Source organism: Eublepharis macularius, chromosome 1 (assembly GCF_028583425.1).
Source record: "Eublepharis macularius isolate TG4126 chromosome 1, MPM_Emac_v1.0, whole genome shotgun sequence".
Classification (NCBI taxonomy): Eukaryota; Metazoa; Chordata; class Lepidosauria; order Squamata; family Eublepharidae; genus Eublepharis; species Eublepharis macularius.
In genome coordinates this window covers 167,646,527-167,718,615 of record NC_072790.1, presented here as the reverse complement: position 1 = coordinate 167,718,615, position 72,089 = coordinate 167,646,527, and the positions used below count along the sequence as shown (strand labels likewise).

Here is a 72,089-nt window from a genome sequence, read left to right as displayed (position 1 = left end):
GAGCAAGCTGCAATGCCTACTCCCCCACCTTCACCCAGCTGGGATCAGGAGCGGAGCAGGTGGCAATGCCAGCCCCTGACTTCACACAACTGGGATCAGGATGGAGCAGAACAGGTGGAAATGCACACAGCCCACTGGGATCAGGAGCAGAGTAGGTGGCAATGTTACCCCCCTTCACCCAGCTAGGATCAGGAGCAGAGCAGGTGGCAAAGCCCACCCTCCTTTCACACAGCTGAGATCAGGAGCAGAGCAGGGGGCTATGCCCACCCCCTGCCATCACCCAACTGGGATCAGGAGTGGAGCAGGTGGCAATGCCCAGCCCTCTTTCACCCAGCTGGGATCAAGAGTGGAGTGGGTGGCAATGCCTGCCTCCCTTCACTCAGCCAGAATCAGGTGTGGAGCAGGAGGCAATGCCTGTCCCCCTTTATCCACCTGGGATCAGGAGCGGAGTAGGTGACAGTGCCCACTTCCCCTTCACCTGGCCAGGATCAGGCACAAAGCAGGGGGCAATGCCCGGGCTGAGATCAGGCATGAAGCAGGAGGCAATGTTCAACCCCCCTTCACCCAGCCGGGATCAGACGTGGAGCAGATGGCAATGCCTGCCTCCCCTTCACCCGACCAGAATCAGGTGCAGAACAGGAGGCAATGCCCACCCACCCTTCACCCGGCCAGGGTCAGAAGTGGAGCAGGAGACAATGCCCACCTGCCCACCCTCCCCTTTGTAGAGCCTGTTGTATTTTTCCCACAACAGGCTTTTTCAGTAGTTCATTTATATATGATCTTTTCCTACACTGCCAATTTTTCCAAAATTCTATGTAGTTACAAAACAAAAAACATGATATTACAGTACAATCTAAAGCAGAGTCATATCCTTCTAAATTCATAGAAGTCAATGGTCTTAGAAGGATGTAACTCTGCTAAGGATTGCACTATTAATATACCAATAAGCCCAATCTGGTGTCTCCTGTATCATGTCTGACTGTTTTTTCCCATAGGTGGGGGAAACATAGACTAACGTAGACAAAGAACTGCGTCTCAAGTGCATTCTGATGAGAACACCCTACCAGGCTCTCTTTGCATAAAATACATGATTAATGGAGGAGTTACCTACAATCCAGAGGGCTCCTAGTAATCCAAACTGATAAATGTAGCCACACCTCCATGTTCTACTCATTCCCATCAAACCAAAACAGACAAAAGAAAAAGCAAGACACATGAGAGAAGTGCTCCTCTAAGAAATCTGATTCATATCATAATTGTTCAAGTCAGTCTGCAGGTACATTTTAATGATACAACTGCTTCAGCAGTGGCATCACTAGACTGTGTAGGTGGTCATGAGAGAGAGAGAGAGAGAGAGAGAGAGAATCCTGTCCAGTGTGAGTAAGCTCAGTCATTTGAACCAACAAATGCCCTCATTCAGACAAAGATCAACTGGTGGCATCTACTGGACTGGTGGCCTAACAATCTTTAGTTTCTTCCCATTCTTTTGGCTTCTTGTTTTTAGTGTTGTACATTTGTTCTACATTGGGCACCAATGTTCATCATGGGGGAAAGAGCTTGCCCATCTCACAATTGTAGTTCTGGGGTGGGGAGATGTAAAAGCTATAGTTCAGACCATTATGTTATTACATCAAAACATGAAGAGCAAGGCACTTGTGTTTCCTGTTACTGCTCACATCTCCTTCCCAACTTAAGTCACTCTTAAGGCAAAATGACCCTATAGTTGATCATTTTTTTCTCAGCATGGGGCTTGGGCATTTTTCTATTTTACAAGATGCAGCCATTTGGGCTTTGATTTAAAGTGGAGGGTAAAAGCTGCTTGACAGTAGCAATCTTTGACAGGAAAATGAAGGAAGAATTGGGTTCACTATTCCCTGTCCCCTTGCCCAAACTGCCTCTTGAAATCATAACCTCAGCAGCTGCACTCTTTTTAAACAAAGCAGCTGTACTGCACACAAAAAGCAGGGGAAAGTATTATGAATAGAGATGGGCACGATCTGCATTACGATCGGAAAAAACCCACAATAATGGCAATCGCACGATCGTGACTCAGCAGATCGTGATCAGCTATGCCCAACGATCCAGCAATCGGGAGGGGCCTGGATCAGGGCGTCCGTGCTCGGATCGGGGATGCAGACACTCTGGTGCCAGTAATCTATTGCCCTGGCAACGGAGCCAGGGGAATGCCTGAGCTGTGTTTCCCCTCCTTCTGTCAACCCGAATGGAAGCCCAGCTTTCCTTGAGCAGCAGAGATTCCTTCCACGGAGCAGCAATGCACTCACCAGTTGGGAGAGGACAGCCAGGGGAGGGAGGGGGAAGGGGGTGTTCTGTAGCCATGGGCACTCCAAACCTTTTTTGCTTTTTTAAAAAACGGGGCTTTGTAGGAGGAATAGCTGTTTTTCTGTTTGTCACTCTTTGTTTTTAACCTGCTTTTAAAACAACCTGCTTTTGTGGGAAAACCTCATTCACGGCTCTGTGTGTGTGTTTAAAAGGGAGTGGGTAAAAGCTGGATCCAGATGATTTTAAATGGATCCTCATGAATTCATATGATTTTTATATTGAAACAAAACAAAAAGGCTGTCATATTATAGCTCATGTCCTAGTCTACAGACAGCAACAAAACAATCATGCATCCACTAATCCGTGGCGCTGCCATGGCACAAAAACATACTAAAAAAGCACGGATCCACATGGATCCTCTTGATTTTTAAGTGGGGCCACCCAAAATCCACCCCACAATCACAGACCATGTCTGTTGCCACAAATGGGACCAAAAAATTCAGCCATCCACTACTTCGTGAAACCACCATGGTGCAAAAATACAGTTCAAAAGCACGGCTCTGCATGGATTCTCTAAGTTTTTACATGGGACCACCCAAAATCTACCATACAATCCCAGATCATGTCCATATCCACAAATGGGACCAAAAAAATCATTCATCCACAGCTTTGTGGCAGCGCCATGGCTCAAAAACATGTTTCAAAAGCACGGATCCTCATGGATCCTCTTGATTTTTACATGGGGCCACCCAAAATCCACCATACAAAACCAGATCATGTCCATATCCACAAATGGGACCAAAAAAATCATTCATCCACCGCTTTGTGGCAGCGCCATGGCGCAAAAACATGGTTCAAAAGCACGGATCCTCATGGATCCTCTTGATTTTTACATGGGGCCATCCAAAATCCAGTATGCTGTCCCAGATCATGTCCAATGCCACAAACAGGTCCAAAAGATCTAAAATATGACAGCCTTTTTGTTTTGTTTCAGTGTAAAAATTATATGAATTCATGAGGATCCGTTTCTCAGATGCATGTTTTTTCACTGTGGCAGCGCCAAATATTTTTGGATCTGTGTTTTTTATATTTCAGTCTGTGGACCTGGCTGTGATATGTGATTTGATGTTTCATTTGTGTTTTTCCTATTTAAAAAACCATAGGATTCGCGAGGATCCGTGTGGATCCTGGTTTTACTTTCTTCCTGTTTAAAATATGCTTTTGGAAGACTGGCTGCTTGCTTTTAAAATAGGGTGGGGAGGAATGGAGGATTCTATCCCTGCTTTTTTTAAAAAGCTGGCTGAAACATGTTGACAGGGTGTCTCTTTCTCTCTATTTGGAGAGGCAGGGACGGGTTAAAAACTCCCCCCCCCCCTCTGCTCTAAGTGCATGTGTGTGTGTGTGAAAATGTTCCCTCCCTGAGGGGAGGCAGCTTGTCGCCGAGTTAAAAACTTTCCCCCTCTCTTCTCTAAGTGTGTGTGTGGGGAGGCGCCCCTCCGCTTTGGCCTCCCCAATCCCCGATCCCAGATCAGAAACAGGACTTGTTCGGGGTGTATCGGTGATCTGGGGTCGCCCGCGCGGATCCACGATCAGCTTGATCGGTATTTTGGGGGGATCGTGCCCACCTCTAATTATGAAACTACACAAAACATGTGATTTCATTATCAGTCTAATCTTGATACACAGACCATCTAACTAAACTTGAAACCTTGAAATCATTCAAGGGACTTTGATCATAAATGGTGCTCTCCAAATTTCTGTAAGTTAATTGCCACTTCTAATAATGGCAGTGGCACTTGGACACGTAAACAATCGCAACAGGATACATCATAACTCTTTTCACAATGTGGCCATTTATAAGTGGGTCAGTAAAGGCATCCAAGTGACAGGTGGCAGAAGGCCCAGAGAGGCTAAAGTGGTTTGTATTGTCGAAGGCTTTCACGGCCGGAGAACGATGGTTGTTGTGGGTTTTCTGGGCTGTATTGCCGTGGTTTTGGCATTGTAGTTCCTGACGTTTCGCCAGCAGCTGTGGCTGGCATCTTCAGAGGTGTAGCACCAAAAGACAGAGATCTCTCAGTGTCACAGTGTGGAAAAGATGTAGGTCATTTGTATCTACTCAGGAGGGGTGGGGTTGAGCTGAGTCATCCTGTAAGAGTTTCCCAGGGTGTGGAATGCTAATGGCGGGAGGCTTCACTGTATCCTGAGGAGGTTCTTTTGCATATGGATTGTTACTTGATGTACTAATCTTCTCTGCAGGTCTATTGTCGGGGATAGAATGTTTTGTTAGCCTGGTGTTTTTCAGAACTGGAAACCATGCTCTGTTCATTCTTAAGGTTTCTTCTTTTCTGTTGAAGTTTTGCTTATGCTTGTGAAATTCAATGGCTTCCCTGTGCAGTCTGACAAAGTAGTTGGAAGTGTTGTCCAGTATTTTGGTGTCCTGGAATAAGATACTGTGCCCTGTTTGGGTTAGGCTATGTTCAGCCACTGCTGATTTTTCAGGTTGTCCAAGTCTGCAGTGTCTTTCATGTTCTTTTATTCTTGTCTGGATGCTACGCTTTGTAGTCCCGATGTAAACTTGTCCACAGCTGCAGGGTATACGGTATACTCCTGCAGAGGTGAGGGGGTCTCTACTGTCTTTTGCTGATCGTAGCATCTGTTGTATTTTTCGGGTGGGTCTGAATACTGCTTGAAGGTTATGTTTTTTCATAAGCTTTCCCATCTGATCGGTAATTCCTTTGATATATGGCAAAAACACTTTTCCTGTAGGAGACTGTTTTTCCTTGGTTGTTTGATTCATCCTGGGTTTGATTGCTCTTCGGATTTCATTTCTGGAGTAGCCATTTGCCTGAAGTGAGTCATCTTACAGGATGACTCAGCTCAACCCCACCCCTCCTGAGTAGATACAAATGACCTACATCTTTTCCACACTGTGACACTGAGAGAGCTCTGTCTTTTGGTGCTACACCTCTGAAGATGCCAGCCACAGCTGCTGGCGAAACGTCAGGAACTACAATGCCAAGAGCACGGCAATACAGCCCGGAAAACCCACAACAACCAAGGCTAAAGTGGGTTCTACAAATTCATGTGGTCTGATTGGGTTTAACAGTTTCAGTCTGGTAGACCAACAGAGTTTAAGTCTTCATGCCCCTTTGAAGCCAAGAGGATATGTTGGGTTTTGCACACAAATGAATTATTCTACCTAGCAATAAAGAAAATAAGGAATACATATGGTGCAACAGCCTCTAATGTGTACACTCTCTGTATGGAACAGAGCAAGACTGTAACGTGATTGCATATGCACAGAAGGAGCCCTGATGTAAGGTGTACATTATACTCACTTTGAAACTGGCATCTGAATTTAGCCTTCACTGACCAGGGCAATGTGTCCTAATATCATAAATACCAAGGCTGATAGATAGAGTTTTATTAATAGTGTGAGAGGTTTGTATTGCTCAGCAACCGTCAGTAGCTCAGAGGTTATGGACAGTACATGCCAAGGTCTAAGATCTTTGTTGTTATGGAGCCATTTCACTCATGCCATTGCTTTGCTTTGCTCTTAGGAGGAATGAGGCTTTGCTTTTGGGGAGTAAAAAGTGAAGATAGGATGCAGGAAGGTGATATAACCTTTTTTACCCTTCTTTTTTTAAAAAAGATCCTGGCTGCCACTTTATTAACAATTGATGGTAAGAGAGGGTGGTACTGCTAAACAGCTAGATGTATATTCTTTTAAGTTTAAAGTAGTTTAGGTGGTTAGTCATGTTGGTCTGCAGAAGGGAGCTCAGACTCTTGAAAGTTTACACTCTGAAAACCTAGTTGGTCTCTAGAGTACCACTGGACTTCAATCCTGCTGTTTTAAGATGAAGGGAAGGAACCAGAAGTATACTTGAGATGAGGTCAGACTCCTGCAGCCACAAGCCCTCTATCCACAGGCATTTTATATTAATTTCATTGGTCTGCCCTCTCTGTTGCATTTAAAAACTATCTCATATTTGGATGCAAGAATTTATGGTAAGAGAGAGGAACTGCTTAAGGCAACCAGTAGCAAGCCCCTCGTGTGGCACTTACTATGAGTGTCGTCAGAGATGAGAGTTCTTAGTCATTTCTGCAAGCATCACACATTTCCTAGAAACAAACACCAGTGTATGGTACAGTCTGTTTTAGTAACAGCGCAACTGACAACTTTGTGGAAGTGAAAGGTTTCATTTGCCCTTGGCCTTGAGCTTTCAACACAAAGTTTTCCTCTCCTGCTTCTGATGAAGCAGGAACAAAACATCTGGCGGTGAGTCTAGAAGTTACCATGAAATCTAATAACTGCCAAATGTTTCCTTGTCTCAAGAGAGAAACTTCCTTTCCAGGAAACACTTGGTAAAGTAACAAACAGTTTTATAGCTTTCTCTCGCCTTATACATTTGTTTTACACTGCTACAAAACTGCACTGTTTGTGAACTGGCCATTGGACCCTTGGATGTTGCTGCAAGCAAGAACATAAACAACCAAAAGAGAGAGAGTCACGGAAAAATGTACCAAAACAACGAAGAACCGTGACCAACTTACTAAAGTAGAATAAACAACTTCAACAAAGATACAAAAATACTTTATAATAAAGTTATTTTGAAAGTGAATTGACCTCTAAGTGGTGACGCTGGCGCAAATTGCTAACAAGTGCCTTGAGCGAGCGAGTCCCCACCCCAGCAGGAAGTAAGAAACTTGCACCACTCACCGGACTACCTTCAGTACCCACAGAGTGCATAAACAAGAAATAAATAGTAGCTAAAAAGCTTACAATTAGAAATTCAATAACAAACGCTTACATGGCATAAATCAAGTGACTGACCAAAAGGTAAGTCTAGGTTCAAGAACCTCATACAGTGAAAGGTAATGTCATAATGAACAATAACTGAAACGCTCACAAACAAGAATTCATACAATCAATAGCATAGCAAGAACCAGGTAACTGGCCAATGCCAATGAATATAAATATTTAAACTGGACACAATGAATTGTAACTGCAACGGGTTAGCTAGCAAGGAATCCCGTTTCCGGCTTCCCTTCTCGGCAGTTACAAGATAGTGAATCAGGATAATTCACAGCCAAAAGACATGCATAATAGCAGCTCGCTCACTGAGCACATATTGTTATACCAACACACAGGTGTCGAATTCTGGGGAAATTTCAATGGTTTAATCCATTTCACGTATCACCCAATTATATTTGTGAGTTCTACCAACAACACAAGCCCGCACAAATTCTCAGTCTGGAATCTGGGTTAAAGTTTACATGGTGAAATCTTCAAAACCCCTCTTTCCAACTACCTCACTTTGGAAACTTAGAAGAAATACATGTTCATTCCAAAAATTAAGTTATGGTGCTGAAAAGAAAACTAACATGAACAATTAGTAATAGTTGTACTACTCATTTTTATGTTTGCGCTAAAGGTAGTTTGACAGATGAAACAAAACAGAGAACATGTCAGGACTTCATTTCAGAGCTAGATTTTTGGGATGTCGCTGCTGCTGCTGCTCTGGTCTATGCCTTGGATTTTTGTCACCTGTGAAGATCTACCGGTTCTCTACCTGGAAATCTCCAGGACTAGTTTCCCGCAATGGATTTTGTTTTTAAATCTTATTTAAAGTTTTTTCCCCCTGTGTTTTCTGTTTTTGTCTGAGGGATTGTATTTGGGGAGAAGAAGCCTTTTTCTGGTCCTTTTTAAAAAAGTCTTCCTTAGTTTTGTTTTGCATTGTTTCTAAAAGGATTTAAAAAGCTTGAGTTGATGGGATCTCTCCTCTTGGCTTGTTTTAGAATTTTTAACTGCTTTTGCAGTTTGTTTCTAAAAGGTTTTTAATTTTTAAAGGGTTTGTGCTTTTGGTGAGTTGGAAGTTGTTACTGTTTTAAATGTTTCTCTTTTTGCATTCTTCTGGTTCTGGTCTTACAGTTGTTGTATAGTTTTTTAAAAGATCTTTCTGTATTATGTTCCTTGAGAAATAAGCACGGTATGAGTTTACGAGCACCTTAAAGACCAACTAAAAATTGTACTGAATTAACATTATTAGGTCTAAATGATAACTCACAACATTCTTTACTACCAAATTTCTTCGCTAAATTTGATCTGCCCACTCACCAGCATGACAAATCAGTGTGAATATGACTGCGCAGATGGGAAGCTTCATCACTAATTTTTCCACCCATTAAATTATTATTTAATACAAATGTAGCTACATACTTATGTATCTCTAACTACAATACCAAAAGAGAAGGCAGCATGGTATAACCCATCTTAGAAGTTAAGTAGGATTGGAACTTGGACCACCAAGGAAGACTCTGCAGATGAAGACAATGGCAAATCACCTCTGCTTCTCACTTGCCTTGAAAGTCCCTTGCTGAGGTCATCAGCCATTTGTGACTTGATGACACATCTGAGCACAATGCCAAAATGCACAGAAAGCCCATAGATTGCAAAACCTGGCATCCCTGAGGTGTTTCATACCACCCATCTCCTCCACTCCAAACAATCGCACATATGTATAGTCTTTGAGGTAGGCACGGACCAGAAAAACCTCACAGACCATCAGCCCATGGTCCGTCACATTTCACGGACTATGGACCATGAACTTTTCATGGACCTGCCCCATTCACGGACTGGTTCATAGGTCCATGGCCCGTTACTTTCGGGGCCGCTAGGACCACTCCCTTCACACCCAGAGATGCCAAACTCGCAGTGAGGCTTCAGCAGGCTCTCCTCCAGCCACCCTCCAAGTTTGGCCGAGATTGCTTTTCGGAGGTCCGAGTTACAGACCCCCAAAGCAGCCAACCCCAGAAAACGTTCAGTAGATACTAGGAGTCACAAATGCCAATTGACTTGCATTGGCTTGCAGCACCAAAAAGTTGCAATGAAGCAAAATCAAACAGAAAAGGGGGGGAAGAGCCCCCTTACTCACCACACAGACACCTTCCCAGCCATTGCCTAGGGAATTAATTCTTGTTCCTTGATGGCATAGAGAAGAATGGGAGCTCTCTGATAGGCAGCCAAAGCTGCCTATCAAATTTTTAAGGGCTAGGATTGGTGTGTTCCAAGGGCTGCAGAACATCCCTCTCCTCCATTGCCTAGGGAATTAATTCTTGCTCCTTGCTCACATAAAGAAGAATGGGAGCTCTCTGGTTGGCAGCCAGAGCTGCCTATCAGGTTTTTAAGGGCTAGGATTGGTGTGTTCCAAGGGCTGCAGAAGGTCTGTGAACATCCATTCTATTGCCTAGGGAATTGAAAGATCGTTGCCAGGATGTCTGGACTCATGGACCAATGGACCAGCCCAAACAGACTAAAGTTCATGAAAAATGTGAGTCCTGACTTCCGGAATGAGACAGTGAAAGCACGAGAGGGGAGTTTATGAGCTCCCTCCCGTGACCTTCCTGGTTCCTTGGGAGCTGAGAGATCGGACCTCCAAGCCCTCCCCCCCCCCCGGAGAGGGGAGGCAGGCTGGAACAAGGTGGAAGAGCTTAGGGGGACTGGCGAACCTCCAGAAGCCCAGATACCAGTTCTGAAGCGAGGACCAAAGAAGGAGCCAACATGGCTACTTAACTGTGAACCCGGGAGTCCAACAGGCCGAAAAAAATTACAGCAAATCAAGCAGATTCTTAACAAGACAGATAAAAAAAAACAATTCTAAGAGAGCTTAACTGATCCCACAGCCTTCCATCAAGTAAGTGGACAGATTTATAGTTTTACAGGGCAATTCAGCTTAACTACGCGGCGGCTGCCCGAAGGAGCTGAGAGGGGCAGAGACGGGGGAGGAATGACTCTCTCAGCAACTGCTGGAATGCTATAAATCTTTGAATATAATTGACCAAAACAAAGCTTTTTACCACTTTCTGAAATGGCTTCTTGGCAAGAAGAGGTACTTGTTTGTTTGCAAGAAATGTCTAAAATAATGAAGGAGTTACTCATTAAAGCTGATGCGATATTTGGAGTGGAAAAGGATAAAGGGATTACAAGAAATCACAATCCAGAAAAAAATTCTGGAGGGACAGACTTAACCGAAAGGAAAATCGAGCCAAATGAAGGGAAAATCAGTCTGCAACACACTTTCCAAAATGGGCGATCTTATCAGGATGTCCCCTTCAAGACACAAAACTTTAGTAAAGAAAAGGCGGGGCCACGAATCAGACCTGCATGGAGAGGAACAGGCATCCCAACACAGAAAGAGGAGAAAAGAATGCAGCGGATCTTAAAACAGAAAAATAAGTAGAGGAGTAACTACATCCATACTGATCTCCTTCAGAAATGGCTGGAAGACAAGGGAATCTACCTTTGGTGGCCCAGATCAATTAGGGATTGGATGTACTACGTCTCATGAAGAAAGAAGAAAAAAGCAGATCTGCATAGAAAGAATTAAGCATGCCAATACTGAAAGGGGAAAGAGGGATTAAGGACTGGATGTACCACTTTTCATGAAGAGAGAAGAAAAAACAACGATCAGAATCTTGGGGCATATCAGGACTTATTAATGCAGACTCAACCTCTTACTTAAATAGCTTTTCCCTTCTTTCTTTCTTTTCTCTTTTTTATATAACACCATATAGTCTATGTTAATGGATCTTTGGAGTTTATTAAATGTACTTAGACTGTACTCCTTCTCAAAATATAAAATACTGGCTAAGCTAAATGACCACCTGCTCTTCTTAACCTTATGAGTATGAAAACCCAAGTAAATAAGTCCAGATGGTCAAAATAAAATAGATGAAGGAGTTACTATCTTTAAAAGGTAAAATTGTGTTTTAACTATATAGTTATGTGACCACCCTAGTCTTATCAATATGAAATAGTTTTTTGATTTGGCCTCTATACCCTTACTATTATGAAAATACAAGCAGAAAAGTTTGGAAGGCAGGGCCAGAACAGATGTGAGAGGAAATTAATATAAAAATTGCTCTTATCTTTATGTTGATGTATATTACTGTCCTGCTGATATTGTATGTTTTGCTACATCCACCTCCCACTCCTAGAACGATTATGGATCTAAGATCCCTGATTAAAAGGTAAAAGAGGTGAAATATGATATAGCTGTAATATGCACAAAAGAAAAAATTACTAGAAATATAAGCTACAGAGTAAGTGGATTAAAAAATACAGAAATTAATAAAAGGGAATCTTGAAGGTATATGGGGCACTAATTACATATATAATGGCTTTTTATATCTAGATGGATGATTATGTGTCTTGTATGTGAATCTCATAAATGCCTATGGCCTGTTGTAACCCCTCCCTATATATTATAAAAACCCAATAAAAAAAATTTAAAAAAGAAAAAGAAAAATGTGAGTCCCACGAACCACAAGTTCGCGAACCATGAACCAGGCTGGACCATGTCAAATTTAGGTCTGTTTTGTGGACTGTGCCACCCCTATATAGTCTTGAGAAACAGTGTGTGATTACAGTGTTCATTCAGTCAAATGCACATGAAGTGTTACATTGGATTGAAAAGTAACATGTGGGGGTTTGGTCAAGATACTAAAAAGAAATTAAAAAGAGGTGTGGAAGGCCAAGTCTTTAAGGTGTTAACAGATTCTTGTATAACCCTTCTTCTATGTAGCTGTAGAATTCCTTGTACAATGGAACATTAGGAAAAAATAATCCAGTTAAAAGGATTTTTCATGTACCATTTGATGAAACTTCTAGTTAGCTTGGAAACCCTGTTTCCACAGAAGTTTTTCTCAAAGTGTAGTCGTTTACATAGAAAATCCTTATCACTGAAAATATTCAGAATAACACAATAATGCACTCCCATACAAGAATCTACCAAACTAGTAAAAAACTTTAAAAGTAGTTATACTCACTAGTGCCGGTCCCCCATAAATGCAGCCAATTGAAGCCAACAACTCTGCCCAGAGTGGACTGAGAGCCTGCAGTCACCCGAAATTCTGAACAAGTGGATTGCACTTCATTTTCATCCCCATGATCAACCTCAAAAACATCTTTGGATACATTTTCTTTGAAATCACATTGTTGGGGGTGAAATATTGTTCAGTGTAAGTTTTTGTATCAAGCATTCTCTTTATAAGATGGTAACTAAGGTTTTCTGGGTTTCATGATATGGAGCTTTAAGTGTTGTATTTTTGAATGACTGCTCATGATTTACCAAATACTTTAAATCTTTGTATTTATTTATAAATTGTGCATATTTTTCACCATTATTCCATTCATTATTTAGTTAGGACTATCATGGTGGATATTCTTATCCTCGTTTGCTCATGATGACCATAGGGCATACATAATCCATGCAAGCCAGTAAATTGTGAGTGTACGTCAGCAGTAGTAACCTGGTTGCTGAATGCCATCACAGCATAGACACAAAACAATGCAAAATGCTGCTTGTTTTGAATTGCAAGAAAATTATATACAGAGCAATCATATAATCTACTCAGTACAAAACAAGCATTGGAAAGAAATTAAGTTTGAATGTCAAACTTTTTTTAAAAAAAGTTCAAACCATCCCTGGTTTTTCTAAAGTTTTTAGAGTGGTGCACTGACAAATTCAACTAAAATATGAGTGGAGCAACACTAGCTCTCTAGGGTCAGACCCACTACCAAATATCTTCATAGTTTTATTATATAAAAAAGAAGGAAACTGAAAAAAAATCATTGAATCAAATGGGCATGTGTCCTGAATATGTGCCTGTTGTGCTACATATATCTCCATTTGAGGCATACAGCATGTGCCATGTTAGGTTCATTGTTACTCAGAAATTGGGGCTTCAGAGCTTAAAGTGGCTTCGAGTGGAGGCTAGGATTAAACCTGAACTACAGAATCCCTGCCTCTCCTGTACTACAGTTGAACCAGCAGGTCCTTAACTGTTAGTACTCACAGCCTCTACAGGCCTGTGACTGAAGTACTTTTGGTGGTGGGGGGGGAGAAATCTCCAGGCCAAGGAGTCACTACTTCTGCCTGCATTGCAACCTGAAACACTGGTCCCAAATTGTCCAAAAGCCTGCAGCCTCTACAGGCCTTCAACCCAAATCTAAACAAGGGTTTTTGGATGAGGAGAAGCGCTCTGTCCCTCACCACAGGTTTAAACCTGAAAACCCTAAACAAATGCCTAAAGGATGGACCCTCCACACACAGCTGGCAGGGTATTAGAAAAGCTTGAGGATTTCCTCTTCCAAACCTTTAACAGACTGGGAATGCCACTCAGATAAACTTCCCAAGAGGGAATATCACCCAAGCAAATTCTCCAAGAGGGAACATCACCCATTTAAAGAAAGAAAGAGCAAGAAAGAGAAAGGTAGAGTTCTGAGTGTGGCTGACTCATTTCCTCCATGTCCATGTTTCTGCCGTGCAAGTGTTAGCTACTCATTAGCAAGCTAGAAAACAAGGGGTTGCCTGTATTCCTTCCAAAGTTAAACTAGGGTTACCAGGTCTCCTTTCCCTCCCAATGGGAGGGCAGATATCCAGCAATCACTTTCTTTGTGTCCCTCATGCATGCATGAACCTGCATGATGGCATCACTTCTGGTGACATCAGTTCTATGTGACATCATCGTGCAGGCACAGGAGCACACATGCACTTTACAGCAGGCCAGTTTGGGCCCCAAACAGGCCCAATTTGGCCCCTAAATCAGCCGGCTGCAAATCACAGGAGCGCTCTTGAGGCAGCACAATGACATCACTCCTGGGAAGTGATGTCATTCTACACCTGATGAGTGCAACTGGGGGGCCCATTCCTGTGTCTTCCCCCCCTTGCCAACCAGGTGAGTGGTGGGGAGGCAGGCAGTGGAGTGAGGGATCCCCCACTACCAGTGGGGGACTGGTAACCCTACATTAAACTATTAGCTGAATTTCTATACCTGTGGAGATCCTGTAGCAGGCAAAGGCATCCCCTTGCTGGCCTGAAACATACATGTGCATTGCAGGTAGGGATGCCAGACCCCCGCTGTAAATGGGGGATCCCCCGCCCCCACCCATCACACCCTGCCCCCGCTTACCTGGCCAGTGAGGGGAGCGCACCTTCCGTGTGTGCTCCCTTGTAGCACTGCGTGCTCCCGTGTGCTGCAGCTGCCTGGATTGGGCCCATTTTGGCCCGGATCAGGCCTGGATTGGGCAGAAGTGTTCCTGCCCTCCACAGTGGCCCAAAATGCACCCGTTTTGGCCCAGTTCGGTCTTGTTTCAGGCCCATTTTGGAGAGGATCGGGCCCATTTTGAGCCGCTGCAGAGCACGGGAGCAATTCTGTGCTATGCAGCTGTTTGAATTGGGCCTGAAATGAGCCCGGTTTGGGCCAAAACTGGTGCATTTGGGGCCACTGTGGAGGGCAGGAGCGCTTCCACACTCCGCAGCATCCCCCAGACCCCTGTGGAGCATGGGCACGCTCCCAGATGCTGCATAATGATGTCACTTCTCTGGAGCTGTATCAGCCCCACCCACCTCACAAGGTGTTTGTTGTGGGAATAGTAATAACATACTTTGTAAACCGCTCTGAGTGGGCATTAAGTTGTCCTGAAGGGCAGTATATAAATCGAATGACATCGTCGTTGTCGTTAGGTGGGGCAATGATAAGTGACGAAAAACTGGAAGTGACAGGTGGCGGTCTCTGGGAGGATGATGGGTCTATAATAAGGCTGATCACCTGCTAGACCCTGCTCTGCATTAACACTATCGGAAAACCTAATTCTGGAGAATCACTCAGATTTAAAGGGGAGAGGAAGCTGATATTGAAAAGGAGAGTTTTCCCAGTTTGCATAAAAGGTAAAAATGCTTCCTGGAGGAAGTTTGGATAAACACAGACATAAAAATGGGTGAATAACAAGATTAAGAAGAGGTCAAGAATCTTCCTGTACAGTCATAAAGATAAGGGGAGTAACTAGCTGTGGTCAGTCCATTGCTCATTGTCTTCGAGACTGGGTCGTTAATTATGGTCAGATTATTCAGGGAGGGGGCTCCAAGTCCTTGGGGAGAACGGCCCTCTGGCTTAAGCAATCTGAGGTGGGCTTTATGGAGTCTGCATTCTATTGTTGCTTAACGACTCACCACCTTGTCCTTGGCACAGCTTGCTGTTGCATAATGAGCCACTGCTGTTAGCTTAACTTCAGCAGGATGCAGGCTTCATTTTCTAGCCCTAATCCCATGTTAAAAGCAAAGTGGAGGCCCAAAAATGCCCCTCTTAAGGCAAGGGTCCAAGGGGTTCAGGACACATCATCACCTGACTCATATAGGAACTAATAGAAAATAAGTACTATGCTAATTAAATAGTTACTGTTAGAAGGTAAATATTTATGTGAGTTTATCCCCAAGTGTGGAAAATGGAACAGCAAAAACAAAAGTACCTTATATGCTTGAAATTTCCCCAGAGAAACATTCATAGTTAAGCATCTAGAAGCAGAGAACCTACAAGGGCTCACAGGGGGCATCTCATTTTCTCTTCGTATTCTCCTCCCTACACTATTTTCTCTTTCCCTCCTCCTGGCAATTCCATAGCCTCTCCCTTCTCTTCCACCCACCTCCTATCTATCATTATCTGCCACCCTAGTCTTTGGCTTTCTTCCTCTTCTCTCCCACTCACCTACCTACCTTTTTCAGTCCTCCCTCCTTCAGTTGTTGCTCTTGTTGTTGTTCTCCTTCTCCTTCTCTCCCCTTTCCCTGCTTCCTTCTCACCTTTCCATTTTTACCTTTTTCAATCTCTCCTCCTCCTGCCTTTGACAGACAGAAACCAAGGTTTACAGGTTGGGCGATATTGTTATGGTTGCCTAGTAACCTTAAAAATCGCCCCCAGATCGCAGAATGTAGCTTGCAAAATGTCAGAAGACGTTCTTAAAACTAAAGATATTGCTTCTATTTTCTGATGGCATTTAATTCCTGCAATTACTTAATTTCTTTAGATTTCCGGTTTTTCTGAAAACCTCAGGCTTCCATCAAGTTTGTAGATAATCTTTCACCTACCTCTGGCTTCTAATTTTTTAAAAAACAAATCTTAATTTTGTTGCAAACCTAGGGGATTCCTAGGTCTGTAAAAAAAAATACCCCTATCTGTACATGGGTTTATTAATACATATGGGAACTTGCAAGGAGCCTTAAAGATGACTTAGTGCATGCTGACATTCGGATTAGGGAGAACCCTCATCAGCTTCCACGTGGCAATTTCAGGTGTGGCCACTGCCAGATTTGCAAGAATCTATGGGAAGGCAGGGAGGTCGTAATTAAGGATAAAAGATATGTGTTTGACCATTTCGCTAACTGTCAGACTAAAGGCGTGATTTACGCGTTGGAATGCCCATGCAAGTTACTCTACATCGGCTGTACTTTGAGACCTATCAAGGTACGGGTCCTGGAACATGTTTCAAGGATCCGAAACAATGTTCAGGAGGCGCCTTTAACCCTACATTTTAGGGAGAAAGGGCATTTAGACAATGCCTTTAAAGTCATAATCTTGGAAGTAGTGAAAAATACCCATGAACCCATGCAGACGCAGCTTCTCCGTCGGGAGGCTTTTTGGATATTCAAACTCGACTCAGTCAAACCGAGGGGTCTGAATAGTGAGTTGACTTTGAGTTGTTGGTTGTGAATAGGATTATATCTGTGACCGCATTGCAAAAATGGGCGTTTTTCTTTAAGTGGATTGTCACTAATTAACCAGCATAGTATTTGAAGAGGGTTGTGGTGATAACTTGGCGCGCGTTAGAAAATACCGCCGCCAGGTTCCGGGATGTTTGTCTTGTGATCATTCCTCTTGTGTGATGTGTAAGTATAATATTAGGAAAGGTAAGCTATATGATTACAATCAGTGTTATGAATATTGTAGTTGATGAATGTATATTTGTAATAGAGAGCACGCTCCTGAGGAAGCAAGCACGAAATCTGTGGACTATAGCCGGCCCCAGATTGGGCGTGAAGAGGACTTTTCCATCAGCCTCGCTACATCGGCTCATTTACACTCGGAGGAACTTGAGAACTTATGAAAAAAAGATACGACCATAAGGATTTTTGTAAGAAGAGAACTCTTTATTGCACCCGGATGTTTGTTGCATTCAATTAACTCTGACTGTTGTTATTGTAGAGATATTTATTGTGCATTGTTCTTTATGAGATGTTCACTATGAATTATGGAATTACTGTTTGGTACATGTAGTATACAGGATATGAAATGAGCAGCACTTGCACTTTAAAATATAAGTGGGAAGAGATGGTTCTGTACTGAATCGTTTTGTTTCCCGTGGGATTTTCCCTGTTTGTCCTACCACTCACCTACCCAGCAGGGGAACAGGCCTCCCGGGGCACCCTAAGTACATTCCCACAGTTTGCAGCCGGCCAATATGGGCCCCAATTGGGCCTGTTTGAGACCCAAATAGATCCACTGCAAAGCATGGGCGAATTCTTGCTCCTGCGCAATGACATCACTTCCTAGAAGAAAAGGTGTGAAGAAAAGGTGAGTGTTGGATGCCCTCCCCGGTAATGGGACCTGACAACACTACCTTTGTCTGTTCACCTGTTTCAGCTTTTCTTCCTTCCCTCCTCCAGCAGCATCTCCCTGGGAAAATTCTGCGCAGTACTGGCCACTGATCCAGTCTCAGGAACATGGTGGGGAACTTTCAAGACCTCACTTTCCCCTACATCCCATTCCTCCCACTACTTCCTCTTTCCCTCCTCCTGGCAGCCCCCATACCCTCTCCCCTTTCCTTTCCTTCTCTCCTTCCCATCCACCAACTAACCCACCTTTTATCTGCCCCCAATCTTCAGCTATATTTATTATTTCATTTATACCCTGCACTTCTCCACAATGGAGATGCAAAACAGCTTACCTCATTCTCCTCCATTTTATCCTCTCAACAACTGTATGAGACAAGTAGAGCTGAGAATGTGTAACTGGTCCAGAGTCACCCAGTGAACTTTCATGGCAGAGTGGGGATTCAAACCTGGGTCTTCCAGATCCAACTCTAAAACTTTAACCACTACACCACACTGGCTTTTGAAGGGTGGCTGCTGCTGAACAATAGCCAGCAGTCAAGCCTGCATGTGTCATGTAAGTCATGTTGTATTAATTCAGCCAGTTATTACCACCAGGCTTGACTTCAGTGAATCCTCCCTCAAAGGACAAAACAGTCCTGGAAAAGGCCCTGACCCTTCCCCTGCCTTTACTGACAGAAACAGAGGCTGGCAATACCATTTTTGTTGCCTAGCAATGACCACCCAGACCATTTGTTTCTTAAAGCTACAGGTGTTACTTCCATTATGTGGGGCAACTTTTACCCTCCAATGTATTTTACAGTTGCAGAATTTTCTGAAAACCTAGGGTTTTTCTTGGGTTTGTAGAAAGATCTGTCGTCTGTTCATGGCTCCAGTCTCTGGCTTTAAATGTTCAGACCTGGCCATGTTAACTATTAGATATGACAGATGATGATAGGTACCACTACATGAGATATGAAGAGTTCTGTGAATGGAACTCCAGGTGTTGTTTTTTTCCCCTCAAGACAAATAAGGTGCACATGGGCCTAATTCTGAGCAAGACTGACCAGTCTCAAGCCATTTAAATCACCCCAGGCCCTTGCTTTACAAAAATTGAGTGGCAATTTTGAGATACAGATCTGGCATCATTGTGTCCACTTTGGCTGTAAATCCCACTATTTTCAGTTAAGCTTATTGCCAAGTATTTTAGCCTTATTCTAGATCTCCCCCGCCCCCAAGACTAAATTACTACATAGCCAGCTGTTTAGATATGCACACTAGAAACCAAAATGACATTGTCAGTATTTGAGCATTACCATAAACAAAAGTTAACTTGGTACCCTAATGAAGGAAAAATATAAAAAGCCAGACTATAAAGTCTATCCTTTTAAATATATGCATACCACTTTAGATACATGGGGAAAAGTGTGCTACGTATGCCACTTTAGATACACGGGATTGATGGGAAAGTGTGTGCTAAGCAGAGTTCTTCAGTTTTTTTCTTGGATTCCAAGCCCCTATAGAACAGAATTTAAGATGGTAAAGTTTGGAGTCCACATCAGTGGGTCAAGGGTATAAATCTCCTTTAATTGAACTGCAGCACACAAAGCCTCAGCCAGGTGTCCATGTTGGATAAGGCCTCAACTAACCCCACCTTCCTCAGGAGCATGCCTAGTCTGAGAGCTCAACAATTATCTGCCACTTGGCCACAACTAATAGAAACTTATATTACGCTTCTCCCCTTTACAGTTTATAACATGTACTGTAATACAAAAGGGTAGGGGGAGAAGAAAAGGAAAATCAGAAAGAACATATTTAAAAAGTCAGGGTATAACATACTATTAGAAAGAACTATCAAGAATATATCTATATTCCCAAGCAAAACCCACATACCTATAAACCCAGTATTAGAAGTTCTAAGGCTTAGAATCCAGAGGAGTTAGCCGCGTTAGTCTGTAGTTGCAAAATTGTAGAGAGTCCAGTAGCACCTTGAAGACTAACAAACTTATTTGTAGCATAAGCTTTCGAGAACCACCGCTCTCTTCGTCAGGCTTAAGAGTTCTTGTTGAACAGCAGAGCAGAACTGCTAATGCTCCGAGTCCTAGGTCATCACCTGCTTTCTTTGGGGTTCCAGTTTCTGAAAGTGTCTCAGCAGAATGTTTACCTGCATTTGTGGAAACCGGAGTTGTAGGCGGTTAGCCTCTCAATGTACTTCGTAATTTTAAGTTGACGTTTTAGTGGCACCTCCATCTTTACTGGTGGATCCTCTGAGTGGAGTTCTTCTGTATAGCACAACTGTACTTGGCTATGATGTCACCAGATATGTCTTCCCTCTAGTAGCTCCACCACCCAAGAAAGTTCCAAACCAGAACTGGCAATCATATTAAGATAGCCATACTGTATTTCTACTTCCACAGTGTAGAGAAGCAGGTGAAGCCATTTATCATCGTCCATGTAAAGTTTAAAGTTTACACCAGCAGGTTAGGGATATAAATTAGCTTTATTTAACTTAAGCACACAAAGATTAAGCCAAGCATCCATCTTCAATAAAGCCTAAACTAAAAACCCCTTTCCCAGCATCAATAGTCAACAAAACATATCTACCACTTGACCACTAGCTGGCAACTAACAAGAAAATATATTACAAAGAGGGACAAGTTGCTGTAGCATAGAGGCTAAGTGGCTGGGTTGTGAATCAGCACTCTGCTGGTTCAAATTCTGCTATGGCCATGAGCTCAGCATAAGGATGCCAGACCCCAGGTGGGGATAGGGGATCCCCCGCTCCCACCCCCCGCTCCCACTTACCTAACCAGCTGGGGGGGCATGCTCCTTCCATGCACGCTCCCCTGCAACGCTGCATGCTCCCATGTGCAGCAGGTGCCGGGGCCGGGCCAGTTTTGGCCCGGATTGGGGCTGCTGCGGAGCATGGGAGTGCTTCTGCGCTCTGCAGCGCCTCAAAATGGACACTTTTCGGCCAAAATTGGGCTCATTTTGAGGTGCTGCGGAGCACAGGAACACTCCTGCACTCCACAGCGCCCAAAGCGGGCCTGATCCGCAGCAAAATGGGCCCGTTTTCAGGTGCTGCAGAGGGCAGGAGCACTCCTGCACTTTGCAGCGCCTCAAAATGGGCCTGATCTGCTGCAAAACAAGCCCATTTTCAGGCACTGCAGAGCACAGGAGCACTCCTGCACTCCACAGCACCTCAAAACGGGCCTGTTTCAGCGCGGATCGGGCCAGTTTTGAGCCCCTGCAGATCTTGAGAGCACTCCCAGGGGCCGCGTGATGACATAACTCCTGGAGTGACATCATTGTGCTTGTGGGGGCACGTGCGCATGCTTTGCTTTGCTCACACGCACCTCCCTCTCCCCCCAAGGTAAGTGCCAGGCCCCTATCCCCCACTGGGAGGTTGAGGGGGCCTGGCAACCCTAGCTCAGCAGGTGCCCTTGGGTAAGCCCCTCCTCTTAGCCCCAACTCCCCAACCATATTGTAGAGATTATAATAACACTGACTTTGTTCATCACTCTGACAGGGCACTAATCTATCTAAAAGAGCAGTATAAAAGTGCACTGTTGTTGTTTCCTGTCCCTTTAAGTAGGGCCAAACTAGACGTGACTGCATCCATGGATCTGATCCATGGATGCCACCACCAAATCTCTTGATTTAAAAATGCAACACAGCAGGCTGAGGCCCTTTTGTGTCCCCCCCCCAAGTATCTTTTCAAGTGCCAAAATGGCCACACCTCCCCCCCCCCCCCGGCTGTTTCAGCACTTGAAAAATAGGGAACCAGAGCACCACAGCCTGTGGTGCTTCCTCGTGGCATTTTTAAATCATTTTTAAATGGTGGCAGTGCCCATGGGTCAGAGCCATGGATGCCATCATGTCTACTTTGGCCCTTAGCTTTCTAGGCTTTTCATCAAGGACAACAAACATATAAGCAAGTGCTATGTACAGAGGGCTGCTTTCCTGTGCTTATGCTTGGAGAGTTGGTTCTTGAAATTCTTGTGTCCTCTCAGCTCTGTAGTGAGACATTCAGGGGTGGGATTAGTAAAAGAGTAAATAAAACTATAACCTACTAGGCACATTCTTCTGGTCAAAAAGTTCTTCCAATAACATTGAGACTGAATAGTCAGTGGGTAAAGGGGCAGCAACTTGTTGCTCATTTTTTTAAAAAACTAAATATGAGAATAGAGAGGCAAACAGTGAAGCATTTCTGAGTATTTAAGAATCAGTCAGTATCTAGACAAACCTAGTGGTATGAAAATAGCTTATAAGTCAAATAGATCTGTGAAAATAATTGAGTTGCTTTTTTTTTACTAATTTTTAATTTATTTGAAAGAATTTGGTCTTTCATTTGTGACCCTTTATAAAGCATAATTTATATTTTACAATTGTCACAATCACCACAATAAGCATTCCTTGATCTGGTGAGGCAGATTAAGATAATAATATTCCTGTTTTATAATTTAAAAGCTATATGCAAACCATTCAGTCAGTTCATAACCAGACATTTTAACCTGTGGCTCATTAGTCAAATAATGTTTCCAGGTTGCCTCTGTTAAAGATGCCTTGCTTCATGCTCTCCTGAGGTACATGCTAATAGTTACAGAGTCCACTGTGGGTCTTTACTTAGTGGTGGTTGCTCAGCAATTATATGGACACACTAGCTGAGACCCTGGAGATCCTCAACCTGTCCATGTTTCCTCTTCCTGAAGCTAAGAGCTGCTCACAGAGATCCGTTTCCACCCAAGAAATTGCAGAATAAGGGAACCCCACCTGCCCTCCCCACACCATGCCCCTGACCCATTACTTTTAAAGAAGATGCAGAAGAACTGATCAGGGAACTCTAGTCTCTCCTCTGGTTGTTCGCTTGTTTTTTGTGACACTTATGAGGGTATGGGCCCAATCATTAATCAGGCAAGAGAATGCTGCAAACTCTATGGAAGAACAAATATAACGGTTTGGTTTTTTTTAAAAAAAACCCTTGATATGTATGGTTATCATAGTTTCTAGCAGAGTTCCTCTGTCTTTAAAAGCTGTATGACAAAAAGATGTTCAACAGTTGCAACATTTCTGGCAGGTTTATGTACTGAGGCATCATGCAACTATCAAAGGCAAACACCATTCTGGGGAAGGGGGGACCAGACCAATTCCTGAATAGCAGTCCTTGTCAGATTATCGGTTTTTTAATGAATTTAGTTGTATATTATGCATTCCTTTATTTAGAAGGCAAGTTATGACCAGGAGAAACAGTTAAGGTACAGTTGTCAAATGGGGGTCAGTAACATGAATGAAATTTTCCATTTCATATCCATAGTTTGCCAGCCTAACTTGATGAAATAGTATACATCAGTTAGACATAGCCATGTGGCATACCTATCTAGGGAATCCATGTATACCACAGTTCACACAATTTGTTCTTCTTTCAGAGCCCAGCCACCCCCCATCAGTGTCCTAAAAAAAACCCAGGGGAACACACCCTTCAGAAAATTTTTAAGATCACAACACTGGAAAATGGGAATAGGAAATAGTATGAAACAGTAGATTTACTCGTGGAGGTGGCAGAAGTTAGGATTTCTGGAACCTGGAAAAAGTAAGAAAGGGTTTAAACTAGATTAATGTTTGTGAAGGAACTTCATGGGGTCTCCATAATCCCCTCACATTTCCTGTGATCACTTGATGCCATTAACATCAAAGAGAGATTCAGCAGTAAACCTGAAATTCTCTGGGAATCTCCTGTAAAATTAAGCACTGTGGATTATGACCCACCAAGATGGCACAGTGAGGCTACAAGGTAGTTACTCTCAGGCTATCAACACATTAGCACTGTTAGTCGTCTTTATTATTATTACAGCACTTGGCCAGTACGTTAACCATAAAATTTAAGTGCACCTTTTACAACCATTTGAAACATGAAGCATATAAGTATATACAATTTAAAAATTTCCTAATATCTATCAAAATTTGTAAAAACCAGGAAGTCACATTGGCACTAATGGCACATAAAACTGAGGGTTCCAAGCATCCCTGCAAACCCAAACAGGACACTTCTGGTTCTCAAGACAATATAGTGAAGATAGACTAGAAAAGATTTCATAAGAGCACAAGGGTGGAGTTCCCTGTACATGCTCCAGGCTGAAGAGATTATAAGCACCACACCCACACTGCTAAGGCACAGTTATCCTATATCATCCTGCAGCTTCACAGGCCACAGGCCACATTCGTTTAGTTTCCTGTACTTGTCCTTCTCTCTCATACACACCCCTTTCTACTCAGAACTGCATGGACTTTCCTCCTTATCTTATTTCATCATAAAGGAGATGCTTCCTTTCTTTGTCATCTTCCTCCCTTCAGATTAGGGTTGCCATGTCCCCTTACCCTCCAGATGGGAGGTGAGAGAGAGACCTGGCACTTACCTAAGAGCTGCACTCACTCCCAGCCTGCACGATGACATCACTTCTGGGAAGTGACATCATCATGCAGGCCATGTGCTGCCCCTGGGAGCGCTCCCACGCTCCATAGCAGGCCAAACTGGGACACTGCGGAGCATGGGAGTGCTGCCTGGGTGGTGCAACTGCAGCAGTTGGATTCGGCTCAAATTGGGCGAGATTTGGGCCAAATTGGGCTGCTGCAGAGCACGGGAGCACTGCCGGGACAGCGCTATCAGGGCTGGTGCCAGTTTCTGGCGCCTGAGGCTGGGGGCAGCTTCAGGGCTGGTGCCGCCCCCACACACATGCGCACCTGGACTGCGTGATGATGTCACTGCATGTGACATCATCACGCAGCATGTCGGTGCGAGCCAGTCCCATTGGTACGGCAGGAAGCTGGGATAGCATGCGGGTGGCCTCCCAGCCCTCCCGCTCAGTTGCCCCATGCCGCCCCGGCCGCCTGCAGTGCCTGGCCCACAGCTCTGTGCAGGTGGCAGCGGCATCACAGGGCAACTGAGCAGGAGTACTGTGATACTGCCCACTTAGACTGCCCTGCGCTGCCACCGCCAGCATGCTTTCCTGCCCAGGTGCAGCAGCTGTGGGCCAGGCATGGCAGGTGGTGCGCGGACGGCTTCCCAGCCCTTCCGCTCAGCCACCAGCACTGCTGCTGTCAGCTCCACAGCATGCACCCCCGCCCCCCAGTGCCCTCGCACTCAAGGCAGCTGCCAGACCCGCCTCCATGGACACGCTGGCCCTGAGCATGATGGGCCTTGGAATGCTCCTGTGCTCTGCAGCAGCCTGATTCGGTCCAAATTGGGCTACTGTGGAGTGCAGGAACATTGCCGGGTTGGTGCAACAGGCCCTGGAATGCTCATGCACTCTGTGGTGGCCCAATTCGCACCGAATTGAGCTCGATTCGGGCCAAAATCAGCCTACTATAGTGCGCAGGAGTGCACCATACCACCCAGGAGGCATGTTCCCTGACTTTTCCCCCACCTGCCAGGTAAGCGGGGGCAGGGGGTGGAGGGTGGGAGCAGGGGATCCCTCGCCCCCAGCGGGGGACTAGCAACCCTACTTCAGCTCTTCCCTGACTCCCCCCAGGTTACCTAAATAGTAGTTCAGAATACAGAAGTCATCTCTGAATGACCAAATCTGGGATCAAATTAGAGACCCCATATTACCTTCCCAGCTCTAAAGCAACAAGACTATGATTATTTGAAAGTCCCATTGAACTGTGTCTTTTTCTGAGTAGACTCCAGCTGCATGAGACTTCAACCCATTATAAAGTATCACTCCTTTGACCAGGCAGCAGTAACACTATATTAATAATGTATTTTTTTAACCCTAAGACTTGTAAACCATTGCACAAGACACAAGATTTGATATCGCAGTTAACAGTAACAAAGGTAAGCAGTTAGTCATCAAGAATCATGCTTAAAATATATCACTGGTAGACATACCCAAGCTAAAGTTGAGCATTTTAAATCCTCTTTTAATAGCAACTCTACCTCATATACCAGGAAAGGACACCAGACACAATCTTCTTCTGTGTGAATGGGGTGATGTGTGTAGTTCTCAACTTGGTACATGCAAACAGCAACCCAGGTTTATGAAGAGTACGTATTCTTATGTATTGAAGCTTGAAAATATGCACATTGCCCTATTTGCACAAATGGTGTGTGTATACTGGGAGGATCCTTCCTGAGTCAAACACTCATCCCGTTCATGAGACAGGCGTGCCAAAAATGTAAAAAGTGAAAAAGGCTAATATCTTACTGAAATCCTTAATAGGCAGTAAATCCTATCACAGTACATAATGCTGCATAAACATACTTAGAGTAACACTGCAAAATGAGATTGCCTTTGACTGGAATGCACCCAATGTGTACATTTAAAGCATACATTCCACAGCCTGCATAACATGTTCCAGTAAGCCCTACTGATTTCAAAAAGACTTACTCCTAGTAAGTGTGCTTAGGATGCATTTTAAAGTATATATTAGTGTATTACCAGGAATGACTCAGATGTTTTACATTGACAATCTTAATGCACTGTACTAGCGCTATAATTTTTGTACATATTGCCATTACATTTCTCAGACAAGGGCTGGAAATGTGCTTCTCTTTTAAAAAATGAAATCAGTATCAGGCATTTTGTTGTAATATTTCATTGTGGTTTGCATCTGTGTGTTGCAATGCATATTGTGTAATGTGATGTAACAGATTAAGTTAACTGAAAATTCTTGGTCCAGCAAGCAGTATTACTAAATACATACTCAGTTTAGGGACGGGGAGCTGGTAGATATTTCTACTGAGCACACTTTATCTGTTTGGGGAATGTGATGGGGAGGAGTTAAGAACATAAGAGAAGCCATGCTGGATCAGGCCAATGGCCCATCCAGTCCAACAGTGTGTGACACACAGCGGCCAAAAGACCAGGTGTCATCAGGAGGTCTGCCAGTGGGGAAGGGACACTAGAAGCCCTCCCACTGATTGGCCCCCCAAACACCAAGAATACAGAGCATCACTGCCCTAGACAGAGAGTTCCATTTATACCTTGTGAGTTAGTAGTTTGAGACTCAGTAAGAACATAAAACTTGCAGTGGCGTCTGTTGGGACTCTGTGTTGCGTTGATAGCACAGACTGATCTATTAAGCAGGCAACTTGGGGAGTAGGGCCTTTTTGCGGTAGATGAGATTAATAGACTTGGGTTCCATTACATCCTTTCAATTCTAAGATGCAGGGGAGAGGAACTGCGCAGAATCAAATATAATGCTTAATTTGAAATATATATACATAATATAGCATAAAATAAGCATAATTATGTTCCTGTTGGAGAGCTTCTGCACATTGTTTAATATGTTGTGTCAATTTGCCTTTTGTTTCAACTCTGTATCAGATTTCTGTTCATTTTTAAAGTTCTATTGTATTGTTTATTGAATGTCCCAGCTGTTTAGGGTTGCCAGCCTCCAGCTGGTAGCTGGATATCTCCCAGAATTACAACTGATCTCCAGGTGACAAAGATCAGTTCCCCTGGAGAAAATGGTTGCTTTGGAGGGTGCACTCTATGACATTATATCCCACTGAGGTTCTTCCCCCTCCCCAAACTCCACCCTTTCCAGGCTTCACCCCCCAAGTCTCCAGGATTTCTCCAAGCTGAACCTGGCAACCCTACAGCTGTTGATTGTATTGACTTACACTGTGTAATCCGCCTTGAGTCTCAGTGAGAAAGGTAGACTGTAAATAAGTAAAATGTTTTTTTTAAAAAATGCAGGCAATACAAAAACACTAAAATATTTAAAGGAAGGTAAACTTCTCAACTGCTCTAGATAGGGTGGCAGCGGTCTCCATAAATAATTATGGCTGTGACTTGGAGCGAGCTTTTAGAGTGGACCTTATGTTGGATAAGTATCAGCTAGGACTTGAACTTTGGTTGGATCAGGAAATAGTATCAAAGTAAGTATCTCCCGTTTAATTAACTATCAATCTGAAACAAAATGTTTTAAATGCTAGCAGACAACTCTCATGGGAAGTTTTTTAAACAAATTTGTTGGAAAAGACACACACACAACCCAAAAAAAGTTGCAGGCACCCATCTCAACCCAGGAGTTACCCAGAGCTGGGCTTGTCAAGGTATCTTAGTGAAAGGAACGATATGGGAGAAGATAACCTTGTTTCAAGCTGTTTAGTGCTTTAATTGTATTTGGATGCATACCAGAAGCTTAAGATCTTGTAGTTCAAGAACGCTCTTGTAAATACCCTGGCTGCAACGTTTTGGTTCTGCAAGTTTCTGTGATGTCTTCAAGGCAACCCTATGGATAATATTACAATAATTTAAGTAGAGTATTAATAACTTTATGCAAGCCATTTTCTCACCAAGAAAGTTTGCAGCTGGTACACTAGCCAAAGCTGAAGTCATTAGCTGTTCTGGGTCCTGGTTGGCATAGAGGCTACTGCCCCACAAAAATCTGCCTCTACCCCATTTCCTCTAACTGGGCTGAACCACAGGCAGCTTTCAGGTAGCAGCCAGGATTAGGGGAGCACACAAGTAGCAATAGAGTGAGATTAGCCTACATAGTCGGCAGATAAATTCATTCCATACTCAAGACTAATGAATCCAAACAGCCCCAAACAGAAGTTCAGCCACCTGTGTAGCTGGTTATTCAGAAAAAAAACATACCTTTGTTCAAAGTGGCTTACAGACGATGATAGTAAGTATATGTAGAACTACAACTCAAATGTCGTACGTAAACTCAACCACCACCACCCCAAGCACATTAATAAATCCGAAACCCTGAGACTGACAAAGCTTTACAAAAAGTGCAGACACACAACTGAACCACCCTCACCTCACTTGGACTGAAGCACACTTGCAACCAACATTGCTTCTGAAGATGGGAAGGCAATGCCTTCGAGATGCTCCTTGCTACAGCACTCTCTTGGCTAAAGCAGCTCTTCTAGCAATGGAAGAGCAAACCTCCCTCCTCTTTGGGCACTTTCTACCAGGAGCCATGGCTGCACTAATGGAGATAACATGGAATGTTCCTATCATCCTTCTACATATTTTGCTTCTCAGGACCCCTAGTAAAGCAAAAAAAGTGATCAGAGGGTCTGGACATCTGAACCTCATTTTGACCTAGGAAAGAGTCTCATTTTTTGGCAATAAGTCTTACTTATGTCAACCCCAATATATGCCAAAGGGGGCAGGGAGAGAACACTAGTCAGGTTACCAATGACCAGTAATTATGGCCTGCCCGTCTTCCTTTTCAACTAGTTATTAATTTTTAATTTTCCTTTTCATTGCAAAATACTCAACACTGTTCCTAGCAGAATGAAGACTAGCAATAATTAAAACAATAGCCCAACCACAGAGGGCAACAATGCATGGAACCTCCCAGTACCACCCCAGAAGAATATATTGGTTGACAGTATGAAAGGCCACTGAACAGTTTAGGAGAGAGGTGTCAAGAGGAACATAATGTCTCTGTCCTTCTAGTTATCTACTAAGGTTACCAATAGCAAAATCCTAAACAGAGTTACATTTTTAAATCCTTTGAAACCAATGGACTTAGAAGCATGCAATTCTGCTTAAGACTGCACTGCAAATGCCAAAGCCAAATCAGATACCAGACTTGACTGGGATGTACAACAGCTAGCTGAAGAACTAACAAATCTAGGACTAAACAAGAACAGATTTTTTTTTCAGCGAAAGCAGCCCCTAAAAAGTATAAATATCAGAAGGCTAGAGGTGAAAGCAAAATAGCCCCTGGAAAATGAGTTTGCAATATAATATTCTGCTTAAAAAGATCAAGGTTACCATACCATCTGTTTTGCAGCTCTGGTCTGACCATGGTTAGGAAAGTCTGTGGTCAAATGAGTTCCTACAAGAGGGTCCATAACTGGAAATACATTTCCAAGAAGCAGATATTATGAGGAAATTGGAAGGCTAATAGTTTTATGTAAGTTTTATATATAATTGGCAAATTGTCTAGAGATATAGACAGTCACAAGAGGCCTGAGATGTAGGGTTGTTGGTCCCCAAGTGGGGGCAGGGGATCTACACTCCCAGCTTCCTCCATCTGCCATCACCCACCTGGCCAGCAGGGGTAAAGGTGCTGGAACACTCCCGGGCTTTGCACCAGGCTGATTCGAGGTCTAAATTGGCATGGCATAAAGCTCAAGAGCACTCCCATGGCCTGTATGATAACATCACTACCAGAAGTAATGTCATTGCGCCATCCTGGGAGCCAAGGCTGTCCAAGAGGCAAGTGCTGGTTCCTCCCCCAACACTGGGAGGGTAAGTAGATCTGGCAACCCTACTGAGGTGTCAGGTACGAGAATGTTTACACTGGAAATGAGATACTGGAATCATGAAACTGAAATGACCAACATGGGTATCATTTTTAAAATTAATTTTTGGCTAAATCCTTACAATAGAGGTATTTAAAGTGATAGCTAAAAGGGGACCAGGATGATGCTTGTGCCTTTTTGACAGAATGTTAGGAGTGCAGCTTCTCATGCAGAGGTGAGCAAACTGACCTTCTGAATTTCCGTTTTCCACACAACTGTTGGAAGTTACTCTGCTGAGAACAGTTTGATGTGAGCGGTCATGGTTAGTTCTTTTCTTTTCCTTCTCTCACTCCATCTTTCCTCTCCAATAGGGAGAGAGAACAAACCAGAAAGCTCTCACACTGTAAATTCCTCTCAGAGAAAATAGTATGAAATGAAGAAAGTGGCATATGCCTTAAAACAACCCATGTGTCCCAACCAAACTGATGATAGTATAATATAGCAGCTGAAACAATTCTGACAAGACAGAGGTTCTCCAAGTTAGTAGAAAGGCTGACCAATGATGTGTGATCTCCCGTCTTGGATGATGTTACACTCCCTCTGAAAAGTCAGGTTCACAGCTAAAGAGTACCATTTAACACAGTGGTCACCTTAGAAGCCGGGTGGCTGTGGCAGCTTGGAGTGCTTTTGCCCAGCTTCAGCTAGCGAGTCAGTTGCATCCAGTCCTGGTTCAGTTAGATCTAGCCACAGTGATCCATGCCTTAGTTATATAATTATTTTATATACAAGTCATATTGGGTTAGGATTTGACGAACACTCACAAAACCTAGGGCCAGTATTGGACCAAATGGAAATGACAACCATGGGCTGTCTCGTCTACAAATGATCATTTCTAAAGAACTGGAGCAACATTCTTTTTAACATTACCACAGCACTACATTCAATCCATCACTACCAAAAATAGCTGTACAAAAGTAATTGGAAAAGAGGGAAACCATACTGCTGAGAGGAGAACAGTATGCTAATTCATATACTCTCAAAAGTTGCCACCAGCAGCTTGCGATCAAATGAGCAGTACTACAGGGAACTTATTAGTAACATTCATAAATAGCTGGCTATTGGCAAGACAAAGTGGTTGCATTGCTATGTAATTTTTGCCTCTATGTAAAGAGCAACATATACAGATGGGTACATACGTAAGATAAACCATACATCCTGAAATTAGACTACCCTTATTACAACCACAGTCTGGTTTTGTTTTGGCTACAGGCTTTGCATATTCCAAAAGAGTGCTTCTTAACTTTGATCCTTTCCCCCATATATTCTGATTTGCATATTCCATCTGTTCTTCATACCTGATTAGCAAAATCAGTTCAAAACACAAGAAAAAAAAGATGTAAAAGAAAAGCCCCCCAAAAAGGAAAACCATGTCAGAATTAAATTCTTTAATACAAAAAGAAGTTTGTCGGTCATAGACTGTGTTTTGTTTTTTAAAGATATATTTGTTATTTTTTGTTTAAAAATAAATATGTACTACGGAATATCTTGAAAAAATCCACTAGACACAATGTGATGTTAATATCTTTTTCCCCACAATTATTACAGATAAACAGTAGCACCAATAAATAAAACGATAATATTAAAATTTTAAAAAAGATTCAGGGTGTAAAATTTTCTATATTCCTTGGGGTTTTTTTACATATATAAAAATTGTAGTGTATTTAATCCAAATCACACATATACATAAATATATATATTTATATATACACATATATATAGCCAAATATATATATAGTATGTAGATGTATATCTAAGTTCTGTCTCAAAAGGAATGTGTGTGGGGGATGTTAGAGATATTAAATAACTGATCATAACATGCTACTGACTCTGCCAACAATTGGGGAGAGATGGGATGGAACAGGAAAGTTAACATTTTATACACAACAGTACAAAAAAAAAGAGGTACAGCTTATAAATAGCGAAATTAAATATTAACAAAGAATACTGAAAAATCCCTACTTTTAATTAAATTATTTTTAATTTCTAATTTTAAAAAGGGATATTAAACAAGTATATAAGAACACTGTCATCTCCCACAGCATGAACATATATATATATATACACATTTCAGTTGCACATACACACTCATCCATACATCCACAATGCACACAACATTTGCCACTGGCTGGAAGGTTGAATTTATAGTGGTTGATCACAAGTCAAATTTTAAGATGGTATTTTGCCAGTCAGGAAAAAGTTGAGACGCTGCAAGCATTCTGACACAGACCAAAACTAGCTTGTTTAAAAAAAAAAAAAAAAAGCCAAATCCAGAACCAAAGACATGCCCAAGTCCAGAGTGAAAAGGTGCTATGGAAGTTAGCCTTCATGTGTACAAAAGGGGGCTGAGCAGTTTCCAGCACTAGACTGCTGGATTCAATGCTGCATAAGCAGCTCTAGACACTGGCTTGAGATAGGTGTGCAGCACAGAACAGAAACACGCTGCCAGTCTGGATAGTGCCAGTTTTGTGGTAAAGTGGGAGCAGAATCCAGGGGTATCCTCCTTCCTGTAAGGAAGAGAAAACTACAGTTCAGCCTCCCTCCAAAGTGATCAGTGTTTTCAAAGCTAAAATCATTGACCAATTTTTGATCAACCAGACAGATAACATGCATGCAGTCAGCCTACTGTTATGCATATATCTTTGGTTACGGGCCTCTAAAGACACATAAAATGTTATTTGGGTGTATGTGAGCACACATTGTACACCAGTGTATTTCACATACATCACATAAAAACTGATTTTTCAATTTTTCCTAACTTTAAATATATGCACTGCACACATCTACATTTGCACTTGTGCATAGCAGAATCCCCCTACAACAGCCAAGATGCCAGGTACAATCTGACAGGAAATGTGAAATCTGCCTTTGTAAGATAACTTACAATGCAAGGCTATTGTGCAAGAGCACACACACACACCCACTTCAATTCCACTAAAACTGCACATACCAAAAGGCTACCAGTGGATTCTGTCCATAGACTGTAATGTGGTGCTTGCCAAGCAATCAGAGAGGTCCATTATAATAACACTTTGATGGCAAAGCAAAAAGAAAGAACCATCTTGTCAGCCGGCTTCAAGCACTTGTGGAACATACCCCACCTATCTCCCTTCTGGGAGCTTTTAATGTGGCTAGTGGTTTAGGGTACTTTAAACACCAAAGTGCTTTACTTTGCAAGGCACTGAGCATCCCACAAGAGCACTTATGCCAAATGACACACGTCAAGGTGGCTGCTAGGCCACTTAAGTGTCAAAATGGTGCTCTTGTCAGTTTTTTAAAGTTGGAAGGCTTTTGATGCAGTCTTGAGGGTAAAATACAGACAGGTTTGCTGGGGCAATTATGAATATGGTCCTCAAGATTGCAGGCAATAAACAAACATTAATGTTTCCTCATGGCTAATGGCTGTGTCTGATTTTACAAATCGGGAACTGGATTCTAATATAAAGGGAACTGGGCAATTCAAGCCCTGGAAAGTCTTAAAATACTAGCCATACAGAAACTCTACCAACTTTAAACAAGCTCCAAATACCAATGTGCTTAATATTTTAGTGCAGAAGCAGCTTGTTTAGAAACATTTGGGTTGGTTGCATTAAGGCTAAATTTATGTAGTACAGCCAGCTCAGAAGAGTGTCTTCAGAACTTTTACAGCACCAAGTATTCAACAACCCAAAACTTTTGCTAAGGCCTAAAAAATTCCACATGGCACATGTTCAGGACAGTTTATTTCATAAGACTCTAAAATGGGTTTTGCCTATGTAGACAGCCTGTCCAGATGAGAGCTTACTTCTTGAATATAAGCAAAGCCTATTGCCAACTCTGATATTTTTTTAAAACCAGTTAACAGAGAACAAAGCATGCGTTTTTGCCTGTCAGATCTATGCTTCATAGATCTTGTTCAATAAACATCTGTTGTAGCTGAATACTTCAAAGCTCTCGGTGGAACAGGCCACGCTATCCCACAATGACAGTGGTGAAATATTTTATAGAAATAGTTAAATAGCTCTAGTAAAGGACACCCTCTCCATACATTCATAGGCTACAATTACTCAAGAATATCAACGAGTTTAAAACACTAGACATAAGCTCTCATCTAGAGACAGGAAGTAGGCCTAAAAGCTCAGTAGCCAATTTTGAACTCTTTAAAGGCACAAAAAAATGCCTCTGTAGTTGTGTATATATACAGCCCACACACAAGACTCTCACTCACACCCACCATACTATACATATATACTTTTGATTAATATCCCTTTCAGGAGATGTTCCATAAGCATCTGGGATGCTCTTCAGTGGCAGCTCTGTACATGATGGTTGCAGACAGTGCTGTTCTATTGCCTGGCTATGCACCGGTCCCCATTCTTGCTTCCATGTACTGCCAAAGCCATATATCCTTTGTTTAAGTAGCCATCAGGGATGGAAGATTGAAGATTCCAGTGACGCTTCCTCAAACTGAAAAGGTCTTACATCAGCCACTTCCCATCATTAAGGCCAGAATTTATATCCACGGCAGAGCTCTTGCAGCAAGTCAATTTTAAAAAAACAACCAACCACCATACACCAGTTTCTCATGTCCCAGCAAAGCAGGCTGTCACAAGACAAACAGGGGCAAAGAATTTAGGGGAGGGGGAAGGGATGTTGATGGAATCCTCAGTCCCAGCTTCTTGAGTCATTTCCTTGACCTTTGACCCATAACATTTCAAGGCGTCATCTTTGGAATCCCCTGCTTCCTCCTCTCTGGTACAAATGTCTCCCTCTACAGAATTGCAGGGAATGAAGTTGGTGGAGCAGCATGCTCTCGAAAATCAGCAAGGGATAGATAATATATGCAGCACTTTGGCTGAAGTCCAGTCATAGCTGCTTTTATGCCCCAAGTAGCCCACCTGTGTCCACAGCAGTTGAGTATATCCAGTGAAGACACCAATAATGTTAGCAAGGATTTAAGAGTCAGAATATATATGTATATCTATATATATATATATATCTATATATATACACACACACACACATATATATTAGGTAAATATGGGCGTCCCAAAACATACACCATTCTAGTCTCCCTGGCTCTATTATTTAGCAGCATGAGAAGGAAAGTTCTGTATATCAAACTAGTTCAAATCCAAAAGGCGAATCCTGTGCGGGTCTTCAGGGAATGTTCCTTCCTGAGTCCATCATCTGTACTCAAAAGTGCTGTGCTCTACTGATCCTTCATTTTAGTGTCCATTTGGATTAGTGTTTTTGACCAGGTGAGAATCAGGCTCCAGAACCAAGGTTATCCACCCTCCCCTGCCCCTTTCTTCTCTGCTGCTCACCGTCTTGGTTTTTCACATCTGTTAGAAAGAGGGGAAGGGAAGGAAAAGAGAGGTTATGTTTTTCTGCTGTAAGGTTGTGTACAGTATTCTCTGAGGGCACTGTTTGGCAAAAGGGTGACAGTAAGACCAAAAAAATGTCAAGAACAGTCAATCTGAATGAGGCACTCGTGATTTTTCACACAGTCCATACAAAAATGAGTGAAGGAGTGACCAAGATTAGTCTTGGGAAGAAGAGAATACATCCACATTTCCCTCAAGCTTCCTGCTATATTAGGAAAACAGTTGTGAAAATTACTTTCCCTTTAAAGCTATCATTCTTACACACTTTCATTCATGCACACACAAACTTGACAATGTACACAGCTTTCAATGCCCAATCTCATTCTCTTTTTGATTGTGTTGAGGTGCAGCCAAACAAAGCCATGAGTGTCTCATGCAGGTACAGAAAATAAAAAGGGAAGTTTCTCATCCATTGATTGCCAAGAGGCAGAAGTTAGTGCCTGAACATAGAAGCAACAGCAACAGTTTGTAGCAGAAGCAGGAGAAAGAAGATTTGGCTGTGCCCTTTTAAAACCCACATTTCATAACTTCACAAGAGTGACAGAGATAAAGTTCATTCAAAGTGGCTTTCAGTTCTGAGACAGCTACGAGTTTACCAACACCCAACACACCCACCCACACAACGCACTCCTCCAAGATCAGTGTTTGTCAGGGGAGATACTATCACCAGTTCTCAGTCCTAGAGAATTTCTCATAACTTTGGAATACTTCTAAGCTTTAAGCTTTCTGCAGGAAAGATTTGGGAGATAGTTTAACAGAATTCTAAAGGTCAAGGGCAGAGAGCTGTTTGGTTTCACTCCAGGGACTACTTCTGCAGGGTGAACTGTAATTCAAGAAGAGCTGGATCTCTTCTTTCTGCAGCACCAGGCATTCACACTCAGGTTACAACCACATACACATACAAGATCCCTCCACATACAGAAGAGTTTCCTAAGCTCTTCCAGTAGCAGGAAACTGGGTTTCCTGGACAGTGGTAGCAAAAAGCCTGGCATCATCAAGCCAAACAGATGTGAGCGCATTTTACTGCACTGGGACTCTCTAGACCTGCACAATTTTTAGGAGAACTGAATAGATCCTGAACTTCTATCTTGTCCACAAGGTACCCTGATTTTATATACATCAATGCTTGGCATACATATTGGTTATGTTTGGAAGCAATCCCAGTGGCAGAAGGCACTGGAATGTTTGTGAACAGTGGGCCAACATCTGTGGGCATGTAGCAGTTATCCTTTTATCGTAGAGGCTCAAAGCAAAAGGCAGGGCATAACAGGATTCTGATCTCTATGCAAGTAGAATGTACCTTTTTGAGCCACTAATCTACCCACTGGTTTGGACATAGAATGCATTAAAGGCCTGGGGCCTTTTTCCTAGCAGCATAGAAGGACCAATCTTGTTCTCCAAGGAGTACAGCTACAGCTACATTAACACCATGCTACCTGTGATCATCCCAGTGCAACTATACAGCATACAGGAAGCTCCTTACTTTAGGCGGAGTCAGAAATACTGTGTTCCTTTTGCTCCCCTCCCCATCTTTGTTATGCAGAGGGAAGGAGGTCACGGAACACTGGCAAAGAAGCTAGCGAAAAGCAGACTCTCTTGCTCTCTCAGTCTGTGTGTTTGTGTGTGTATTTTTCTCTTTCATTCTCCGGACACAAACCTGCAAGTGCGCTCGTTTAACTCAAGCTGCCTCGACTTGCAACGTGAGTCTGTGAATTTGCAGGAACATTTACAGGTCTGGGGATCTTGTACAAACAAGTGCTTTCTCCTTTCTGAGCAAGGCTCACAGTGACTGCAAAAAGGCAAAAGGAAAGAGGTCTAAGCTACAGCGCTTTAGCGGGAAGAAATTACACATGCAACACCCTAAACATTGAAGCAACCCTTGGCCCACCCCACATACACTGAGCATTGCTGATTCAGAACACGGCTGGTTGGTGGACACTCCCAGAGGTGTTCCAACATTTACTTGCACTAGCTTTAAAGAGACAGAAATAGGCTCTCTGCACTACATAATCCACAAGTCCTGCATTAGTCCAATTAGCAGAAGAAGTTGCAAGATTCTCATTATGTTATTAGAGGACTTCAGTCCAGAAGCAATAATGTTAAATATCCAGGGCATCTCCTCAGACAGAAACCACTTCCAAAGTTAGCTGGGGCTCCAGAAGGACACAGGGACACACAAACGCCTGAATCCAGCTGAGGTCAGCTGCTTTCCCCCCTCTGGAACTGAATCAAAACAGCTGTTCTTCAAACCTCTCTCCTGCTCCTGACCCGCTATTTAAGATTATTGGCAATGCAGGATTTTGTGAATTAGTGGGAGCGGCACAGAAAGAAGGGGGGAAAGACACCAAAATACAACAGTGATGTCCTCACGCATTTCCCAGTGTACTCTAGCGTCTTTGTTACTTTCTGATCCACACACACGAACACACATATGTACATACATGCATGAACAGCAAGCACCAAGCTCCCACTGCCAGCCTCCTAAATACTGATTAAGCTTGAAAAGAAAGCTGAGGAAACAGGAGAGGGAAATCACATAGGTGCATTGCAAGGCACAGCAGCAAATAAGCCTGCCTGCCTGCCTCTTCATTGTTGTATCCTAAGAGAAAGAACAATACCCAAGCAAGATAGAAAAAAAAAGATACTACTCTTCTTATTGTTTTATTTCCCATGTATCAAAGGTACGTTCCCACCACCACTGAAAAGCCACATGAATGATCTGGAAAGGTAGGTGGAATTTTCTTTTAATTCAGTGTGACTGCAAGCATTTTGATTGGGGGGTGGGAAGAACTGGGGAAAGCGCAGAGTTCTACAAGCACATGATGCAAACGTACAAGTTTGGTGGTTTATACCGGCCTCTCTTGCGCTTTCTCTTTTGACCCTTCCCCCTTCCTCGCTTTGATTTTCTGGAAGAAAAACAAAACAAAGCAGAAAAGAAAAAGGAGAAGAGAAGGAAACAGAAAGGGGGACAAGATACAGCTGTGTGCCCTTGGGCGAAGGGAAAGCACATAAAGAATAGAAGGCTGGAGAGTCTTTGGGCGATGCATTTCATGGCCATTCCTACTCATATGATCAGAACAACTTCTCAGATTGGTTGCAAGCTAAAATGTGACACCGTACTGTGATCTCCCCTCCTCTTAAAGGCAGCCTCAAAGTACGTAACAAATCTATTGTTTTCAGAAGGAAATAAATTTCTTCTCCCCTGAAGGCAGTGGGCTCGCTAAAAAGCAACCTAGAAGTCACCCATGGCCAGATGCAGCGCATCATCAGTTGCTAGAAATAATGCAGGTGAGCAGGTACCCGCTGTCCCTGATAAAGCCAGGCAGAGCTTCTGCTTGTGGTGATCATTGTGCCAAGGTTCTCCTTTGAAGACCCAGAATGTGGCACTCTGGAAGCAGGCACACTCTAGCTGTCAGCAGCAAGTGGAAGAAGCGTCCTACAGTATATGGAAGAGTACAGATGGCAGACCTACCCTTACACTCATGGGCGTCAGTCTAGAGACCAAGTTATCAGATCTCCTCTTAACCCAACACACTGTTCCTCTGCTAAGGCCACCTTCACAAACAAGTGAACAGACAAGCCAGCTTTGCTACAGCCTGTATGACTGGGGCTACACAGAGGCACACTAGAGAAATTCAGCAGGTGGGGCTTGAAATGCCAACAATTCATAGCTCCGCCTCTTGCCACTCAAGCCCCCAGTAGAAACAAGACTGGCCCAATGACAGATTTCTCCATGATCAGGCAGCAAGGAAAGAAGAAAGCCTAGCTTAGCATGCCTTAGGAGAAGAACTAACTTGTCATTTTTCTTCCCTGAAGACATCATGTATCACTTCTGATATGTGGACAAGAATGCTTAACCTCAACCCTCCCCACAATACCCACATGGATGTTACGGAAATCTTGAAAGCTATACTGGCAGTGGACCAAAGCAGAAAATGAACACCAAGCAAAGGGCAATGAACTCTTGTGAATATGAACACTGAGCAAAGGGCAATGAACTCTTGTGGCAGAACTCCTGTGGCAGAGGGCTTCTCCCTCAATTCCGGTTCCACCTTTTTCCTTCTTGGAAGGAATCCACCCTGAGTGGAAGTGGCAGGGATTCCATAATAAGGCAGCCCTATGTGAGGGTACCAGACAGAGCCACGTGCAAGCCTCTGTGTTGGCATCAGTTTCTCTAACTAAGCAGAATAAGCATCCCAAGAAGACAGCAGGAATTACAAGTGGGGATTGGGGGCAAAGGAAGCCATATTTGTTTCAGAAAACCTTTCCACAACTTTCAACTTTCATTAAGGAAACACATATCCAGAGGCAGACAAAAAGGCATCAAGCACCAGGAGAATGTGCAGTGCAGACCAAACTGGCATGCCACACATGCTGCAAGACTTGCATGGCAATGCAAAGCCATCTGAAGTTCAGCCAAAGGTGAAGAGCAAAAAATTACAGCAAACAGAAGAGGGGGCTTTGGCTACACCCCATTAGTGTCCATTTGGCCCCAACATTCATACACCTTTAAACCATTATGCCACTCAATCAAACAACAAATGCACACATTCTAGAGAACAAGCCAAGGTTACCTCCTTTATAGCTATACAAAGTGAATGGGGGGAGGGTTAATGTTGGAAAATGGCTTTTTGCCCTGTTTCTTCAAGTTCTCGTGGCTTCCATACCAAACTCCAGACCATGAAGTGTTCTATTTGTGCCTATATGAGGGGTGGTGGTGAAGCTGTGTTATTAAGCCCGCAGAGATTATTTTCTCATCTTTGGTAAGGCCCTGCATATAGTAGGATTCTGGGGGTTTTTCCCTTCAAGTTTACCTTAAGTCTACACAAAGATTCCCATGTCAGAGGCCTTCCCATAAGACTACCCACCTTCTGCTAAGATTAACTTGACTCACTGCACCCTATCCACCCTCTACAGCTGATATGCAAAGTTCATTCACATACAGATGACTGCCCATGCCTTAATCAGGCATCTGCTTTCAGCTTTTTACCCATGGCTTGGCAGAGCTCCCATGCTCTGAGCAAAGCTCACATGCTTAGTCTTAGTGTTGGAAATCCAGGCAAGCTGGTGAGAGTAAGTCAGCAGATTTTCACCCAAGCAGCAAGAAAGAGAATGGCAATGATTTCCAGTGTTCAGAGCAATTATTGCATATGGAAGGAAACTTTCGCCTAGAATCCATTCCCAAGGTGGGGGAATCAAGAGGAGTGGAATTCTGTTACTTCCTTGCAACCTTTTATAAGCAAGTCATTTCAACAGCCATTATAGCAATGAAGTTGTGTGTGTGTCCAAACAGAATGGATTCAAGGGATAGCTCTTAAGATGACCACTTGATTAAAAAAAAAACCAGCTTGACTCTTGAAGAAAGAAAGGAAAGGGGAATCACCAACACCAACGGAAAAGCCAAGCCACTTACTTTTCTTGTTTAGTTCTGGTTTCTTTCTTTGGTCTACAAAAGGGAGAAAAAAAACATACAATCAGAGTGTGCTGATAATGTAGACCGCACCCTTAACCCACCCTTCATCCAATCACTCCCCCATTACTAGAAACCAGTCAGTATATTCTTTGCTTATCTACTTTGCCTGTATTGTGAATGTTAAGTTCAAAAATACCAGGCATTTCATCCTTCCTGGTCCTCCAGTGTTTTCCAACTGGTGGCATTTTATGGGTTCTCAATCTGGATCACAGCCAGAAAACATTTAGTGACCATAGCCAATAGCTTATGAACCTTTTAAAACCATTCTACTAAAATCTGAATGCCACTGACATAATTCACTCCCTTAACCAGGCCTGCAGCTCTCAAGCACCACCACTCCCACACCAAGGCCATCAGAAATCTGTATCAGCACTACATGCATACAGGCACAGATATCAATGAGACAAGGCAGATTCCAAGGACAGCTGGGAAAGGTCTTCATCCTCACCTGCAGCCACATTTACTGTGGTGTTGAAAGCTCATCTGATTTATGTGCTGACTCTGGAAGTGTTTAATTCTCATGATCTAAAATGAGAGAATTGAAAGGAAACAAAGGAATATGGCAAATCACATGAACAGCAACGAAGTTCAATAGTCTAAACAAGAACAGAAATATTCAATGGCAAAACAAATTAGCAAGCTCAGAAGCTTCATCTCTGAAATGCAACTTAAATACAACCACCTATTCACCGATCGACTCCACATTTATAGTTCATATTTACAAAGTATGATTTCTTGTTCTCTTTTCCTAGTTATTTGTTTAGAGTTTACCTACAAAGGTACTTTGTAGTACCACAAAGGCACTTTCATTCTTCTTCACACGAGACCAGGTTTGGAGAGGCATTGGTGGTAGCGATTACAGAGTAGAATGCAGCTCAATACACTCAATGATTTAGGACAGGAATTACACTTTTTCAATGTGTCTGTACAGCACACAAAACCTGGCTGTGGATTATTGATAAAGTATGCATCAACACCAAAGAAGAGTGGTGTGTGTGGACAGTAGAGGCAACGCAGGCACAAGCTATGAGCTATTAGCAGGCCCAGTAGTAAAGCCAAGCTACTCCTACTGAGGCAATTAGAACTGAAGTAGCCTAAATGCAAGTTTGCCCACGTTAAATGTTTTCTGCATAGCAGAAAATCCCTTCTGCTCAGGGATTGATTTCTTCATTCTGTGAAAGACCACACTAAGATGGCACTGTAGAATTGACGAATGACAGTAATGCAAGTTTAATGTATAACTCTGGGCTTCGTCAAGGTCATTAGTAGAACTGGTGTCCTTGGAGAGCAAGATTCAGGTCCAGAACAACTAGATTTCCTTGGAAATCTCATTCTGGATTGGTTAGTTTAGAAGTAGTGCATGAAGCACTGCATTGTAGTTGGCTGCTGGGCACTCCTCCCATCAGGGAACTGCAGACTGCCTCAGAGGCCCTGTAAGGTTTCCTTGGAATCATTACAGCCACTTGTGACCCTGGATCTGCACCACAAAGTCTGAGAGGCCTGGAAATGAAATGGGATGGAGATACCAGCAAAGCTGGACAAGGTGCCAGCAGATTTCTGGCATGGAGGAGCAGTCTTGGTATGGGGTCAGGATTAAAAAGCTTTTCCAAAACTAAGGAGGAGGCATGAAGTCGGTTGAGCGGATATTTACTGGCAATGCTGTGTGTGGAAAGTGAGAGTTTGCTGTTTGCGTGGCCCTAGCCATTATTTCCACTTACTGCCTTTCTGGATGACTAAATTCTAAAGAGAGGAAGTGCTTCCACTCTACCCTGCATCACTACTCTTCCTACCCCTGCAGTGACACTGTAGCTAAGGAGTCAAGAAGCCTAGCTTGGCCAGTGAAGGCATACTTGGCTCTTGAGTGACAGTTCGTGAGGGGCTTCCTCTTGCATGCCACAGTCTGTTTTTTGGAATGCACCAGATGACTGCATTCCAAGAAACAGAAATCCAATCAAGAGCTACAGCGGAGCTAGAGTGCTGTGTTTTCCAGTACGCAACTCATCAGACAGAACACCAGAAGATCACAGGAGAACCTGCACCACATTCTCTTATTCCGTAACAAGTTGACTTAAAAAAAAAAAAGATTCTCCAAAGCAGCCAAATAGATGCTAATCATTCTAAACTCCTCCTGTGCAGTGGTGTTGCTTCATCACATCAACACAGAATGTTAGCTCAGGAACAGTTAATTTCTTAACCTGGTGGGGTGGAATAGTTCTCAGTCATGCTACTCAAAATCTGGAGATTCCTAGCAATAAAACTTCCCAATTTCAGCAGCATGGCTGAATGAGAGACAAAAGGATCTCCAAGAGTCATGGTGTGCTCCCTCCACTGCCACCAGAAAAGTCATTTCAGGGCCTCTAGGGCAGTTTCCAGTTCCCTGATGGGAGGAGTTCCCAGCAGCCAACTACAACGCAGCACTTCATGCACTACTTCTAAACCAACTAGCACAGCAAATCCACAATGAGTATAGGAAGTGCTACTTCTTAGTCAGCTCCCTTGACAGAAGAGGGGAATGCAGCAGAGGCCCTGCAATGACACTGGGCTGGTGGGGTCCATTTTCCAACATGAAGTCTCCCAGCAGCAGTACAGAGTGAGACATTCTCCTTTCGGCTTTCCCAGTACTGTTTCCCAAGTATAATCACTCAGAGTGACACTGGTTGTACAAAAAGATAATTACGAAAGTCACAGTCCACTCTATTTTCAAGACAGGTTAGTAGTTTAGGGGTCACTTGTATGCCATTGAAACTCTTTCCCAGGGGAGTTCTCCCCCCCCCCCGGGTTACTCCTAGGGCTAAGCTACAAGTGACGAATGACACTTGCCTGGCAAGTGAACAGACTCACGTGTATTCCTCCCTGTTCACTTGCGCTCCACTTGATCAAGTGTCATTCGTCACTCGTAGCTTGGCCACTGGACTCCCTTTAGCCATCATGAAGGCCAAAATATAATTGCTTTGCTTTGCTCCATAGCCTCACCTCCATAGTGACATTGTACACTTCTAAGGGTACACACTCCAGTGCCTCATCATTACAGCACCCCGCACATCTCATCAGGGGCACACAGGATGGCTTGAAGATGTACTCCACCTCATCAGGGTATTCCTGGAAAATATCCACCATGGTCTCAATTGATCTGCAGACGCTGCGATCGTAGACATCCACAAATAAGATAACTACAAAATAAGTCAAGAAGGGGGATACAAATTAATAACTTGTTTTCTTCTGTGAACTCCAGTATCATCATCAAAGTGTTTCATAGCAGTCTAGAAGCCAAACTAAGCACGCAAGCTAATGACTCTGCACTTAAGAGCTCTTTTTACTTGCATACCTCATTATCTCTGAGGCTCATTCAAACATATTGTCAATAAATGCATTAGCTCAGTTAAAAGGCACTTAAAGCCCAAACAGAAAGTAGCGGGGGGGGGGGGGGAGAAAAAGGGCTGAATCATTTAGAGGTTTAGCATTCACCTTGTCTGAATGTTAACCAGCTAGATTCTGTATGCATTTGCAAGACTGAAACTAAACTGAATAACAAACGCCAAATGTCACAGCCATTACAGAGATATAAAACTTCTAGAAGAAACCATGAAAAAGCCGTTTTTCATGACACACACAAAAAAGAATTTTTGGGAAAGCTGAAATCTATACAATTATTGTCCTATCAGATCTTAAGTTTTTGTACTGTTAATACAAAACACAGTTTTATAATGCAGTTAGCATATAAAGTTTGGCATATCTTAAAAAGTATTTCACTCATCCAAAATGGAAAAGAATATTTCATAAGAGTGTCAGTATTCAACGATTTCTCAGTTCTTCCATTGGAAAAATTCTACTTTTGTCCTGGCCTTCACATCTCTAGTTGCAGAGCAGGCAGCAAGTGTTCCTCTGAAGATAATGGAAGTGAAATGAAGCCCTGAAGTTTTCAATTCAGAAACCTGTTCATCAAACCACTAGCATCCAGCTGAATACCTGAGCTCACATAACCCAACACAATTCCCACAGACAATGTTCAAAGTCTTTCTGGATGACATCTTCATGCAAAAGATGCACTACTACTTGAGCTAACTAGACATTTCCTTTTCTGCATGGATATCACCACTTCCCAAACATTCATAGTAGTTTTTGACACTGGGAAAACATACTTCCTCAACTAGCCAGTCTGCTTTCATTTACAGGGCCATATAACTGTGCAAATCTAACCTGTGGTATAGCATTTGTGCATCACTCCTCTAACCCAATGCAAAATAAAGAAAACAGAACGCAAAGGACATGTCCTTGTGCAGAGTTAATTCCTCCCACCATGTTCTCACCTGGTTTTTTAATTCAGTGCACTTCATAATGTCTCCCAGGGCAAAAAAGCCTGCCACTCCCCACTAGTCAGCCATATATTACATTAAGGACAAAGTATTGTGCCACTGGACTGAGCTAGCAGTAGTAATCCACGGGCACTTCTGCCTCTCCTCACTCCTGTTATTTCTGCTTTCTGTTTTTGGTACCTTGTGTTTGTAAACAAGGCTCTCTGTGTTGCTTCCCCCATGACTGTATAGCACCTTGCCACATACAAAATAATGGTTTTCCATTCCTTCCAAGACTACATTGCATACTTTTAACAAACACAAGTGTCTCCAGCCATGTCACACAAGGAAGCTTCTACTGGAGCTCAGCTCTCACCCACACTCTGTAAAAAGTCCCTGAGTGGAGCTTTGTTGCCTTTAAATCATACGTCTCTACCCTTTGCAGAGTCCTGCAGTAGCAAGGTTGATAACCCAGCTCGATAAGTACAAACTGCTTGCATCATGGAAAAAACAGTTACCCGTAAGCGTTTCTGAAGAGGCCTGAACCTGTGACAAACTAGCATAAAGGTTGCTTTGCCAGGAGGGAAAAAAAACCCATCCAGTAGCTATAAGTCTTTGAGCTCCAGGCTCTCGATTAGCTGTTGAAAGTTAATTCTCGGTCATGTAGAGCCAACAGTGCCACAGTGCTCCTGGCATCAGGTACAATGAGGAGGAGCTTCTGCCTAGGATCTGCAGAGCTACAGCATACGGGCCTATTTGAAAACAGAGCTACTCAGGGAAGAAAAGCCTGGCATGAGTGACAGAGAGCAACGACCGGTAGTCCTCACCTAGAAAGGGCAGGCCTCACCCCCATCCAAAGTCTAATGTCAGCCTCCCATAGCCTTTGTCTGATCTGTGCTGCCACCGCCACCTCCTCCTCTCTCTCTCTCTCTCTCTCTCTCTCACACACACACACACACACACACACACACACACACACACACACCCACCCACCCACCCACCTCTCTGTAAACTGGAAAATTAAGCTGTTTAGTGCCTGAGAAACATGCAGACATACAGCTAGACATGTAACTGCCTTGTTGACTATTCACACCTTTCCTAGCATCAAGCCATCTTGGGTTGCAATGCACTTACGAGGTCTATCACACGATGACGTATTCTCACAGGTATCATACTAGTAGCAAGCAGCATTGCTCCTTTCCCTCATTGCAAACAAAAGTTCAAAGATAACAGACCAAGTCTACAGAGTGAAGAACCTTATACAGAAATATAAGCTTATCCGCTGCAGAAAAAATGGCTTGCCCAAGTTTGTACATCAGATGAGATTTCAACCAGCAACCGCAAACCTTCATTTTCTTAGTCGCTGTGTTACACAGCTCCTGTTCTAGAGTATTACCAGATGCATACACATACGATCTACTCATTGATGCCCATAAAAACACTTAACAGTTTAGAGATGGCAAGTCACTTTTAGTAGGGGTTTTTTTTTAAGGCCCAAGATATCTACAGCTTCAAGTAGCTTAATCTAATCAGTTCTGAGACTGGCCAATTAACCATGTTTCAGCTCCAGATTACCTACCACTCAGCTGTCACTCCACATGATTTTTGGTGCACAGCAAAGAGAGAATTAAAAGACACATTTGCTTTATGAGAAAAATGCTTCCTCCACCTCATTTATAGAAAGGAAAACCACTGACCCCTGAGATTCATCTACAATCCTTTATGCAGACCCTATGTGCTAACAGAAGAGAACAGGGAATTAAACCCTAGTTCATTCTGTGCTGTTTCATCACAAAGCATGTGTTCAGATTCCTTCATTATTTAGTGCCACGGTTCACGTCATTTTTACAAAATGCTGCAGACTGGAATTGTCCAGCAAAATCAGCATTGCCAGCACAAACATGGCCTTGGTTCTGGAGACTAGCCTAATTTAAATTTGAATTCTAGTCGAAGATTATAGAAATTTGTGTTCAACACACCTGTGCAGTTGCTCAACAGTAACAAGATAAAGCTATAGCTTATATTAGAAATCTTCAACGCCATACTGTCTTAGTAAGCATTTTCATGATTGGGAGGGAAATGTGATTCCATGAATAGTTTACTGAAGTTGATTGGGAAACAGTTATGTTAAACCCCAGCTCATCTACAGGTTTACTGTAGGGCCAGATAAGTAGCCAACTATATGTAGTTTTTCAAGATGTAAATGATTATGTACCATCATCACTGCTTTCAAAGTTTTGAATGAGAGGCTCTAGGAGCACCAGTTTTTTGCTGTGTATCAACACCTCCTTAAGGTTCCCTGAATTTCCTATCTAAAATTAATAATGCCTTCAAATTTAAATCCACCCATTATGAAAATGCTTGTTCTCATCCCATTCAATGCCAAAAGCTAGGCTTTTTGAAAGAAAAAATAATGCTCGTGGCAACATGCAGTAGTCTCATAAGGAAACCAAATGAGGAACAGAAGACAATATAAAATGGATGCGTTGGGACAAACTTGCTCTCTTGTAAACCTCTAGCAATGCAGCTCTAGCATGACAAGCAGACAAAACATACAGAAATTGAAGTCTACTGTGGCTTGATAAGAGGCATTCAGTCCCTAGCTGCACTTCTACAGCCCCCTGGTGCCATATAGCAAGAACAGCAGGAAGTGCCATCTGTGTGTGCGTGTGCGTGCGTCCGTCCATCTTTGACTAAGCAGGTGGCACAAGACATTCGCACTGTGACAGTAAATTTCCATATCATGAAGCTGGAAAACAAGTCACAGTCTGGAGATCTTAGATGTGGGTGGAGACTGCACAGCCTAAAGGTTCAAAGTTTGACACGGAAAAGCCAAAGCTTGAATCAAGGCATATGATGTGCTGCAGCACAGAGGTCCTCAGAACAGGTGATCAAGCTGCCTTCAGGAGGCTCAGCCCTATGTCAAAGGAAACTCTGTTCACTGAAGCCTGCCACCTCGGACTCTAACCTCTCCTTCCTACTTTTGACATCTCTCAATTCTTTCCTTTGTTTTGTCTGTTAACTTCAAGGCATTATATATTTAAGCCCTGAAAAGGTGCAGCCACCTTTTCTCTCAAGGAGGTTCAATATTCAAGTCTGAGATTCCATGCAGTAACCAAATGTTCACAACCTGTAATTAGGCCTAATAGTCTAAACCCTTGCTGTTAAGTCTAAAACACAAGCAAAGGTACACTCAAACCCTAATCCAAATTAGTATCGTCAGCACATCCTGCTACTCACATGCTGTAAAATTACCTACAGCTCAAGCATCACAAGCATTAAGGTATTTTGATTCACCTTTAGATAACCTGTTTAGAGTATAAACTAAACTAAGTTCTGTGACATGGAAGATGCTAAGAAAAAAGGAATTTCTGTACAACAGAACTGGCCGCTACTGGCAACGGAGAAGTATTTGCCTGGAAAAGCAACCCCCTTATTTAGGGAATGATCTTCAGCATATTCCAGCATTGATGCTCTGATGCCTTACTTTTCTGCCTACGCATGCAATGCAGGTCAAAGATCTGCCAACATAAAGGAGGAGAGGTAGACTGATAATAAGAATCAGACCTTCCTTCTGAAATCATGGCAAATTCCTTCACATCTGCTCTAGGCAGTAGCTTTATGTTAATTAACCCCAGTTCTAGGAAGTGCAGTTTTGAATGAGGTTTGGAGAAACTTAAGTCTTGTCCCTCCTCAAAAACAATAGTGGGATTAATTGGGATTCCTTTCTGATGAAGAAATCTGGAAATCTCTCACAGCCGAGACAAGAGTTAAATCAGACAGCTAACCATTCCAATTTTATTCCCCATTGCCTCCAGGTAATAATATCTACTGAATGTGTATTATCCAACCACACTGCTCCTCCAACAGAACAATATTTCTGTTTGCTGAAAAGAGAGTGGAAATTTCCACCAATTCCATCTTCATGGAGACTATCGGTTGCCTCCATGCTACTCCTGAGCATCTGCTGTCCCCAGAAACAAAACAGGAAGGCCCTCAAGTTGCTGCAGCAGGAAAGAGAAGTGGGGACATTACATTCTGTGCAGTCCATGCTTAATAAGTCACCTGTCATTATACAGCAAATAAGTAGAAATAAAATTGGAATGTTAGCTACCAGATGCAAGACATACAACTCTACATAATTTTATCTACTTTCCAGAAGGTGGCAGCGTCAATCAGGTTCCTCTTCCCAACAATAATGGTGCCCCACCCTCTTCACCTTCTCCCACAATCTGGTATTCACCTCCCCACTTCCTACAACACCTCTTCTTCCAAAAGACTTGCAGCTGTAAAAAGGACAGAAGGAAGGTGAGCCACTTACCTTCACTGTGATGCTTTTCCCCATCCCCCTGGGTAGGAGCAGCCTGTGATAACTGCAAAGACAAGAGAAAATTAGTCATAACAAAGGCATTGTCCTGTCTCCAATGTGTGCAGCTTCCCAGGAATCAACTGTGAGGCAAAACATGACATTGGCATGTGGGAGCATTATTCAAAAATTTCAGTTATATTCCCCAAACTCATTTCTTTCCACTGGAACTGCCACACAGGAACCTCTGAATTTTCCAGTTAATAATTTAGGGATGTGAACTGCAGAGTTGTGTGTACAATCTTGCAATTGTGGAGTGTATTTCTCTGCTTGACACAGTAGTAGGGATACCAGCATCCATCCCCTGTCCCCACTCACTTGGCTGGCAGGGGGGAAGCCCAGGGAGAGCATGCTCCAGAGCTCTTCCTTGTCACACCATGACGTTATCCCCAGTGTGACAGGGGAAAGCTCTGGAGTGTGCGCGCACTTTGCACATGCACATGCCCCCCACTACCTCCCTCAACCCCTGGGTTGGGCTCCAGAGGACCTGGCAACCCTACACAGTAGCACAAGCACAGAGAAACCTTTGTTTCCCTCTTCTTCACAGCATATGAAAATTAATATACCACGATGGCCTGGGCTAGAATGCGGGGGGTGGGGGAGAAAGGATACCAGTTGCAGACACCGTGAAAAAGAGCCAATTCAACTGCTAGGAAGTAAGGACAAAGATTTTTCTGAAAGATAATAGCTTTCTCACTTTAACAGAGAACTGCTCAAAGCATTTAAAATTATTAAGGTCAAAATCCAGAAAGCACATCTGAACTTGGGAGGGGAGTGGCAGAGTAGAAAACACTGGTGACCTTGTAACGTTGCCATGACAGATAGGCTATGAGATTTGTATAGCCCCTGGTCCAAAGCAACCTAGAAGCAGGCATTTCAAATTGGCGCCCTGCTCGCTAGAGTGCTCTAGCAAAGTGGAAAGTGCTGGCAGAGCAACTCAAGTGGCCACAATGTAATGCAGTTTCATAAGAGGTAACAAAGGGAGAGCAAGTCACCGGGGCAGTCAGGGAAGAGTTCTCCTGAGCACCAAGGAGGTATCTCTGCTACAGCAGCATATTTTTAGTCCTAGCTAGTCATAAATGCCATATTCCTCTCATTGTTTTCATAGGAAAAGTTAGTTGGGTTTTCTTCCATTTGTCACTCTTCAAAAACCCTGCAAGAATTTGCCATCATCTGTCATTCTTTCCTCTCAAATTGATCTGACAGTTCAGATGTGACACAAGCATTCATCTGCCTGTCAGATGCTCTATATCTGGTTATCAAATCATTGTTTAGATGTGATTCTTAAAACCCAGCTCAAGTGATTTGGATTTTTTCCAGATGAATCTCACTCTGCCATGGAAGTTCACTACGGCTAGTTATTCACTCTCAGCCTAACCTACCTCACATTTCTTGTTGTGAGGATAAAAGGGAATGGTAGGGCAACACTGTTGTAAACTGCTTTGGGTCTGCGAGAATAAATGTCCATGTACTACGCTAAAGTGTTCTGGACTAAACTGCAGTATACATTTAAACAGCTAACTAATCTGGTTTTTATATTCAGTTCTGTAACTACATAATGGGACTTCAGCCAAACAGTAGGGAAGCCAAACAAAGTTGGGCTGTACTTTTGCACACACTACCCCCCTACCCAGACCCCATTAACAGTTCATTATCTTGAATATAGTTGTCCGTAAACTTAAAGAGGAGAGAACCTGGGGAAGGTATATGTGGGAAGGAAATGAACCTTCATAGCTACCCACCTTGGGTCCTGAGACAGTTGGGAGAAAGAGGGGCATATAAAATAAGTAAAATAAATACTTCCCTCCCTCAGTCTTGCATGTAGTTCCCCAATACAAGATATGCTGGTACTGATCTACCACAAGTTCTCTTGGCTTCTGCCAACTTCAGTGAATTTGTACTAAAGTTCCAAGTTACCCAGGAGAGAAGAGAGCATCAGGTCATCATTCTTCAGTGTCATATTCCTGATCTCAAATAATGGGATACAAATATGTGCCACATGGTAAGCTAGCGCCAGAGGCCAGGGCTGCAATCCTGCTCAGTTAGTTTGCTCACTTTCCATGCCCTTTAGTGGAATTGAAGCAGCCTAAGAGAATTTAAACTTCAGTTGACTAGAATCACCAGGTTCTGAACAAAGACTGGCTCCTTTAGCCAGAGAATTTGGTAGCCAGTGGGCTAGAGTTATTACTCTTCAAAGCCAGTAACTGTCTCTCTCTCCCTAGTAGGAAGGTCACAGCAACAGCACAAACAAGATGGGGGAGACAGAAGGCACCTTTGACCTCTAAAAACCAACAAGGCCAAGGGCCAGGGGACAGCCAAAATATGTACAGATAAAGCCTTAGTTTTGTCTAAGGGCTTCGGAGACTCAGATCTCTACTGAGGTGGCAAGCTGCCACAGCTCCCTGTCAAGCAGGTGTCCTCCCACCTTGCTAACAGCGCATAATGCACGTAGCCTTTATGAGCAAGCATCAAGTGGCAAGTTGTCTCGGGATCTGCTCCAGTTTGAGTCATGATGACTACCACACCTTTAGCAAGTGTAATCACATGCAGCCATCCTACAGGACCAACAATATAGTCAGGTGCACACATATACTTAAGGCCCTATGGAGAGAGAGAGAAAGCTCCCATCTATTTCCTTTTCTACTCTAGAGCCTTCGTTGGGAAATTTGAAGTCAACTACATCTAAAGTTACCTCTCAAGCTACTTTTGCAACTTTTCTTAACCTAGTTTCCTTTGAAATAGGTCTGCTTTCTCTCTGTTCAAATGCTCGATGCAACAAAGTATAGGATAAAGACAAAGAAAAAAGTATAGGAAAATACCAGTGGTCTATAACTTTGCGACACTTCACTCTGTAAAAACCTCTAGTCTTACAGCCATCTAAAAAACCACTAGAAACTATTTCAGACAGCAAACAGGGATTTACCATGGTGTTTTTAAAAAGCATGTCAAGGCTAGATTGAAGACTGTGGATTAGTGGGAGCGTTACATTCAGGTATACCTCTAAAACAGGACTGCTGTGTGTCCATAGCTCATAAAATGGTGAGATGCCATTACCCATACATAAAACATTTTCATGATAATGCTCATGTCATTTGCCTTTGGATCTAGAAAGTCTCTTGGAGCTAATTATATAGCAGTGTCACCTTCAAACGATCCTAGACTAAAGGTGCTTCTCTCGTCTATACTGTTGAATAAAGCAGAGCCTTTTCCTGTTGCCTGTGCCAACAATCCTATCCTAACCAAAGAAGCAGTGCTTAGACAGAGGAAATTTGTCCCCATTTATATGGGGCTGCTTTCTGTCACAGGAAGGTTAAGCAATACATTTTTTCAGGAGTGCCCTTCTGAAGGTCACACTGTCTCGGCCTCTGCTGGCTTTGGGATTTATGCATTGTTTGTTTTATGGTATCTTTCCATGGATTTCATATTTTCCTATGACATATTCTGACATGATAAAAAAGAGAACTAGGCTCTAGGAGAGTAGAAGGACAGCTTCCTTTAGTTTCCGAGTCATCTGCAAACTGCTGAGAAAGATTTGTTTTCTTGAATCAGAACACACACTGCCTCCTGCTCCACTACAAGATGCCCAGTTCCAATCTGAAGCAAGGAAAAGGTTAATCTAATAGCCCCCCCAAAAAACATGCATGCCCCACTCCTTCACACCATCATCTCCCTCCTCTCTTTCTTCCCCTCCTTCTAATCTCTGCAGCCTCATTAAAAGAGCTTTGTAACTGTTTAGGACTGGAACCAACAATCCAACCACTTTGGGAGGGCCCCAGGGACAGGAGTTAAAACTCCTTCCATCTTTGGCACTGAAAAAGTCTCATCAGAGGTCTTTACTTAAGAAAGGAGATTTGCTGCAATCTTTTCCCATTGTACCTACATGGGAGAGAGGTCAGTAATCCAGCAAGCAGCCAGAGGGATTTCTAACATAGCCTAAATAGGGGAAAGAGAACCTTGGACTGTTCAGAAATGAAATTGGAGGAGCACAGCAAAATCAAACCTTTTTGCTCGATATTATTATTCTTATGCCACGAGTCTAATAATTAGAATGAAGGAGCTCTGAAGGAAGGTGACCCATTGTGTTCCATTAACATTGCATACAGAGCTGGGAGGTAAGTGCCCTCCCCAATGTGGCCTGATCAACGGTAAGAGGCGAGTGGCTGCAAGATCATTAGCAATCTAGTCACACACTCTTTTCCCCTCCCTTTCTCCCTCCTTCAGTGTTTGATCTTTGCCAGATCCTACTGGAAATGCATCCTGGGAGGGATCCCCACTACACATAACTTCAAATACACTAAACAGACTTACAATCGAAGGAAACAACAAGCTGCCACTTTAGTATAACCAAGGGCAGTGTTGACCTGTCCAAAGTGTTTGGCCCACACCCAAATGCTGCTAACAGTCATTGCAACACAGAGGGAAAAGACAAGCCTTTCTGGGTTACAGGTTTGGACACTAAGTTGAGAGCAAATTAACCTTTGCCTGACCACAATCCCATTTGCAGGGGGCACTTTCAGAAGTTGCTATTCACCAGGAGACAGTGACAGACACTAAAACTACACTATTGTTACAGCCAGCCATACACCCCCCGAGTGGAAACCAACACCTGTGCTTCCCATGCCAGGTCACTGACTCACAGTTTCCCAGTGTCCTAGCTGCACTTCAGGAGACTAACAGCCTCCAAGATCAGTAATTGTATCTTCACCTTCACCGAGAGTGCCCTGCCTCAGCACTGCACCTCCCCAATATGTTCATTTAAAAGAGTCCGGTGCATTTACCTGCGCTCCTCCTGGTTTCACATCCTAATCTCACCTTCTCCCCAATTATCCATAGCTGGGTATATTAAGTTCTCTGCCCCACTGAGTCAATCAATATAAATGTAATAAATATCACTGTCTCAGCAGACAATCACATAATGGTAGGATTACAATTCACAATCCTATGCAAGCTTTTGGCTAGCATCCCCCAAACTCCCACTTGCATGAAATGAGGTGAGGCACTCCACACCTACATAAGGGAGTACATGGCACTAATGGCTGAGGATCTCCGCTCAGTCTCCAGGGGAGAAATGAAAGAGTTTTTCAGCATTTATGGCTCTCCCTCGTTTTGATCCCAATCCTTCTATGCATAAATCCCCACCTCACAGGAGCCCCTGGTACGCAACTATGCCTTTTTAAAGAGTAATTTGAAACACAAGCATGACTACTATCTCAGTGTAGAGCAAGCCTCCCCAAAGGAACAGAGACCATATTTCCCATCAAGCACAGCCAAATATGCTGCTGTCACTCGAAGGCAGGCAGCAGCGTAACAGGTTAGCAAGAAAGCATGTGACACTAGATCTAGGCATGAAATGGCTCCTGTTCAGGTCTTTCTTATTAAGTGCCAGGGCACCACAGGTAAGACGAGTTTATACAGGGCATTTTTCACACGTACAAAAAAACCCACATGGACCTTCCCTCTGAGGAAGCCGCATTAAGAAAACCAACCCACTCTACACCCCGCTAAGTTACAGGAATAGCCATTTAGGACACAACTCATTAGCTTGAGCTCTCTTTTAAGAAAGGGAAAAGAGCAGGGCAAGAAGCCAAGAGAGTACCTATGGACACAAGGGAGTGGAATGGACTTTTACAATCAGGAAAACCTATCAAGTAAGAGATGTAAGGGTCAGTGTGTTGGGAACGTGGAGTACAGAAGCAACTCTTATCGACAGTACCTCTGAAGGGTCGCTTATTTTGAAAATCAATCTGGAAGAAATAGATAATCCATGCTATCGTCTTTTATCTCTATTTGCTTTTCCAAGCTAGGAATTTCGAACTCCAGTCAGTAAAGCCTATAGGACAGAACACACTTTTGCACTGTCAGGAAGAAGAGCGTGTACGAGCGAGAGAAAGGCTGATGCAAGAAGTCAGAGCACTGCCGACATGCGCCGGGATCGATGACGACGCAGAGACGCTGCCTGCGTGTGGCGTTCAAACCGGGTTTCCAACTCCTACCAAACTCCGCAGACAGAGGGGAGGGAACGCAGCAAGAATCGGCAGAATAACGAGCGAGAAAGCCAGACCACTCTCGGGACTCGGGTTTTTCTGGCTCTCCCCGTCAGCCGCGCAGGCCTCATAGGGCAGTGTGGCGTGGACGTAGCAGAATAACCTGCATACCTCAACGCCGCCTTGCTCTAGAGGCGCCTCGGGAGGCTTTTGTCAGTGGCCTCAAAATGCCACCGCCTGTCTGCTGCCACTCAGCTAAGCCCGGAACACCTGGGTCCGACCTGCACGGATGCAAGAGCACCTTACGACGCGCGTGGGCCTCCTTTCGGCTCGGCTATCACCTCGCCCCCAACCATGCAAGTTCAGAGCGGCATGTAGCCAACAGGCCGTGCGGGGGCAGAAGGAAGGTTTCCCCGCCGCCGCCGCCCTGGATCCTCCCGTCCGCCCCCCTTTTACCTTGGCGTTGTGGAAATAAAGCAGCGCCGCCAACCCCCACCGGAGCCAAGCGAGCAGAAAGTTCATGATTCCAGGAGAAAGGCAAATGAGACTTCCGACGGGCTGGGGGACTCTTCCTGGCTCTCGGCTCGGCTTCTTCTTTTTCCTGGGCGATCTGGGAAAGCTCAGCACTAGAGGGGGGTGGGTTGGAAGAGAGAGACTTCAGGCTCTGGTTTCACCCGTTCATAAGCCCGACTTCCGAGGCGCCGAAGACGCAGACCCCCCTCCACACTTCCCTCTTCTTAGCGCCCTCGGCCCAGCTTGGTTCGGATCCAACGCTTCTCCGCAACAATCCCCGGCACCAGAAAGCTCTGATTTGTAACAGATCTTCCCCCTTCGGTGGCAAGACACCACAGGCGCGCGCGCGCACAGCTCAGGCAGCAAAAAAGGGGGGAAAGTTTGCCGAAAGTTTCAATGCATTTTCCCCCACAAGGTCTCTTCACGCTGGAATAAGGTGGCTTGTTTTCGTTTACTGCCTTCAGGAAAGCCCCTCTTTTGAGTCCCGGCTCACTGAGCCCACTTCGAGACGGGCCCCTTAAAGAGGAGGGCTGCTTTCTTGTCGCTGTCTTTCTTTCGCTTTCCTCTTGTGGGGGAAAACCGCCTAGTGAGAAAAATCTCTCAGCGGAGAAAAGAAATATAAATTTAACACGCAACAGACTAAACGGTAGATCCTAACGAGCCGGGAAGCAGGAGGAACGACAAGTCCTTAACCCGAATCTTCTTCCCGTGCGGATCTATTCTGCCTTGGTGGACTCCCTTGCTGTCTGTCTGCCTGTCTTTCTTTGGGGAGAGCCTGCACTTTGCTGCCTGTGCGTGCCTCTCTCTCTCTTTTGAATGTCAAGCAATAGACGCACAACCCTGACTCTCTCCAAGCTCCGCTCTCGGCTCGACAAGAGACGCTTTTTCAGGCTTCCAGTCCCCACCCCCTCCTCCTCTGCTCTCCTCCCCCTCCTTCCTCCTATGGTGAACCAAATTTTCTCGAGTATTGACTCAGTGCTCGCCACCTCCAATCAAAATGACCCTCCCATCTTCCCCTCCCCCCCACGCATTTTTTTTTTAAATTAAGATTCCTCTGCCCTCGTGAAACCAAACGGGAAGGTGTGCAACAGAGAAAATTGGAATTCCTGATTTTTTAAAAATTCCCCTTCCTTTAAAGTAATTAAAGCATAATATAGCGGGACGTTCTCTTGCACAAGCCGGAGAGAGCACAATGGGAGTTGAGCAAAAGCCTCTTCGTTTCTGTGGGCGATACACAGGAGAATTTCCAGCTGCACTAAACCCATTGTTATCGCTGACCCCATATATAATGAGGGTTGCACCTGGTCACCAACACCCTTGTTAGTGAAGGTTGCTCTCAAAAAGCCAAGGATGTTTTGTGGGCGGAGGGTTGTTTCGTTCTCGGCCCATTATTGACCTTCTACCCATTTTTTCTGGTTAAAAGTTTACAATTTTAAAAAGCAACAGGCACTGTTTCTAGGACCCTCTATTCCCATGTTATGTCAATAAAAGAGGTATTTGCCATACTAAATTTACACCTGCACTGGGCCCTCCAGGGAGCAGGAAACAACCTTGGGCGGCGGACCATGTGCAGATAAACTCCTCAGCCTACGTTTTAAGCAAATTTAATGGAAATGCGTCTTTGCATACATGTATCAACATAGGCTAATTGTCTACACCAATCACATTCCCCATTCATGATCCTTGAGACCACTCTACAAAACAGCTTCCAGCACTGTATCCTTAGGGATATTCTTTTTTGTATTCCTTGCTGCTAAACAATAGTTGAAAAAGTGGTCTGGACATTCACCTCAAAACCTTCATGTTTGATGGCACAGAAGTTCAACTGGGACAATTTCCTGGGGCTCACCACAAAGTGAAGGAAGGAGAAAACTATCTGTGTGGTGCATATTGGGGGGGGGGGGGTGTCTTAGAAAGCAGGTCCTCAGACTACACTAGGCCTGTGAATGAAATACAGAGCTGTGACTCTGTGGAGTCACCTGGTGGCTAAGCCTGGCAATCTGAGGAAAACTTAAATGGAGCAAATATTAAAAATTCTTTCCTCCTCAAATTCAGCCCAATTTAAACATGGCACTGGCTAAAGCAAAAAACAGATTTATGGGGCTTTCATGTGCACAGCATCTCATGTAACCTAGGCTGCTACAAAATTTATCCAAGCTCGACTGTAGGCCAATTTAAGACACAACCAGTTTAAAGCCACAACCATTGCCTTAAAGTGTGTGTGATAAGCTAGTTATGTGATAATGGAAAGTGCCATCGAGTCACAGACAACTTAGAGCAACTTTCAGTGATACTCAGAAGTGATTTTCATTGCCTGCCTCTTTGTAGCAATCCTGGTCTTCCTTGGAGGTCTCCCATCCAAGTACAAACCAGGGCCAAACATGCTTAGCTTCCAAGATCTGATGATATTGGGCTAATCTGGACCGTCTAGTTGCGGGATGCTGTTATGTTTTAGGTAACATTGCTGTTTTTGACAGCCTTTTAAATGTTAAACTCTTCCTACACAGAAAATACTTATTTGCAGGCAAAAGTGTGAAACTCAAATTTAGTTTGTCATGTATATTGACATGTAGTCAACGTGGGTCAAATACATGTGAGAGTATTTCATGTCACGTACAAGGAGTATGGTGTAGTTGTTAGAGTTTCAGACCCAAGTTTGAATTCCAATAACATGAAAGCTTGCTGGTGACTTTGAACCAGTTATACAGTCTGTCTAACTTACTTTACAGGGATATTGTGTGGATAGAATGGAGGAATGTAGAATGATCTAAGCCACTCTGGTTCCCCATTGGGGAAAAAGGTGGTGTTTAAATGAAGTAAATAAATGCTTTATTGCACGGAGAAGCTGCAAGCAATTGGGCAAAGCAAATTATGCACCCGTGGGACTATCACATATGATGATCTACTGGGAGGTTTTATCTTTTGCACACACAATAACATGCAATCCTAGATAGTCTTACTTGGGAGTAAGGCCCATTGAATGACAACAGATTTATTTAGAAATCTGTATGCAGAAAATCAGGGTACAACCAAAGGCAGCTGAGGCTACAATCATCATATATTTTGTTCATTCGAACTATAGCTAAATAAGTATTTTATAATAATCATATTATTACTCATTTATAGTTTAATTTTATGATGCTGCTTTATTGCAATTGCTTTGACTGAATTGTATTGATTGCTTATTGTTTTTAAACTGTTTTTATGTTGTAAAACACCTTTGGAACTTCTGCTGAGAGTGCAGTATAAAATATATATTGAATGAATTTTGAGTATCTTATCCATCAGTTCGATCTCCTTTTACTTGCAGCAGATCCCAAGCACATCCATACAGGGCTGCATCTGAAGGCAGAGTAAAATTTTATGTAGTCTTAAAATTCATTTGCCTGTCATATATTTTTTGACTGACTGAAGAAATTAGAACCTCAGAAGTAAGTTTCATTGGAACTTATTCCTGGTCTGGTTTTCATCAAATTTTGTTCTGTTTCTTGTGAAATAACTCACAAGTGGTTGTTGGAATAATATCAAAACTGAGGAAAGCAGGAGCTATTCATAGACAAGGATGAACTTTAGGACAGGTAAAACTATCAAAAAAGAGGGGGAGGTATTCTAATTTCAGAATTCCTTACAATAATTAACTCAGTTTCTGTGAATGCAGGTCCATGTACCAAAGGGTTATTTTGAAAATGTCTTTTGTTGTTGTTGTTGTTTTGCTTTGACCTTCTATAGCAAAATTATCCAGACTCTGATTCACAAAATTCGTTACAGATAGGGAATTAAAATCATGTCACCAAGAAAAGGAAAAGAAGTAAGAAGGAATAGATAATAAAGATTTTTAACATTTCTATATTGTGCAAGCTTTCTGTATATTGACTGATGTCCTACTTTAAACTCAAGGAAGTTTTTCCAACTTAAGAAGCCATTATCTGGTTTTAGCTGGACCTTTAAGGTAGTCGAGTATTATCCCCACATTGCAAACCTGGGGCTTATCTTGAGACAAAGTAGCTTCCTTCAGGCCATCCAATAAACTCATGCAAGGGGTAAGACTTGAACCAGGGCCTCCTGGATCACAGCTCATTCCCTTAGGCTGCAATCCTAAGAACACTTTCCTGAAAATAAGCATAATTATATAAAATGGGATTTAAATGCTTCATATTGCTCCCCTAGCCACTATGCTACACCAGCTTCTTAGAATGAATCTGAGAAAACTGTCCTGGTATTTTAGTGCTTTTAAAAAAGGATATTAAGAAATGGTTGTAGCAGGCAGGTAGTTAAGGTATTCACCAGGGTTATGTACATTCTCAGCCATACTAAAGAGGAGGCTACTTTATTTGTCAGATGTTAGTCTGCTATGAAAAGCAACTGTGTCTAAGACTTCTCCTGTGAGAACTTACAGAATCCTGATTCTGACAGTAAATTGGGATCTGGTTTGAATGAAAGATCGTGGTGTTCAGCACTCTCTATCCTTCTTCAGAAACCTGTGATTGGCCTTTCCTCTTTGGAGGCCCTTTCCCCACTCCTGTTCCTCATCACAGTGTTCACTTCTATGATTCTTGCCACTCATTGTTCTCTGTTGTGTTTTTATGCATCACAGTGTACACAGACTGCTTCAGAATCCTATCAGAAAAACAGTTAGTGTTCCATTTGTGTGTGCATTTGCAAGAATTCAGACACTTTAGTCATGAGAAGCTCAATACTTTCAAGTGGCTTTATAGGGAATTGGCCCTCTGATCCTTAGGGGCAGCTATACATTTACCCAGGGATCTTAAAATGTGAGTATCAGTCAATAATGTCAAGTCTTATATAGCATGCATATTTTCTACTTTCTTTCTCACCATAATTTCTCAAGGTCATTAAACAGTTAATGAGAGCTCATATAGAATAGTGATGCACAGTCCAGACTTATTCATGTTTAATCAGAAGTCAGTTCCACTGATTTCAATGGAACTTATTTCCAGGTAAGGTGACATGGGATAGACAGTGTATGAGCTGTGGGCCAGGAAATACCCAGTTCAAATCTCACCGTTTCAGCAACAGTCTCTCTCTCTCTCTCGCTCACTCGCTCGCTCGCTCTCCAGTTCATCCCTTCAAGCCTTCTCTCTTCTGATCTGTTGAACGTCTCAACTGAACCCACTGGCCTTTGTACTCTTAACTTAATTGCTACTAGCTCCAAGACAGACCAAAATAGTCATACACAATGAAAGTAATATATGAATAACTTCAGCACTAGTAGCTTATAATTTCCAAAGAACTCTGTCCATCCAACTCAATCTTTGGCCTCCAAAGAACAAACTGATCACTTATAGGAAACCCCAAGGAAAAGTTCAAAGGGGGTTATTTAAAATATGAGTCTTTTAGAAAACCCAAACAATAACAATATATTGGTAGAATTTCACCTGAATTTGGATACTCTGATTTGGGAAAGGATTTGTTGAAGCAGAAGAGCAATTTTAAGCATTTTAGTGCCTGCAGTGCTCTTTCTTAACACTCAAATCACTCTCTGATTCCATACAAAATCCCTCGGCACTAAGCCCAGAGTCCAGTACCAGAAAAGGCAGCAGATTGATTAGGTTTCACAGCAGACCTGGAAAAAGGGCAAAAAAGCAATACCTTCCTAAGGACAGCAATACTGCTAGCAAGTTTCAGTCTCACTGGTTCAAAGGTGCTTCAGGTCACTCAGACAAAACGAAACTGCCCCCCCCCAAAGGCAGTTATGCAATAGGTGCATTTATTTTAGTAGCATTGATAGAAAGGAACAGTACCATCTTTACCATCTTTCTTTTCAGTTGAACTTGCACGAGCAAAGGCTTTAGGTAGAGCAATCTCTTCTGCACTGCTGTGCCAAGACTCCCTCTGGTGTGATATAAATAGAATACACCCAGCTGTTGCTGGCAGAAAGTCTTGTGTTTGTTGTTTTGAGATGCCCCTTGGCAGCTGTACTGACCTGACAGTGCAATTCTGTGCGCACTTACTTGGGAGTAAGAACCACCCAACATAGTGGGGTTTACTTAAGTGTAAAAGTGCATAGGATGCCAAGGTGCAACATGGCAATGCAAACGCACCAAGGGCAGCCCTGAAGGCAGAACTTCAACAAACAAACAACAATAGCCCAGGGACCAATAAATCAATGAAACAACAGTGAGTACCAAAAATGAAAAATAGTATAATTCTGAATTATGAGACAGTGAAATGTAGCTTTAAGCATAAATACAAAGAACCATCTCAGTAGAGTAATGGACTGGGTTGTCTCCTGGGATACATCTGCCTGGATCCTCTACACACAAGACGCTTTTTAGAGGATCACTGTCCACCTTTTTGTTTCCACATTGTCTACTACTACTACATTGCTGATGGCTTCTGGACTACATGGATGTCTGAACTTTGAAAAGACTTGAGAATGAACGGATGGTTTGACTGACTTTATTTTCAGCGCTGTGATTCTGGTCTTGGGAGGCTTGGTCTTTTGAAATTGACTAAGACTAGTCTCTGTACTTACTCTACTGAGATGGTTCTTTGTATTTATGTTTAAAGCTACATTTCACTCTCATAATTCAGAATTATACTATTTTTCATTTTTGGTATTCACTGTTGTTTCACCGATTTATTGGTCCCTGGGCTATCGTTGGTTGTTTGTTAAGGTGCAACATGGAACATTTTAGAACTTACAAAATTTTATATATTTAAAACATTTCTATGCTTCATTTCCCCCAAGAGAGTTCCCAAGGAAGGAAACATCAAATTAAAATTTAAATTAAAAGCATTTCAGCATCAAAAACATTTAAAAGTAAAGTATATATAAAATAATTCAATAAAAATATATAAAGAGACAACACCAAAAAACAGGGAGGAGACCAATAACAATTTGGGAGAGTATCCCAAACAGAACAAACAAGTCCTTACCTACTGGCTAAGGACAACAATAGAGGAGAATAGACGACTTTCCCTGGAGAGGAAGTTACGAAGTTTTGGCACCATGACCAAGAAGCCTTTTCTTGGGTTGCCACCTATGTAGCCTCAGATGGCCGGGGCACCCAAGGCAGGGCATCCAAAGATGACTGGAGTGGGATGGATAATCTTCTATGAGAGAAGGAGGTCCTTATAGTATGCAGGCCCAAAACCATATAGGGCTTTAAAGATCAAGTACCAGCATCTTGAATTAGTCCCAGAAACAAATTGGGAGCAAATGTAGACAGAACAAGACTGGAGGGATGTGGTCCATACAACCCACTCCAGACAACATTCTGGCCACAGCATTCTGTACCAACTGTAGCTTCCAGGCAGTCTTCAAAGGCAGCTCAATATGGAGTGCATTTCAGTAATCTAATCTAGACATTGCCAGGGCATGCACAACAGCAGCAACATCTTTCTTGCCCAGGAAAGGCTGCAGCTGTCTCACCAGTTGAAGCTGATGAGAGACACCCCTAGCCACCGCTCCCTCCTCTTTGTCCAACAGGAGGCCCAGGTCCAGGAGCACTTTCAAGCTATGAACCTGCTCCTTTAGGGGGAGTGCAACCCCATCCAGGACAGGAGATAACTCATTTCCTGGGTCAAACCTTTCCCCCACGAGTTGCACTTCTAAAACTGCCTCCAGGTAACTGTTCAGTTTCCACAGCTTCCCTGAAGTCTGTTGGAAGTATAAGATAGAGCTGAGTGTCATTCTCATACTGGTGGCAAGTTCAGCTCATATCTCCAGTCATCATCTCCCAGTAGCTTTACATAGATATTGAAAAGCACAGAGGGAAAGATGAAGTTTGTGAAACCCCACAGATCAGAGGCCAAGGGGCAGAACAGCATTCCCCCAGCACCACACAGTACAAGGTAGGACTCGAACTACCTCAGAACAGTGCCTCAGTGTCCAGTTCCAAAATGTGTTCCCGAAGAATACTATGATCAATGGCATCAAAAATTGCTGAGATATCCAGGAGAATTAACAGGGTCACTCTCCCCTTTTCTATCTCTGGATGCATGTCATCTACTAAGACCATTTCAGTCCCATAACAAGGCCTGGGCTGAAACCACATTTGAATGGTTCTATTACACTTGCCTGTCCATCTCTATTTGAGCATCTTTTCATGCAACACTTTGTCCAGAGCATATCTTGTATACGCTGTTTAGGAAGTATAGATACTAGAACAAGGTCATTTTTAAGCTCAAAGTACATTTTGGTCAATGAAACTTTGCCATGCTCACACAAAAAAACTTCATCATAATCTGACTGAAGAATTACTAATGAAAATGGCTTTTGGTTCCTCTGTGCCACAGTTATTAATTGATGAGCACTCAAAGCCAGGGCTTTTTTCTGGGAAAAGAGGAGGTGGAACTCAAGATCGCTCAATGACATCACTTTGGGTCAGCTGGAACAAGGGGGGAGATTTTTAAAGTTTAAATTGCCCTTGGCAAAAATGGTTACATGGCCGGTGGCCCTGCCCCCTGATCTCCAGACAGAAGGGAGTTTAGATTGCCCTCTGCGCCACTTGGCGGCACAGAGGGCAATCTAAACTCCCTTCTGTCTGGAGATCGGGGGAAGGGCCACCGGCCATGTAACCATTTTTAAGAGGTGCCGGAACTCCGTTCCACCAGATTCCTGCTGAAAAAAAGCCCTGCTAAAAGCAATTGGGAGAAACAAAGCATCTGGAGTAGATGGAATATCAATAGAATTATTTCAAGCTACAGAAATTGAGTCCGTCAGAATCTTAACAAGAATCTGTCAACAAATATGGAAAACAAAACAATGACCCATGGACTGGAAATGCTCCATCTACATTCCAGTTCCAAAAAGGGGGGTGCCAAAGAGTGCAGCAATTATCGGACTATTATATTAATCTCCCATGCACGCAAAGTGATCCTCAAATTTCTACAGCAAAGACTCTTACCATATATGGAACGAGAAATGCCAGATGTTCAAACTGGATTCAGAAAAGGAAGAGGCGCCAGATTTACAATGGCTAATGGAACATACCAGGGAATTTCAGAAAAAAATCAGCCTGTGTTTTGTAGATTACAGCAAAGCTTTTGGGTATCATGTGTGGATCATGAAAAGCTATGGGGAGTCTTAAAAGAAATGGGGGTGTCACAACTAGAGATTGTCACGAATCGAATTACGACCCAAAAAAATGCACGAACCAGTGGTTTGTGGAAGCTCGTTTCTACGAACTTCCATGATCTGGTCTACTGGTTTATTTGGGTCGTAAAGGGGCAGTTTAAATGGCCATTTCGCTGGGGGAAATAAACTTTTCCTGTGGCTTGCAAGTGGCAGGTCCCTTTAAACTATCAGCTTGCAGGCGGCAAGGGGGATTCCTTGGAATACTTGGCATGTACACAAAAATGGCCTCACCTGGATGGCCCAGGTGAGCATGATCTTGTCAGATCTGTACTGTATACATTGATCAAAATATAGTGAACTGAAAGTAGAACAAATACTATAAAAAAACTCAGCATATTCCTTTTAACTACCAGGCACCAAGGTGTCGAAGATTTACAAACTACATCTGATAAGGTTTTGTTCCTAACTAAAGCCAGTTCCCTTAGTTAAGGCACACCCGAGGTGTCTGTTCATTTAAAAAGAACTACCTTGTGAAGCTTTTTAATCCATTGCCTCATCAGTGAGCTGGCATGGCATAGTGGATACAGTGATGGACTAAGATCTGGGGAAACCCGGGTTGAAATCCCCACTTCTACCATAAAAGCTCACTGTGTGACCTTGGGCCTGTCACAAACTCTCAGCCAGCCTACCTCACATGGTTGTTGTTATGAGAAAATGGAGGAGGGGAGAATGCTGTTCTAAGCCACTTTGAGTTCCCAACTCCAGAGAAAGGGGGTGCAAAACTAAACAAATGAGCCAGAAATTGCTGTTTCATTTTGTTAACGCGGCTTCTGAAACAGTTAACCAAATTGAAACCAAATAATAATGACATTGTTCCATCAAAAAGTTCATGGGATCAGCTGCATCTTGTTTTCCTTAACAGCATTTGCCAATTGTATCCTAAGGGGAGAAAGCCCTTATATTATAAATTAACTCTGCTGGCAAGAAGGGGGAATGTGTGCAATGTGCATGAGTGTATCTTTTTTTCCCATCGCTACCCAGGCAATGGCATTGTCTCCTGGCCAATTAGTTCTTCACCTATTGTCTTTGGAAACTTCAATCATAAGCAGCAATTCTGAAGTCACTTCCCTGGGAGTAAGCACTATTGAGTAACATGGGACTTATATCTGAGTAGACCTGTTTAGGATTGCTCCCCCCATCCATCACCCACCAAAACATTATTTAAAAACAAAATTTCCACATCAAATTTAAGTCGTTCCCCCTGCAAGCTATTTGCCTAATCTGCCCTTTCAAAAACAAAGGGAAGATGTATAGCTCTTCTCTGTGTGTCTGCCTGCCTTCACTTGGAAAATAGAGATTGGTGGCAATTAATGTGAGAACACTCCAGTTTGTCAAAAGAAGAATTTGCCCCTCATTGTGAAAACAAAACTGTAAAACAAGGAAACATGGCATCAACAGGCAGGATGCAAAGGTAATAATTTATTGGAACCAAAGAAAAAAAGTGAACATAAAGCAGGATTGTTTTTAATGCTGCTGCCACCTCCACCCACTACCCCTTTGCCAGCCAGTTTCCCACCATACTGTGCACCCACTAAGACTTGCCTTCTTCAGAGTCTGTTACTGTCTGTAATGTAACCGAGGAAAAACTTGGTGGATCAATGGTATAGAGGGAAGATTGTGTTCTGTGTGATTTTGGTGACATTAAGTCCAAAAACAGCTGCCCCAAAGAGCCTGGAAACCCACATTGCAAAGAATGGGTCCCAAACTCATGATAATGAAAAAAACATCCAAATGGATTAGATCCAAGCCAGCAATGCCCCACCTGGAAAAAACAATAACGATATATAGTTCATCCAGAAACCCCAGATTCGAAACTGAAATGGAATTTTTTTCAGTGCACACCCCTACTGGGGAGAAAACCAGGATATAAATAAATCTAAAAAACGTATCATCATAATTCCTCATGCTGCCAAATTCATCCTTTGTCCCTAGAGGCAGTTTCCAAAATTATTATGTCATACCACGTGTGCTTTTCCTCAGAGACTGCTACTAACATATTTTACACCCTGCCCCATGGAAGGCTTTAAAAAATGTTTTGGGTCCACATCTCTATATGGTATTTGACTTTGGTAATTTATATATACATATATTCTCCTCTTTAAAAGAGAGGGGTTTTTTTACTAAACATCTTTTAGATGAAGTTTCTGTTTGTTCCATTTTTTTTAAAGTAGCTTTTGGGCCAGTCTGCCTTTTGTGGGGCTGACACTTAACATCCTACAGCCACTGACAGATTTATTTTGTATTTCCTCCATTTGTTTATTAGCACACAGTCAGGCCATTCCCTCTAACAGCCCCTTCTAAGCTGAAACTTGTGCCGTCTGCTTCCATCAAAGTCTGTGAATATATAGAAGCCCACCAAATTTTTCAGTTATTTCACCCCTTTCGTATCACACTAATGATCATGCAACACCACAGAGCACTGTTCAAGGTCTGTTGTGCAGTATGCTGATAGTATGACTTAGTCTGGAATATTATCATTAAAATTCCCAAAATCTATGCCCTGAAAAGAGGTAAATGCAACCTGAGTACATTTATTTAAATTGGCCTATGTCCCACCTTAGACTGGAGGAAGTTTTTTCTTTCCACTGGAGGAAGACTCCTTAATATGAAGGACAACTTCAGACTTTGCTAAGTGGAGTGCTAAGTTACCAGCCACTAAAAGTATTAATTTGGTTGTGCAGTGTGTTTTCTGTTTTGGCTCATAGCTTTTCAGGCATTTCAATCAGCAGAAAAAGATTTTAAAAATCTGTAAAACTAAACATTGTCAATAGTAGGACTCAGGAAACATTATTTTAAAAACTGTTCTGAGAAGAAAGTTTTTCAGATTTTTCTGGAGAACTGGTAAAGGTGGGAAAAAGTAGATTTCATGACGTTTTAGAGCTGCAAGGCTGCCACTGAAAAGGTCTTGCTTCTTGTGGATCGCAGCTAGGATCCAGAACATTTAGGACTTTAAAGACTAAAGCACCTATACCTTGAATTTTGTCCAGAAGCATATAGGAAGCCAGCACATTTATTTTGGTGTAAGATGACTAATGTCAGGTACTTTTAAATGTGGGAGCACTATTAACACAAAACTGCCGAGCATTTCACCAGTAAGTTAAATAAAACCAAACAGAGTTTTTCAACGTCCCATTGAATTCATAACGTTTTAGGAAAACAAGAAAACTCTGACAAATTTTACCAATTACAACTAGAATCAAAGACTCCACATAGTACAGAGGCAAAACAATGCAGTTAGGAATCTGAAGATTACATGAGTATCAGATCCTTTTTCTTAGAGAGATCATTCTTCTATAGAAATCATCACTTGATCCCTTGATCACTTGATCAAGCAGAGTTTATTTATTTATTTGTCATTTATAGTCCACCTTTCTCACTGAGACTCAAGGCAGATTACACAGTATGAGATTAGTACAATCAGTATCAAGGGCCTTTCCATACAGGATATCAAGTACATTTCCACACAGTATCAAGTACATTCCCATACAGTGTCAAGGACATTTCCATAAACAATGCCACAGGGTAAATATAAACAAGTTTACAAAGACATTCCATTAGCAAGGATCCAATAGAGAGTAGAAGAAATGCTGAAACAGAACAGAATGAATTCTAGGATTGATAATAGACAACATGAAGCTGTAACAGAGCATAATCAATTCTAGGACTAACATCTGATAACATGAAGCACGGTAGTACATAGGTGTGCATATTTAAAGCAGCAGATAGTATATAAGCAACATGGTGAAGTCTATGGTCCCTAACTCATTAGTGAAGCATCTGAGACTTTAGCCCTCCTATCTGAGTATCAGATTTCAGGCTTTACTCAGTTCAGGCATGATGCAAAATCATGGCAAAATGAAATTAACTAGAGTTAGTGTGATTTTCTGAACGCAGACCATTCCATTAACTATGACCATTTAGGGTACATAAAACCAGGGTTTGAAACAGGGTTTGAAGCTGGTTTATTATCCACAGTTTCACATGATGTATGAACACAGACATCAGAATAAATCCTGGCTTTGGCCTAGTGCTGCCCTTATGCACTCCTTGGTTATGGTCATAGTGAAAGTGATGAAACTAGCATGCCAGAAGGTCATAAAACATACTTGTTTCACTGAGCATAGTTAAAATACACCATGGTTTTGTGTTATGTCTGAACCAAGCCTCTGTTTGAAGCCTTCTGTCTTGGATCACCTATTTCAGGATGTTTTTGACATGTCTGATTTCATAAATATATTGTTGGCTCTCGTGTCTATAATTTCTCCAGCATTTCATATGCTTGTCCCTATCCCATACACATACATATACACATGAAGCTACCTTACACTGAACCAGACCATTGGTCTATGACAGTCAGTATTTTCTACTCAGGCCTGCAGTGGTTCTCCAGGATCTCAAGCAGAGGGCTTTCACATCACCTACTACCTGGTCTTTTCAACTGGAGGTGTTGGGGATTGGACATGGGACCTTCTGCATGCCAGGTAGAGGCTCTACCAGTGAGCCACAACTAGAGATGGGCACGAACAGCAATACGAACTAAAAAAGCCCACGAACAACCCAATCTGCTGTTCGCAAACAAGCTGTTCGTGAGGCCCCATTCTAAACAAACAGGTGGTCGGTGCAAGCCTCGTTCGTTGCTGTTCGTTGCTGTTCGTCAAGCCAGACAGTCTGGCACCTGCAATCAATTCCCATGGCAACTCAGGCAGGGATTGTCTGAACTCTGTCTGAACAACTACTGTTGCCCTGGAAACCCCAATACACCATAGTTTAGCTTGATAGGCAGGTCTTCCTTCCAAGTGTGGACTGGAGCTCCAAATTTGTTACAAGAGGAAAAGACCAAGGGGGAGGGGGGGCTCCCAGCTCTGGCTTTCAGGGAGAGATAGGGTGAGTGCATTGGAGCTTGAATTTTCTTTGTGTGTGGTGGAATAGAGTTTCAGGGCTGCTGCCAGGCTCTGGGCCAAGCTATTATTTATTATTAGTACCTTTCCTGCTGCCTGCTCAGGTAAGGTTTCTGGGAGTGGTGTGGTAGGGATCTACCCCTTCAAAAGTTCCAGGGCTGCTGCCGGGCTCTGGGGCCAAGCTATTATTTATTAGTAGTACCTTTCCTGCTGCCTGCTCAGGTAAGGCTTCTGGGAGTGGTGCGGTAGGGATCTACCCCATCAAAAGTTCCAGGGCTGCTGCCAGGCTCTGGGGCCAAGCTATTATTTATTATTAGTACCTTTCCTGCTGCCTGCTCAGGTAAGGTTTCTGGGAGTGGTGCGGTAGGGATCTTGATGGCCGGAGGAGAGCCTGCTGGCTCCCATGAACAACAAACAACTAACATGTTCATGACAGGATCATGTTCATCAGTGTTCATTGTTCATTGTTCGTGGATGGCAATGAACAACGAACACCATGTTAGTTTTTTTTCCTGTTCGTGCCCATGTTTAGCCACAACCCCTCCGTTACCAAGCAGACTGTTGTTCAGCTGCCCAGATATCAAAGCACATTTAAGAGCTGCAAATTTCTTACTCAAGTTTCCCTTTTAACTCAGGGGTTATTCCTTTGCCTTTTGTCTACATAATAACATTTCCTTGGTCACTTCTGCAGCTCTCTTTTGGACATAAGATGTAAATCTTACCTTTATGGTCAATTTTGTCATTATATCAGCATTTAGAGAACATGTTCCACTCCCATCTCCTTTTTTATTATCAATTTTTAAGGTTTTTTTTTTAAGCTGAATCTAGGAATCTCTGTTCCCACTCCAAAAAAAGACTTCTGTTTCTATGGCAAACACTGCAGTTTCTGAATGGGTGTTTCATGCTTTTTTCCATAATAACTTGCAAAAATACAGATCAAGTTTTTCCTCAATGTGAGATTATTATAAGGGGAAAGGAGAGAAGGCAATGTTGCCTTCCTAAATACTGACTTCTGGGCCTGAAAAACATCAAGCTTTCCCTCCCTTAATCCACAGCCTAAAGGCACAAATCCAGACTAGAACTGGTCTAGAGCAGCCTTCTTGCTATAACTTGTCACACTCAGATATCTATTGGCAAAGTCCAGTCTAACCATAGCCTTTTGGTTTCTAGCTATGAACTGAAATATATCTTGGAGTTCAAGAAACAGTGCATTCCTGTTCCTAAGGCTTTGCTGGAAAAGTTTAGTGATGGAAGGTGATAGTGATAGAAGATCTCGAAATGATGATTTAGGACTCACAGGCATGCAAAGAAGTTGAGCCAAAGTGACTCGGATCACACAAAACAATTTATATGCAATTTGCATACATTATGTAGCAAATTAATAATTTTTGAAGTGCCCTAAGCACTTATTGAGGAATGACCAACTATAAGCAAGAACAAGTCAGGTGCATTAAATAGCTGCAAGATATGCATGGCTGAGATATACTAGAGGGAATACAAAACACACTCCAAGTTTTGGACACTTAGCATAAAATATGAGTATTGTATGATACAAGCAGCAAAATGAACCTGCAAGGATTTGCAGGGGCCACTTCATTTCCCCCTGCATCCCTTTCCCTACACTGTTTCCTATTTCTTTCCTACTGGCAGCCCCCATATCCTCTCTCCTTTCACTGCATCCTTCTCCCCTTCCTACTCCCCAACCAACATTTCTTTGATCTGCCTACCCTAGACTTCAGCTTTATTTATTTACTTCATGTATACCCCACCTTTCTCCCTAATAAAGACCCAAAGCAGCTTACAAGATTCTTCTCCCCCCACTCATTTTATCCTCAGAACGATCCTGTGAAGCAGATTAGGCTGAAAAGTGACTGTCCCAAGGTCATACAACAAGCTTCCATGGCAGAGTGGGGATCTGAACATGCTCCTCTCTTTTATTGACAGAACCAAGGTTTGAAGGCTGACAATATTTGTAGTTACCTAGCAATCCTCATATTAGCTGGGGAGATATCAGAGGGCATCCATTTCTTAAAAATACAGGCACTAGTGGGAGTAATCTTCTAATGTAATACTTTTGAGATTTCAGATTTTTCTGAAAACTTGAGATTTTCTCAGATTTGT

The 72,089-nt window shown here is 43.0% G+C and overlaps 1 protein-coding gene across 4 annotated transcripts; it reads right to left on the bottom strand.

The window, feature by feature from the left end:
- Nucleotides 1–31,048: 31,048 nt before the first annotated feature.
- On the bottom strand, nucleotides 31,049–56,830 carry VEGFA (vascular endothelial growth factor A). 4 transcript variants are annotated; one of them, XM_054977461.1, is made up of 8 exons: nucleotides 55,911–56,830; nucleotides 49,426–49,477; nucleotides 43,786–43,982; nucleotides 41,261–41,337; nucleotides 40,753–40,785; nucleotides 38,174–38,245; nucleotides 36,997–37,128; nucleotides 31,049–35,297 (listed from the first exon to the last, which is right to left on the bottom strand). In XM_054977461.1, exons 1-8 carry the CDS (start codon nucleotides 55,974–55,976, stop codon nucleotides 35,276–35,278), a joined length of 651 nt encoding a protein of 216 aa, XP_054833436.1. In that variant the 5' UTR covers nucleotides 55,977–56,830; the 3' UTR covers nucleotides 31,049–35,275. The 4 variants fall into 4 exon arrangements, with proteins under 4 accessions (XP_054833436.1, XP_054833454.1, XP_054833445.1 ...); XM_054977479.1 differs by lacking the exon at nucleotides 36,997–37,128; XM_054977470.1 differs by lacking the exon at nucleotides 38,174–38,245.
- Between the last annotated feature and the right edge of the window lie 15,259 nt (nucleotides 56,831–72,089).

What these genes read in the sequence shown, in the direction of transcription:
- VEGFA (XM_054977461.1), bottom strand. Translation starts at nt 55,976, where the DNA reads ATGAACTTTCTGCTCGCTTGGCTCCGGTGGGGGTTGGCGGCGCTGCTT. An exon ending in CACAGTAAATGTGGCTGCAG is followed by an intron (nt 40,786 to 41,260) that starts GTGAGGATGAAG and finishes TCCCTTTTGTAG; the next exon opens with ACCAAAGAAAGAAACCAGAA. An exon ending in ACCAGAACTAAACAAGAAAA is followed by an intron (nt 38,246 to 40,752) that starts GTAAGTGGCTTG and finishes TTTTTCTTCCAG; the next exon opens with AAAATCAAAGCGAGGAAGGG.